This window comes from Pterocles gutturalis, unplaced genomic scaffold (genome assembly GCF_000699245.1).
Source record: "Pterocles gutturalis isolate BGI_N339 unplaced genomic scaffold, ASM69924v1 scaffold11462, whole genome shotgun sequence".
Taxonomy (NCBI): Eukaryota; Metazoa; Chordata; class Aves; order Pterocliformes; family Pteroclidae; genus Pterocles; species Pterocles gutturalis.
The window spans coordinates 1-65,053 of NW_010115443.1; the positions used below are offsets into that span (position 1 = coordinate 1).

The 65,053-nt window shown below is 39.7% G+C and overlaps 1 protein-coding gene across 1 annotated transcript; it reads left to right on the forward strand.

Moving 5' to 3' along the window:
- Nucleotides 1-2,443: 2,443 nt before the first annotated feature.
- Nucleotides 2,444-60,056, forward strand: MCC (mutated in colorectal cancers; the record flags this gene model as incomplete). The annotated part of the gene is made up of 16 exons (XM_010075180.1): nt 2,444-2,591; nt 3,492-3,508; nt 3,719-3,832; nt 10,662-10,804; nt 19,059-19,195; nt 22,683-22,846; nt 25,342-25,548; nt 35,572-35,718; nt 36,040-36,129; nt 36,781-36,929; nt 39,261-39,401; nt 42,188-42,291; nt 44,664-44,847; nt 51,796-52,030; nt 58,783-58,989; nt 59,959-60,056. Coding segments are annotated over 16 exons (2,285 nt in total), but the record flags the coding sequence as incomplete, so codon positions are not given.
- Nucleotides 60,057-65,053: the final 4,997 nt, after the last annotated feature.

The window sequence follows — 65,053 nt, forward strand, 5'->3', positions numbered from 1 at the left end:
TCTATAATAATAAATAATAATTGTTATGATATATTGAATATATAAAAACCTGGCAGAATAGTATTGGTTATAAAATTTGGTGCAACCTGCTATTGTCCTTGCAGAAAATTTCGTAGAAATTGTAGCTTCTGAGTTAAGATAGGTGATGCATTTTTTATTAATCCTATGCATCTAATTTATTTTCTGATAGAATTCTTATTTCCTTGGATGATGGTAGAGAAGCAAGTTGGTTGCCTTGTCTGATCCCCTTTCAATCATTGGTCTCATCTGTGTTGACCTTGCCTGTCCTTTTGGGCAGTTCAGGTGCATCATTATCACATAGTGGGTTTTTTCCTGGAAGAATTCACAACTAGCTGTGTTGGATCAGTATAAAGTTTATGAACAGTACAGGCTTTGTCAATGGACTTTTTTCTCTATATGAAGTAGTTCTCTGTGGGAGCTATTGCTTAAAGTTTCAGACCAGTATGTCGTACGAACAAAATCTTTGAGGTGTCTGTGTTAATTTTTACAAACGACTGAGTTTTTGATCTGTTTCATAACCTTGTGTTGTTAAGATGCAGCCAACCTTGAACTGTAAATGTCTGTTATGAATGTTAGTGACAGTAACTCTGCTTTGTCTATTGTTGTTTGCTGAGGGGAGAAAAAAGGCAGTATGTCATATGGCTGCCTCCATTCTCCTCTCTCTTTCTTAGTTGTCATATCCCGTAGTGATTCAGTGCTGCAGAGTTACAGCCGTGACTGACTTGCTGCCTTCTGGTTGAGAATTTTAAATGGAATCCTTCCAACAGTAGTAATTTGGATTATTACATTTGCATTCTAAATGTGAGGTTTTTTTTCCTCAGAATTACTTTTTTGTTGACTGTAGCTCTTTGCCCAGATGTTTCCTTGTTTGTGTTACAGCAACGACCAAAGATCCGTGTTCCAGTTCCCACCCTGCTGTGTGCTGTACTGGGAAACATGGTCTGTGGGAACGCTCACACCTTCAGGGAAGATGCAGCAATGCTTTGTAACACCTTTTTTAAGGAACTGGGGAGGAGAGCTTGGCTCTGACAAGAGTACACAACCTCACTAGCTATGTTAACCTTGTTATGTATTGCAGCAGGAGCTGGAGGCACCACTTGCATATGACTTGCTGTTCTGTGCGATGGGTACATACGTGAAACCAGAGTATCCCCTCCTCTGTGTATGATAGCTAACTGTGGTCTAGGCTGACCTTTCAGTAACTTTCTTTTTTTCATTTATTTTTGTTTCATTAGTACTTGGAAACTGAATGGGTCCAATTTATGAAAGGGAATGATAATTTTGGATACGAAAAGATGCAAAAAACTTTCATTCTAATTAGTAAAGCCAACTTTTGTTTACTTGGAGAAGAGAGACTCTATACTGAATGGGGAAGCTGATACAACTCACTTATTGGTCACCCTTGTTTGGCAGGAGCTGCCAGGACTGGGAGCAGTATTGCTGTAAAACTAGACACAATTCATGCTGTTTCTTACCCAGTCTGGGGTGTGCTAGGTGACGTGAAGAGTAGCTGAGCTGACTGCAGTGCGGGAAGAGGACAAAGACTAATACATAGGAAGTCCGCCTCATTAGTTCCACTGTTCATTGGACAAGTTGGTTTTCATTTAAATTTTTAAATTAACGGTGTCCTTTTATATTATAGCACCATGTGTATGGTCATTATTGGTCTGGTATTTAATTAAAACCATAGCTGGTGATCATTTAATTATAGTGTATGAAAGGGAGTGATACTTATTTGACTATGTAGCATTGGTTAATTCAGTTTAGAGAATTGTAGCCATATTTTCATGTATTGTTTGAAAGCTGTGGTGAAGGATGTAGGATCTGATCAACAAACTGTGCTCTGGTTTTATAGTGTAGAGAAACAAGAACCACCCTAATTGTACCAATCTGTTCAAAATTGACTTCCAATTTTCAGGAAAGCTGGTGAATTTATAAGGCACGGCTTGACCTTATCCCCTTAGCAGAGAGGAAGTGTTGCGTTGAAGCTCACTAGTTTGTTCTAGCCTGTGCATAGTTTCCTGTAGGATGAAGGAAGGCCTTCTGATGAAGGCCAAGAATACTTAAAGATATTCAGGGTGTTTCTGGATTTATTAAGAGATTTCAGTATGCATACTTGGAAGTAGCCATGTAGGATGCGCCCGCAGCAGATCTGAATTACAGTTTTTTCACTTGAAAAATGAGTCTGCCTTGAGAATCTTAAACTTACTGTGATGTCAAGTTGTGTACGTGTATATTTGTGCTGAAATGAATAACTGCATAAGTGTGTAAGATATTTTTGTAGCTGACATAATAAAAATGCTTTTGACTGAACTCACAGACTAGGATGTCCAGAGCTTCAAGCATCACTAGTTACACTGCACTTAAAACTGCAGAATTCACATCTAAAAATCTTTATAAAACTATGTTTTCTGTCTTTAAGCCAGATATGGCCTTTTCTGTAACAATGGGAATACTGTATATGAAGGAGCTATTGCCAAATCATCTAGTGTTTCTGCTGTCATACAGCTACTTTCACACGTCAGTACGTGAAAACACCTGTGGTTTTACTGGCTTCCAGTATTGTAAAGGTAAAACTGATATAAAAACAGGACTTGTTAGCAGATTAACTGGAAATGGAGTAAGAAAAATAACTTCAAAGAGGCTCGCCCAATGAAATGTCAGAGTGAAGGACTGAAACTGACTGGAGGACTAGAAACAGGGTTTGTGTTTTAGTCTGAATCTTGGCAGCAGAGCGGTGTTTGCTGTGTTACTTGGTCTGGTGTGAAAGTTCGCTTTTGTTTTCTCACCCACTATACCTTGGAGTTGTTTCTTTACTACTACAAAGAAAGACTGTATATTAGTGGCTAGTTTTCCTCCTGGACTTTTCGGTTGTAGGTGTCCATACTGAGTGTTGAATTCTAGCTGATGCCCTCGGTGTAACAATGAATGGGGATGTTTGAGGACAGGAAGTGAGTATGAAGGAGTGACAATTCTTTTAAGAATTGTTCTTGATTTCTAAGTTATGTCATTAATGTGATTTAGATTGTGTTAGTTTTCCTAGTCTGCTGTGTATTTCCACATGCTATCAGTTAAATGTAGAACGTAACTTTCGTCCAAAGGATCTACTGCAGAAAGGAAAATAGTTCGGGTTCTTCATGTGTAGCTTCAGTAGATCAGAATCATTGAAACTCACTGATGTGGGACTGAAGAGAACAACAACTACAGAGCAGTAACTCAGGTTGAGTAAGCTTTAGTTGCAAAATAAAACCGAATCCCATGTAGAGAGTTGTTCGCTTCACCAAATTAATGATCTCTATATGTCTGAAGGCATCAAAACATGATATATCTTCTTTCATAGTAAAAATCTTAGTCAGCGTTTACTGTAGGGTTTTATAGAACAAGACTCAAGCTACTTCCTGTTAAACTAGTGTTAGAACTAATCTACACATTTGCAGCTGAATTATACTTCTTTTTATTTATCCTTATAGTGAGTTTTCTGATGAAGGTATGTATGTGCTGTCCGGAGAGAATTCCATACAAAAGTATTTGATAGCATATGGATTTCTTTTAGACTTTTGTTACACTAAAGTTCCTATTGACTACTGCAGAAATCCACAGATATTGTAGCTGCTGTGTAATACTGTATACTCTTTCAAATGCTACTGCTACATGGCTTATGAATTGGTTAATTTGTTTGTTTCCTTTTGTCTTACAGCTTCATTTAGCAGCCCTGGCTTCGTTAAAGGGAGACATAGTAGAGCTTAATAAACGTCTACAACAAACAGAAAGGGAGCGTGACCTGTTGGAAAAGAAATTGGCAAAAGCTCAGGTGAGCAACAGTTCAAGATTCTGAAGACAGTCCTTGGTTTTGTGTTGTCCTTGTTCTTCAGGGGGAATATGGTATGTGGGGAGAGGTTAAAATATCTGAACAATGTCATGAGGGAAAATAATTTTAAGACTGCAAGAAACAGTTGCTGTGGGTTTTAAGTTTTATGTGCTGATGACATTCCTCTAGAAATACCGAAAAAAAGCATTGGATTGGTTTTGTTTTGAAGCCAACATAAAGAGCGACTGCTTTGAAATATTTTAGAATATAAAAATTGAAGCATACTTTCAGTGGATTAGGTAACTGGTTGCAGAGCCTTCAACTCCCATGTCAGATTCAAACACAGCACACATCAACACTGATCAAAAGCTATTGCCAATTGGCAGTGCTTTGGTGGTATGTGAGAAGTAATTTGTGATCTCAGTCTAGCTTCTAGTAAGCCAGTTTGTATGTATCTGTTGTGGAAAACACAGTCAGTGGAATGCCAAGGAATTAAATAAGAATAAGGTCTGAACTCTAATGCTTTCACAGCTCTTAAAAAAAATAATCTTTTCAGATCAAGATAAAAGTAGAGAGTGAAATGCAAACAGGAAAAACTGAACTATTGTTCTTAATATTTCTGTCTTCTGTAAACGAAGCCTTTGGTTTCAGAAAGTGTCATATTGGCAGATACCTTTTATAAGTGCTTTACATTTCAAAACTAATTCAAAATATACACTAATTTATACTTGCATAAAGACAGTCAAAGCATTTTGTCTTGTGAAGTACAGCATCTTATTTGTTGCCCAGAGAGGCTGTGGAATCTCCAGCCTTGGATGTACTGAAGCCACCTGAATGTGGTCTTGTGCAACCTGCTCTGGGTGACCCTCCTTGTGTTGGTTAAGGGATTGGATGAACGACCTCCAGAGGTCCCTGTAAACCTCAGCCATTCTGTGATTTTGCAAATTCAAAGTCTTCAGTATTCAGTGTGTTTTGGTAGGAGCTTGTATCTGTGTTATTTAAACTCAAGACAAATGTAGAAATGTTTAAGCAGCCTAGCTTTTAAGGCTCTTACTTCAATCTTCCAACCATATTTTGGCCCTTGTCCACGTTTCCTGATGTTTTTTTCAGCTACCTTTGAGGTTTCTGGTCTTGGAAATGATACTCTTATTGCAGACCATTGATGCAACATCAAGAAATAAAAAACACTTTCATTTTTTATTCCCCTCAATGTGTGAACTGGGAGTTAACATTGTTTATCAGCTGTAATCCTGAGAGCCTTTTGTAACTTCTGCTGCACCCTGAGACAGAGTCCTCTTTCTGACACAAAGTTTGATATGAGGCTGTGTTTGACAATCATTAAACGGTTGGGTGGATCCACTGTATCCAAGCGTTCTACATCATTCTGCATCGCTACACTGACTTTATTGTTATTTATAGCTCTGCAGGGTCTTGTGCAAACTACAGGTTTTTGTTAGTGCTTTAGTTTTATTTCCAGATCTTTGTTTAAAAAAAAAAAAAAAAAAAATCTCTCACCAACGAGGAGTGCCTTGTAGGTGCTCCCATGCAGTAATGAATTGATGGTGACTGGGATTAAGGATCAGTCCTTTATCCCAATTAACATATGCTCTGTTAGCACAAGGTTGATTTGTGTTTTCTTTGATGGGTTACCAATTATGCACGTGTATGTGGTGCTCAATTTGTAATGCTGAGGGCTTTTACATGATCTTGGGCTGTGTGCTTGTGAACACAAGCGTAATGACAACTGCTACCCAAAACACAAAATCAGAATATGTGAAAGCTAGCGTGCCAGCTAGCTTGCAGATTAAAAAAATTACCTTTTAATGAAAAATTTTGATAAAGTTTTAATGTTTTAGATATTTTTCTTTTCTTTTCTTTTCTTTTCTTTTCTTTTCTTTTCTTTTCTTTTAATAATGCCCTCAAATGGATAGAAATTCTTTTGGGCATGTGTTAAAATACAATCTTTCTTAAGGAATAAGCAATTAAGCAAGCACAACTCATGTATTCAGTGTGTTGGCTATGCTTAAATACTGAGACATACTCTGGTGAAACCACATTTCCTTTTAATCTTTTTCTAACTGCATCCCTTCCAAGTAGATGCTGCAGTTAACATAATTTTTTCAACTTTTCCTCCCACTCCACAGAGGTTTATCCAAATTTTTATCATGTATCATATCATATAATTTTTTTGTCTACAACCTCTGTCTAATGCATTTCTTCCTCACTAATGCAAATCAGAGACTTAGAAGGCATGAATTAAATAAGAGGTGTTTCAGGTTCTGCATAACCGTATTCAGATGGTAGTGGGTCAGTATTAAATCTCTATTCTGCATCTGGACTCTGCTTACAAAGGCAACATGTTTCATTTCAGCTGGTGTCGTAAATACTTCCTGGAACAAATAGCTCTTAAAACACATATTTGGTAATACCTTTCCCATCGTTTCATGAGGCATGTGAGACACCTTGGAAGAAAGGATTAGTGATTTGCAGAGCGGAGGTGATTTGGGGAACCACAATTCAAGTAATAGATGACAAATAGTGAAGAAAGATAGTTGGATAGCCTGTGCCTAAAATTTTGCAAAAAGAGGTATTTGATTACTTGTTGTTGTAGCATGCTTGCTTCCAGCACTGCAGTCTGTGGAGACCTGCTGTAGCGTTTGCCTACACCCTTGTATTATTTCAGTAAGACAGCAGATATCCTTGTCTGTTATGTTTGTATTGGTGTACAATTTGGCAATGGGGTGATCTCTTTCATTTGCTATGAAGTACTGGTCAAACACAACTTCTTCCAAAAATCTTTCTGTGGTTATGAGAAGAAAAGTGGTGCTTTCTACTATCTCTGTCTGGCACAGGATCCTGGTTTGATAAGGATATATAGTGGATGTCTGAAGGAAGAACATAAGAAACACATATAGAGAGTTGTCCTCCTTCATACTCCCCCACCTTTCCTCCAACATCTGTGAGCAGGAGGCTGCATCACATTTAATAGTCCTCTCTGGTCCTGTCCTCCATGGGTTTATGTAATCTTTCTAATCCATCTGCATTCTTGGCATTTCCTGAATCTTGTTACATTGAGTTCTGCAGTTTTATGATAGAACATGGGATTTAATAACATGATGAATGTTTATCTTTCTTATTGTTTTATCTCCTTTCACAGTGTAGTACTGCTCTCTCATTCTTTATGCTTAGTCCTTGTAATTTTGGAAGTTTATAATAGCTCTAAACATGGGGTAACAAAGACTGTGCTGCATCATTCTGGATCCTGTATCACACAGCTGTAAGTTCCATTACTGCAGTAATAATTCTTTACTACCTTCTCAATTATTCAGAATATAAGGAGGGACAGCAGAATTTCAGTATAAGAATAAAACCAACAATCTGCAGGCAAATAAGAACATGTGAACTTCAATGGAAGGCTTTGTTTCTCTTTAATAAAGTACTTTGAAATAGAAATGCATGGTGTTCAGGTGATCATTGAAATTACTCACTCTATTGTACGATGTTCTTATGTCACTGTTTACTTGTATTCTTCTTCCCCATCAAGTATACACAGGATATACTACCAGACAATTAATTCACACCATGTGTGGTTTTTATGATTGAGGATTTGGCATGATGGACTTGTGTTTATACTTAAAACTAGATTAATGGATTGCTGCTTTAAAATCTGCCACTCCTCTGAAATTAAAATACTGTATTAGTTGAGCAAAGGTGTTTAGCTGCTGTGAGCCTGTTAGACAGGTTTATCATTGTGGCTCATTCAGCTGATGACTTGTATTCTTCCTGAACAATGCTGTAGCCGTTTGTCTATGCAGGGCTTGAGGCACTTAGGAATCTCCATACCAAGCACTGCTGCTGGTTGTTCTTTTTTTGTCTTCTGACTGCACACTGCAAATTTCATATTAAGTTCCGTGCTGGCAATGTTTCTTGTGCTAGAGGTTTGTGTATGTTAATAGGCAGTAGAATAATGTGTTGAGACAATATTCTTGACTTGAAATGTTTTATCATTCTCCCTTATAATCTTCTTGCCCTGGTTGTTGTTTCATGGCATCAAGAGGTCAGAAAAAGGTGTTTCCAGGCATTGTTAATTTATACTGTAATTGAAATAACCTTTTTAGTCTGTACCCAAAACCAGACCAGGATCACTTACACTGAGAACTGTGCTGGAAACTTCTCTCATGACCTCAGCAATTGCTCATCTTTTGTACCCTCTCAGTGGATTACCCCTGTGTTTGCCTTCTCAGAGAGTTAGCGGTCTTAATGGTTTTGATCAGAAATCAGGGATAAGGCTAAAAGAGAGTTGAGGAAAAAGGTGTAAGCTATTTGTCTTTAAGAGTTTGTGTGACTGGCATATGCAAATAACTTGCAAGAGCTGAACGTATATACCTTAAAAAGAAATAGGAACTGGTGGCAGATCACTGTTCTGAGATTCAGAGGACACAGAAACTAAGGAGGATGATGAAGAGGTTCAGTATCCCAGAAGACTTTAGCAATGGGTACCAAAACATGCATTTATTTCTTTTCACTTGTAAGCTTTGAGATGAATGGGCCATAATAAGGAACAATCCTGCATAACCAAAAGATTTTCTATTACTGTGTTTTGGGATTGATCCTGAATTATATTTCCGTTGTTTGGATGCTTTTGCCTTTTTTGTTTGGGAGTTGTCGTGACTGACCAGAACTGAGGAGGCATAGCTCTGTACCCACTTCCAAGGCACAGCAGTCCTTTGTAACATTGTGTTCTGTCTTTCACAGAGGTTTCCTTTCTGCCTTTTCCAGTTACTTTTGCCCAAGATAATCCGGGAGACCTTTTAAAAAATCAAATGTGGAGCTGCCAGACTGCTGGTTGTTCACAAAGTATGTCACTAAATGACAGTCATTCTGAGAAATGGTAGCTGAGAAGTGTCTGGAAAACAGAAAGCAAGTCTGGTAATGTGGCCGAGGTCCATTAGCAAAAATCCCTATATCTGCAGTCAAGATAAACAGATTCTGCTTTTCAGTGCACAGCTTAGAAAGACAAAAATTGTTGTGATAGCGTTTTTATTTATTGCCTGAAAATAATTATTCCATACTCCATCCGAAACATCCATTTAGTTTAAAAGAGAAAAAAAAAAAAAAAAAAAACCAAACCAAAAAAAAACAGTGCATGTAATTGATTGATCTGGGTAATGCTTAGGTAGAGTTTGTGGGTGCAAATGTGTGCCAGAGGTAATTTAGGTTTAGAAAGGCAGAATAAGCAAATCTTTATTGCACTTAAATCTTTTCTAAAGCTTTTGATAAACATTTCCTCAATGCTATTTCTGCACTTTGAAAGCTGTGGTAGTTCTTCAGCCAAATGCAATGTTAACATGTGGAAACGGGAAAATTAAGTTGTGGAATGATCCTACAATAAAGAGTCGTTACAATACACATGTATAACCATGTCAGTTGCCAACATGAGGTCTTGAATCCAGGTGAACATTATCAGTCTTATAAAACATGACCCTTTGCACTCCTCTTCAGTGTGAAGATATGGTCTGTTTGTCTTAGTGTAGGTGAAAATTGTAAGAAACTACTTTATTGCAGTCTCCGGAAGGGTGCTCTACCGTCTGGGCTACCTTTCAATGTACATATAACTGGAATTTTAAAATACTGAAATAAATTTTATTTAAAATTTAAAAGAAAAATGTTATTGAAGCTCAATGTAAATTTTAGTTTTCACTCAGACTTCTACGTAGATGGTGTTTTCAAGCTGTGAATGTGAGTGGCCAAAAAATACGGGGGCAAACTATGAAAATTCTGGCATACCTGGTAGTTTGGGTGTAATTTTCATATTTATGATAAAAAGGGTTGAGGGAATTACCTCTGTATAGAGTGTTTACAAGATTTGAAAAAAAATAGGTTTTGATGCAGCAGTGTTGGAGGACCTTATACATACATACATAAATTGTAGCCTTTAGAAATGCTACTAGGATCTTACGTTGCAGTTCTTCAATTAACGAGCGTAGGTTTTATACTGTCAGTTGGCTTGTGAATTTTCTTTCATTGACAGCATAGTACTTTCAGTGGTTGCAAGGGGGGTGGACTGTTTCCGGCATGGGGTCAGAAGCGAAAAGTTGGAAGTCTTACTCTTTCCAGCCACTACCAAGGATAACTTTCAATCGGCATTCACTACTGGACTGTAATTGCAGTAGTTGCAATTGTTTGCTGTAATTGAAGTAGAATGTTTGGTGGTGTGAAGGTTAAGCCAGAGAGGCTGGACTTAAAATTCTGTTGGAAAGAAAAAGGAGAATTTCGTGATATGTATAAAAACCAAGCAACCGTGTAATTGTTTAAATACTAAACATTTTGTTGTAGAGGATTACAGTAATAAAAAATATGCTATATTATCTTTAAAGGATAATAAAAACAAATATTCATACTGGAGAAGAAGTTATAACCTCAAAGTATGGTTACTTTTCTTTATAATAATGTGGTTTCTGCTGTAGGACTTGTTCTAATTCAGACCACGTTGGGAAGATCCTTGAAGATTCACGATGCATCATGAATCTCATGAATTCAAAGATGAGATATTTATAGCTATTCTGATTTGCAAATGGCATTTCTTATTCAACCAGGAAGGGCAACTTCTACCCTTTAGGAAAAAAGTAAGAAAAGCACACTGCATAGTCTTTCGGCTCCTAAAATCTTGTAATTACATACCTTTGTGTACCTGCATCTGTCCTTTCCTCTTGCTGAGGCAGTGTTGGTTTTGTGAGTAAGAAAACCGTTAATGGTGTGCACTTTTGCCTTGTATCTGTTCTCCATGGAGTTATTCATAAGATCCTTTCTATTCCTTGGTTCTCTGCTTTAGTGTGAACAATCCCATCTAATGAGAGAGCACGAAGATGTGCAGGAGCGAACAACACTACGCTACGAGGAACGAATCACAGAGCTGCACAGTGTCATTGCTGAATTAAATAAGAAAATTGATCGACTACAGGGAACAACAATAAGGTAGGACAACTTCCTGGAATTCCGTGCCAATGCAAGAATGGTGCAAAATGTGGTGTAAATTATACTTTAAATATAATTTGATGGTGACTTTAAGGCAGTTAGGATTGTTATGACTGGTACTGAGTAGCTGCCCATAATTAAGGTATGTGTTCTTCAGAGTGTCATCCCAAGGCTCAAAAGTGCTGCATTCTCTCTGGCAAAATCACACTTTGCAAAGCCTAACAAGCACTGCAAAGAACTGCACTGTGCCATCTAAGTATTAGTTTAGTGTAACATACATGCCAGGGTACCAGATGAGTGATAGCAATGGTAGATAAAGGAAGATGTAGCCACCTAGCCTGCACCTCTGCTTTTAACTTTCCTTTGTGGCATCCTGTAGATCACCCAAGCGAAATCACTTGTGAGTAATATGGCTCAAATGGATTTCAGTAGGTTTTTCATCTACCTGTAACTGGTATTTATGACAAAACACAATGGTACAAATCATGTGTTGCCTGTCCTTGGAGCAGCAAAGCTTGGGGTATTACACTAGGTCATTACTTGTTACTGTGTTAAGATAAACTTTACATTTGTCTTTGGGAAAACGCTTATTTTCCCTCACTTGCTTTTACCCATTATTCTCAACACAGAGAAGGTTGCAGTACAACAAGGAAGGAGCTGCTTGAAGTTTAGCTTGTGAGGATGCAACAACTACTAGAATCTATGGATTTTCTAGAGAACATTGAATTAGATTTGACACTTTCATAGGTAATGTTGGCATGGGGCTTTACCCATGTAGCAAACTTTCAGTTTTCTTTGTCTGTTTGCTGCAAGTTTTTTGACAACAGCTTCATTTTTTCTCCTTGTAGACATTTCTTGTAGCACAAGGCAATGTTGTTACAAATACTCACTTAAATTGAAATATTTATATGCAAAAAAGAAACAGGTTTAGTATGCCATAAATAAGAGAAAGTATTGTCATGCATATATACCACTTTAAAAGCAGTGATAGAATCACATTATGTTAATGTTATTTAAGAGAATAAATACTGCCAACTCTGTGATGATCATAACTAGCAATAATCATTATGAGAGTTTTAGGGTAAGTATTTTCTAATCTTGTACTCTGAAAAAATCCCTATGACTCTCTTGTTCATTCATGCTTGATACCTCAGCAGACAAACTTTCTATTCAGTTTGTTTCGAGTTACCTTTCTTTTCAGCATGATGATACTGGCTGCCCATCCTGCTTTCCTCTCTGGTGAAGCTGTACCAGTGGAAAAGACCAGTTGAAAAACAGAATCTGAGAAGCATGAGAGCTGCATTGATATTTTTTTCTTGAATGACAACTAAGAAAAATATTACATAGAATCCGTAAAAAGTGTTTATTTGGAGTCCCTGTGGCAAGCTGAATGCAAAGTGGTGTTCAATTATAAAATACTGGAGTTGGGTGTATACTGTGAATGTTAAACCATGTCTGTAAACATGTCAGCTGTGGCATGCACAGGAAACTGAGGTATAAGAACTGAGCTTGATGGAAAGTGCATACCACTTCTCTTTAAAAGTACACTTTTGCTGGGTGCAGGCTTTTGAAGGCATCAGAATAATATTGGTGCACAGGTACCACACCACTGTCATGCCCCATTTTTTCGTCTTACTGGATGAGAGCTCATTTTGTTCAGACAGCTAGGATGCCTCCTCTGTTTTGATTTGTTGTGGTTTTATTAGTAAGAACAAAAATGTTTATTAAGTTAGTGGATTTTTTATTTCCTTTAATGATTGGAGTAGCTTGTTTTCTTTGGCAGGCCAATAATTTGGTGTCTGGGGAACAGAGGAGTAATAATCCTCCTAAAAATGGCAAGCAGAGGTAGAATTGGAAGGATTCCATAGGGTTTGTAAAGACAACTAGAAGAAGGAAAACTGATACTTCTTGCTGTGACTTTCTGTAAATCCGCACTGGGATCTATTTGCATCACTCTTTGAGAAGCTGCTCCATCCCACAGGGCAAGAGTGGTGTAATTGCTGTCCTTGCTGGGACAGGTGTGACTCACAGCGCTCCACCCTTGGTGGTGGGGACTGAGCCCGGGACTTGGAACAAAACAGTCCTGAGAGAAAGGGTTCTGTCAGCACACCCCTGCTGCGGCCTCGGCATTTATACTTTCCTCTAAACCAGAACACAATAGGGATTTTAGTTTTGATTTGACTCTTGGATACCTGCAAGTAATACTGAGTGGAGGCTTCACTTGTTTTATCACAAAATTTAGGCTGTCTTTCTGGAACGGATTTTCTTGACTTTACATGAACTGCGTAACAGATAAATGTCTCCCCAGTGCTGACACAGAGATTGTTCATGTTTTCATGTATCGTTTTTAGGCTGTAAAAATAAACTAACTTGATGTACTGCTTGATGTACTGCTGCTTTATGACATTCTTAATGGTTCCTTCCAAAACCCAAAAATATTCTGGAAACAATTAGAAGAAAACAGAGTTTCATGGAGGGTATTTGACGGTCCTTCTTAAGCTATATTATATTTAAAATTTTAGGTCTTTGTTGGAATGTGACTAGTACCGTCAGAAAGTAGTGTAGAAAGTAAGCAGAAAAAAAAAATAAGGTATTGCAGTGGTGTGAGGAGTGTTGGCAGGCTCTGCAAGCTAGGTAATATTGTCCGGTCAGAGAATCTTTCTCTCTTTGATTTTTGGTTCGGGTTTTTTGGGGGGTTTCTTTGTCCTTGCAATATCAGGGGTTTTACACAGCTTTGAAGTGTAATGGCATTTGTCATGTGGTTTAGTAATGCCAGCTCTAGAAGAGAGCTTAAGTCACGTGTCAATGCCTATGCCTCTTGCCAGGTATATCTGATATGCTGATCTCAGTAACGATAATCTTAACAGGCTCATTTTTAGAAGTTTCCAGGACTGTTCTACGCTTGCTAGCCATTTCTTAGGTACAAGTTCCATGTGTGCAGCCACATGAAGTTAGCTGCTGCTCTTGTGCTATGTTCTTCCAGCATTCCCTAAGAAAAATGAGGTCACCATGGTTGTGGGAGCAAGCCAACATTCATCTGCAATTGTCTCATCTCCCTGCTGCTGCTGGACAGCCCAGCTCATTTGTAAGCCCAACCTCATTGAAAAAAAGAGCTGAAATACAGCTGTAACTGATTTGATGTTAAAGCTAAAAAGAGAGTTGCCTATACTCATACTGTGGAAGTAGATGAGCCTTTTGCTTGCCTATTTCTTCATGTGTGACAGTGCAGAATTTACCCGCTGACAGCTCAAGAAGGTAGAAATTTTGGAGCAGAAAGACACTGAAGAAGTGGTCCATTGGGATGAGGATGCTTTTTAAAATTTGATCAGTCTGGAGACACGAACCTTGGCTCTTGGAAAATTTCTTGGAAAATTATGGTTGTGTGACAACGTCTCACTATTCTCATCTACTTTATTAGGGAGAGAGTGGGAGGAGGTGGCTAATGTTTTGCTGAAGTTTGTTTTAAAAAACTGTGCAAAACTGTTGGTCAGAAGAGTCTATGATGATTATGCAGAGCACATTTTGCCAGCTTCGTTAGAATGAACACCTTCCACTTAGCAATAGCTAGCTTGGGGTTCCTGTTAGCATGTTGAATGGATGCTGGTGGCAGTGTTACCCCTCCTGCTGTTTCAGTTTCTACAAGACTGGTTTATACATGCATTGGTTCTCTATCCTTTCAGAAGGTGTATGCCTACTCCCATTATCTCTCCAAGTGTGTACAACTTAGAAGACAGCAAAGCCAATCAAATGGCTATTCCCACAACTACTTGGACAAAAAGGATACACCTGATAACTCTGAAGCACAGAAAGGATACAGTAGTGCACTAAAAGGGGATTACATCTAAGGTGACTATTCCTGACTTTAGAAGTTTTGAGTATTGCCTTAGATTCGTTCAAAATCAGCACTTTTTTCTTAATCGTGTCTTTGGCTGGCAAAATCATCTGTGAGTTGATTGTGCAGAAACAACTTTAACCAATGACTGACAGTCTTTTTTAGATGTCAAATTCAGGCTCAGCAGAAGGAAAAAGGAGGAGATCAGATTGCTTTTAGTTCTAAACCAGTGGCTGTTTCAGTGCGTCTGTGCAACTCTAAAAATAATAAGCAACTTTAAAAATATGGAACACAAATGCACTCTTGAGTATTGGTGCCTGCTAAGGATTCTTTGAAACAGTTGTCAAGAAGCTTGTAACCCATTACTGTAAAACTATTTGTTCAGACTTAACAGCTTTTAATCTGAAATATATTCAGAAAGTAGGTTGTGTTGGAGTTAATGAGAAAGAAGGAAAGTGAATGGACTGCAGCATCATAAGAAATAACACATTTGTAGTCATATTTACACAATGACCCGGAGGTCATTGATTCTTACTTCAAAATATGTGCTAGGTGGAAGCTGCTTGGACTCAATTCAAATGGCAGGGTGAATGTGGTAGTGTTGGCATCAGCATACAATGCCCAGCCCGACTTGCCTTCAGTGATTAATTCCAGTGTTGTCTCAAGTGTTTCACTATTTGTTCACAAGTAAACTAGTTCAGAGGGACCTCAAGTGTGTATACACAGGGAGCAGTCGATCTCGGGGTTGCAGTCCACATACACCTTTAGTATATTCTATCTGAGGGTCTTAGAGTGCTTCAGAAATACTTTTTCAAATAAAATGTTGAAAAACTGTTGGCACCTGAAGTGTTGTTTTGCCAATCGACAGGGATAGCACAAATGACACAGGCACCAAATTTAAAAAAAATAAACTTATTTTTACTTATGTTTAAAGAGATAAAATAATGAGGAAAATAATACAGAGAAAATAAAGCAAGGTAGGGTAAAGCAACAAAATAATAAGTGAACTACTATAGCAAGCAGAAAGTAAGGTAATGCACCTAACCATTACTACATAGAGTTAGCGATAGTGATTAAGAAAGATACATCACCAATTGCCCTATTAATACATTACCATCATCCAGATCCGCAGACGCTGGGGAGCCCATTTACAGCGAAGGATTTGGAGAACCCTTCCCGGCAATTGGGAAATCTCTATACAGTGCGTCCACTGTATAGATGAGGCTTCCAAATTCCCCTGCAAACAGTCCCCACTTTTATACAGTTAAATAAACAACTTTCTATCTTAAGCTGCGAAAAACAGCTGGTGTGGTTTTTTTTACTTGTTAACTTTTTCTCGTGCTTGGCCAGAACCTGAGAAAAAGTTAAGAAGAAGTAAAGGTATCTGGTTATCTTTGATTATGCATTTCTAAACAAAGCCCGTCACCGCCCTGCTACCTTCTGTCACGTAGAGGTCTGTTTGAGGGTTTGAGATAGGTTTATCTCTCTTTGGCAAGTGGGCCTGCCATTACACAACGATTATTTTACAGCAAGTGTTACAGCAATGCTCTACAAGCGTTACAACAAAAGTTTTTATAAATTGGCATATATTCATAAGGTAATACATTGCATATGTGATCAATATTATACATATTAGGTATCTTGTTAGGTTGTGAGGTTCACCTAGAGGTCAGCTTTGGTTCAGGGCCTCACTGCTCAGGCCCTAGTATTTCAAGTGTGAAAGTATGCACTGGTTGCAGCCATGAAGAGAGTGTGCACCTTGCCAGTGTCCTGGCAGAACTTGTCAGTAGTGTGGAAGGATGCTGAAAATGTGCTGTTTTGCTCACTATTTGGTCAAATTTTTCTTAGTGTCTGTGCAGCAGTTGTGGTCCTTGGTTGCACCTGAACATGAGGAAAGCAATAAGTGCAGACATACCTGTAAGAAACTCTTTTTCGCTCCAACATTGATCCTAGGCCACTCTGTGTTTAGAACAGCTTGATCTGATCTTAATTGCCTCCAACTCACCGTGACATTCCAGCAACTTGGGAACCATCAGGGTCCATAGGAGAATAAATATCTGCTTTCTCCAGTCAGTCCCTGGATGATGGCAGCAACAAGGAAACTGTAATGCTTCCACCTTCTGGGTGGTGTGGAAGGAGTTCAGTGGCTAGTCATGGTCAGCTGTTGAGCACCTTGCATTTCCAGTGCCACTGGAGGAGAGGACTCTTCTCCTTCTCTGGGGAAAGCAGAGTCTCAAGCAGTATCTTCTGTTTCTGGCAATTTCTGTTGTAAAGGCAGAATTTATATTTGTGGTGCATAGCTCCCCTCAAGTTCCCCCTTGCGTTTTTAGCCCTCAGTCTGCCCTCTGTGAGACCGGTGGTGGAGAGAATGGTTGACTGTGCTGCCACTTTACCAGAAATGGATTTCTGATCTTTCTGGTTAGGTCTTAGAAGCATTAGCTCATTCAGAAACTGGCTTTTGGTGTGATCCATTGGAAGGGCATGGGTCCTGCAGTGTCACATGCTTTTCAGCTGCCTCAAGATACTGAGGGTGCTTAAACTGAAAAAACAGCACTAGTGCTAGCTAGACAAAGCTGGGTTGGATTTTCAAGAGCAAATCTATGCACAAGGGCCAAAACAAGAATGGTGAAAATTATTATTGTGTGTGGCATTGTTTTATGATCAATATAGCCTCTTGTCCATCTGTAGAGGTAGCTCAGGTTTTAAAAATGTAGGACTAATTGTTTCATAAATGAAAAAATTAATTACCTTCAGATCAAAAAAATGCAACTGTTTGAGAGTTTGGTAATTGGTTTTGTCTAAAGCTAGTTACTGCTGGCTTGTGCTGTGGCTAATAATAAACAAATTCATGGGACATTAACTCGACTTTATGTGTCTTCACTACTCTGTTTTAATTCCTGCTACTCATGACTTAGTTCTCACACTTTTGTAAACGTGTATTGCATGGTACCTGAAAGACCTTTCTTTGATCTAAATCTCAGTTTTAACCAACTGACCTACATTTTGTTTAATAATAGTCACTAAATTCTTCTGAGAGTTAAACTTCCTTTGCACTGAAGCAAATGTAAGGGGTAGAAGAGCGTAACAGTTCCTGTAGAAATTACAGCTTGGTTACCTGGAGAAACCCTGCTTGGCAAGCAAGCGGAAATTCCTTTTTTTGAGTTGTCCTGATTCATAAATTGTCGCCTCAGCTACTTTGAGAGCAGACTTTACTTCTGTCATTGTTTCCTGTGTGTACAGGCCATCTTCTCTGCTATTTTGCCTGGCAAATCCAGGCACATCTCCAGTCTAAATCCTGTAATATTTCTGCAAGAAACACTCATCACCATGTAGCATACACACAGCAGAGTTAACATTACAGGTGCCCCTCTCAAATGCAGATCCCCAGATAGCTCTTTGCTATTTCTAATTGTTTCCAAATCCAGACAGTTCCATTCTCACACTTTTCTGCTGAATCTGCAACAAAATGTATCTCTGCATTTGATTTAGAGTCTGACAAAATGAGGGCTGTTTGCTTGCTTATAAGAGGAGCTCTGCACCTGGATAAACCAGTGTTCTTCTCATGTTTAAAATATATACATTAATGTCAAAACAGTCACTATGGAAGTAAAAAAAAAAAATTCCGAGTTGAATCAGCAAGTGGATCAAAAGCAAAAAATGTTTACACATGCTCTCAGGCAAAGCTATTATTCATTCACTTATCTTCTTTCCGAGTGCTTTGAACTCTTCATGTGGAGACAGGAGGGAAAAGCCCTAATTTTTTAAGCTCATTAGCTCTAGCTAAACTCTTCTGTGTCCTCAATTATTTTAGTAGAACCAGCTTGGCAAATAAATTAAAACCTAGGTAATTGCGGCTTTTTATTTTCCACTAACTCCAGCAGTTCAGTGCTATACTCACTTGCCTGTTCTCTTCCTTTGGAGAAAATTAAAAGCCTACCCGTCCCCAGGAGCATTTTGATACACATAGGCACGTATGTGCATGTGCACACAAACTGATGACATCTTTGAACTGAGAAAGAGACCAAAATTGGTTATTGCTAATCCACTTTGGGGTTAAAAGCCACTTGTGCTGATTAAGAATTGGCAGTTGGGGAGTTATTGCAGAGAAGTGTATGTCCTTCTTGCACACACCCTTGCTAGCACTCAGTTCTGTCCATTGTTTTCCTTGTATAGTGGTCTGGAGTAATAATGAACTTGGGAACAAAGACATGGAAACCAGGCACTGGCTGCTGCAAGTGGGTCTTATGGGCATAGCACAGTTGCTTTGCAGTAAAGGTTATAAACCCTTCTCTACTGTCTGGACAAAACACTTATGTTTGTGTGGATTGTATCCTGTGGGTCAGCTTACAGGTCTGAAATAAATGTCACAGAGATGCATATTTCCTCGGAGGATTTTATTTCTGGCTTTGCTCTCTCTCTCAGGGAGGAAGATGAGTATTCGGAGCTGCGATCAGAGCTCAGCCAAAGCCAGCATGAGGTTAATGAAGACTCACGCAGCATGGACCAGAATTCTGTTTCAGTACCAGAGAATCAGTCCACTGTGGTCACCGCAGATGTGGGTGAGTTACACTTCTTGGTAGATTTGATGTCTTCTTGCACCAGAAAGGCATCATAGCCTTTGAAATGCAAATCTGAGTGTTTGGTGAGGAAATAAATGGATCGGGCTGTGGTAATCACAACAAATGCTGAGCTTTTTCACAACTGTGAACTTGTATGTGAAGTAACCTCTGTGACCTGGTGTAGAACAGCTATGGAGTCTAAAATGGAATGATCTGTTCAGGAGAGCTCATGACTTTTGGGAAAGAAGAGGGGGGAAAATGCTATTCATATACCTTACATGTGCCTGTAGTCTAACTCTGGAAAACAACTGCAGACGGAGTAAAAGTTGGGGGGGAAAGCATGGGGAATGGAACTGTCTGTCCAGTTCTTTTACAGCCTAATTATAATGGATGTCTGCACTTTTTGAAAACTGAGAGCATTTTTAAAGTATGGAATGAGGATAGCTTACATACTGAAATGGGTTTAGGGAAGGGTAAATCTGACACAAACCTTTCAAACACAGTGCAAAGAGGGACCACCTCCAGACAGTCTCTAACTGATTTTTAGTGGTTAAGAGCTAAGAGCACCAGCGTCTTTCCTTCAGAATTTCACCTATTTTGTCATCCAAGCACAGTTACTGATTATTTGAAGAACCTCCAAATATGGAATAATTACTCCATAAAGTTTGCAGTATAAGCATGAGCAGGCACTAGGCCTTCAGTATAATGATGTTTTAAGTGTTTGGGCACAATTGCTGAGCACCATAGCTGTAGATTAGTAGAAGTCTGGTGTAATCCTCACTATGACTGATTTTCAGAATTCCACTTCTCCTAATTTATATTTAAAACCAAACAGTTGGTCTTCATTTTCTTTCCTAGGCAAACTAGCTGGGTGCCTGGGAGCTTCTGTGGATGATACTGTGCATGAGCAGTGTTTTAGGAAATTGCATTGAAATGGCAGTCTTAAGCCCTGTTGCAGGACTTGTGATCCTTAAATATTAAACTATTAACTCTACATGAGGCTTTGATGGTTATAATGCCACATTGCAATATTTACTTCCACACATGAGAAGCTGTACTAAAACAGCTTCCACTTCTTTGGAGCAGAGCACTTCATTATTGAGGACTTCTTGCTGTTTTTTCCGGTACAGTGCCTCTTAGAGGAATGGACCTGAGAGTAGGCTGACTTTTGGATATAGTATTCATTGCCCTCAAGTGGAGTTTGAAAATGTAGAAAACATGTTGATATTGTAAGCAACCGTATAAAACAGATTTTTTTTAAATTGAAATGAATACACCATCTCTGGAGCTGTATTTGCTTATAAATGCATTTATTTTGGGGTTAGTGCTTTGATTTTGTTCTTCACGGGGTGGATCTGAAACAGGGTTTTTGTACGTTAACAGCAAGTTATCCATTTAACTTTCTGCTAATGATGGGAAACGTGCAATAAAATGAAATATGTCAACAGAGAAAATAAGAATGTTAGCACTAAGGGTTCTTGCATTTTTTCCATATTTTCCTTCCATATCTAGACTATCTCCTTTTTGGATTTTGTTTCCATATTCCTGTGAAAATAAATCCTTTTGTGTGTATACCAGGGGGTGTGCGTGTGCACACACATATAGATATACACAAATATATATATATATATATTTTATCCTTCTAGATACAGGTATCTAAGGATAAAAAAATCATGACCTAATAACCATGTGCATGGCTTAGCACCACGAGCTAAAACTATGAATGCTCTCCAGTATGTCTTGCAGAGCTTGTGATTGGGCTGTACTGGTTTTCAGTGACACAGGGTTCTCATTATGGTAAACCCTTATTTTCTGGGGAAAATGTTATTGTAGGAACAAAACTCAACATACAAGTTCTTGTGAAGGTTATTTAAATGGACAAAATGTCTGCTACAGAAGATGTTATGGAAACAAATATATTCAAGCAAAAAGTAGAGGTTTTTACAATTAAGTGTCCTGCATGGTATATGCCACTTATAAGTGAGTGTTACTATGAAGGGGTTGTTGGCATTATTGCAGTAGATGGGTGGCTGGTAGTTGGGAACTAGCGAACATGACTCCAAGAGTAAAGTTTTGTATGTGTTGTGCATTCACATTTTTTAAACAATACTCTGATGTCATTCTAGACTCCTTTTTTGGTCAGCAATGGGTTCATAATTATGTGCATTAGGCTATGGAATTAGACTTTGGGCAATGAGTTTGCAGTTTTCTATTTTCTGATCATCTTGTCCCTTCATCCAACCTCTTTCAGTCTTCTCTTGTACACAGAGTTTCCAAGGCAGTCTGCAATAATCTGGAGTCTCATGTCTGTTAAATCTCAGACACAGTTCAATGCCACACTACTTTAGTCCCCTGTAAGAACCACAGCTATGAGGCTGTTAGGGAATTCTGACCATGGTGAAATGTTCACAGCAGCACTGTAGAAATAACGCCCTCCAGAAAGAATGCCTGCCGCTGTTCTTAGTAAGGTACAGGAACTGCTAGTGCACTGCTTTCTCATAGTGCACCACTTGTGTGCTGTAGAGTTGGTACTTACTGCAAACTCCTAACTAGTAAGCCAGAAATACTAACTAGCACATCCGAGAGACAGCACAAGGGTGAGTTCTACCATGTGGTCTGCCTTAGGAACTGCCACTGTCTGTGTGTTGCCAGATGTGAGCGTAAGAAGAAGATTGTTTATTAAGTGATCTAGCAAGGTACTGAGACCTACTTGCTTTCACTGAAATGGAAGATCCTGTGCCAGTGTCCTAGGCACTAGAAGAGCTTTGCTGAAGGACAGAAAAGGAAGTGATTCTCTGCTGCATTTTATAATTAAATAGTGTTGTTATGTATGCTGCTAATATGATCGTAGTATGGAACATAGCAAAGAACAAGGTGTGCTGTTATGATCCCTGAATATTCTGCAGTTGCATTTGAAGAAGAAATATCTGTAAAAATGAAACATAGGCTGTAAGACAGTCAGTAGGGATCATTCCTGTGAACATCAGGATTTTTAAAATCAGGCAGTACCTAAGCATAACCACAAAAATTCCTCTGAAAAACATCGTCATAATATCAATGAATGTACCAGGCAAGAAAATTGTTGAATTTACAGAGAAAATTACCCTTTGAGGGTAATAAAATCAGGATAATAGGTCCTGAATGGCAAATACAGTATACAAAAAAAAAAAAAAAAAGTCATAGTAGGTGAGCATGTGGTGTCTTAAAATGCAGTCCTTCAGAAAAGAGAGGTCTTTGCAGAAATGCACTTCAGGCAAGCAGGGAGAGTGTTATTTGTCATATAGGAGGTAACTTGTTGCAGTTGATGTGGTTATGGTATTTAAGCCTATCAGATGGTGAGGAAAAAGTGGCACATTGCAAGGGCATTCCTTAAACAATATCAGTCCTAGCTGTTCCGCAACAGGCACTTCCTGAGTTAGAGTTTGTTTTTTCACTGAGTCACTTAATGGTTGCGTTGTTTGTTCTCTTCTGTTTTGCTTTCTTTTAGATAACTGTAGTGACTTGAACTCAGAACTGCAAAGAGTGCTGACAGGTCTGGAAAATGTTGTCTGCGGGAGGAAGAAGAGCAGCTGCAGTTTATCAGTAGCAGAAGTGGACAGACATATTGAACAACTCACTACTGCCAGTGAACATTGTGATTTAGCCATTAAGGTAATGGAAACATTAGGCTTTAAATGCAGCATGCACATTGCCTAAGACACTTGGTCACATTCTGTAGTAATAGCACTTCACTTCCAAAGGTGTCAAAGTAGTTCACAGAAATCAGCTCCAGCTCTCAGTGTGTGTTTGGTAGGCAGTAGTACACCTGTTTTACATGGAATTATCCAAGGCATGGGAGGAGCTACTAATAGATTTTTGATCTCAAATCAGAAATGTATTTGTCTTATGCCCATTTCAGAGACAAGAGAAACAGGGACACTCAAACAGTTAAGTTACTTTCTTAAGGTTATCCAGCAAATGAGTTGTTACTTGCCCAGGGTCACACAGCTGGTCGCTGACTGGTAACTGAAAACACAATATGAATTACTCACTGAAATTTAAAGATAAAATGCTGTAAACTATGCATAAGTTGTGACTTTGCTGTTTTGCAATATGAAGCTAGCATTTAACACAAAGCATGTGTGCTCTATTAATTCTGGTGAGACAAGCCAAACACAGGAACAAATAGTTCAGCTGGTACTTGTATGTCTTGGTTTTATTGTGCGTGTAAGAGAACAAGAAGCGGGATGCCTGGTTGGACATGTAATGGAGGAATTACGATTCAGAACCTGAAAGTGAGGGAACCGTAAAGTAGCTTACTGTATACAGGGAATTTGTGTCAGACAGAAAGGCATCAGTGACTCATTTATACAAGAACAAATATATTGACAGTTTGCTCTTGAAGTGGGGATGTCTGTGACCGTTCTAGACAGTTTAGACAGCCCTTTGGCATACTACTGGAAAAGGTCCCCTCTGTTCCTGGTGGTGCCTGATGAATATAATAGCCTGTAAAGAAATTAATTTTGAGAATGTGGATATGTGTGAAGGAGAGACAGACTGAATTCTGGGTCTTGTAGGAATGGCTTTGAAGCAGTTTATTTGAGTGTCATGGAGGATTCAGATCAGTACTTTGAATGTTACCCAGCATTATATGGAGTTCTTGAACTAGTTGTTAAAAATAGCTCGTTTTCTTTTGTATTAGTGTCTTTTCCTCCTCACTAAGGAGTCATGCTGTACTGAAGATTTATTATTTTAAGATTAATATATTGATCACAATAAAGAACCAACTTTTCATTATAATGGACAAATAATAAAATTTCACTGATACATCAGTGTCAGTGCTGAAAACACTGGAAAGATTTTTTGCAGAAAAAGAGCAGAGTTGTGTTTTCAGCTTGGTTTGTCATTTTCAGCTGTACCCTAGTTGGTTCTTTTAGTCCCTCCTAAATTAAGGACATAAACTTTAGTTATTAATTTTGTTATATATAAAAATTAAGTCCTCTTGAATAAAAGTAGGCTATTTTTAACCTTGTTATGTGAGTTATTTATCTTCCATATTAAACTTAGAAGTATAAGCTTCAGCTATAACTGGTTCTTGTTTTACCCAATTAAATGAAACTTTCTAGGTTGCTAGTTACATCATATATTCATGTATTTTCCATGTTTCTTCCTGACATTTTAATGCAGACTGCTTTCAGAGAGATTCGAAAGCTTGTGAGCAGCAATTCAAGCGGTTTTGCTTGTTGCACCATCTTCCATGAGTGAAAAAATTTAACACAGGCACAGCATACACTGTGTAGTAGAATCAGAACTGCACATAGTTACCTGACACGTTGAGTGTTATGCTGTGTTTCAACCTGTTGAATGACTAGTCTGATGGTAAGTTTAGGCATGGCAGTATTCCCTTTCTGGTGGTGTGTGCACGTAGTTTAGTTTTACCCAGTGGAAGCTGCTGTATCTCCTTTGTGCTAAACAGTGCCTGCAAGGCACAGTTCTGGGCAAGGGGATGGAGTGGGAAATACCGAATGGCATTAGATGTCCCAGGGAAACCCAGCCTTTTTTAGGTGCTGTAAAGGCTGTAATGTCTTCTAGTATAATGTAAGCCTAGCCAAGGCCAGTTTTCTTTCTTTTATCTCTCTGGCACCTCTAGGAAATAACATGCTCAGGGACATGGAGGACTTTTCCTTTTTTTACTATCCCACTCTTTTCCTTGCCCTTTTGTGGAGTTGGTGTAGAACTAAGAAAGGCCCTGTGCCGTGCAGAATGACAGGCTGCGTCTTTCTGCCTGTTGCTCGGGCAAGGAAACAAGCACAGTGCTCACCCGTGACAAGGAGTCATTAATTTGTTTTAAAGTGTTCTGAGATGGAACTGGGATTGCTCTCACTCATGGGTGACATATGTTTTATTTGCATATAAAACATCCATCTGCTTTGGTGTTGTTGAGTATGAAATATTTTAATAAAAGTCAAATAATGAAACAAAATACGCAATAATTTTGTTTGATATTCCTTACCAAACAAAAGAAGCAAACTAATGGTGTTGTGGGCCTGGGTGTGTGCGTATGAGTACATATAGTTTCCTGTTACTTCTGTCCTGTGTACCATCAGTCTTGTTCAGTCATCTTTCTCTGCTTCTTTCTGGTTTTTGATGACTGTGTTTTTTTCCAGACCGTAGAAGAGATTGAGGGTGTATTGGGACGTGACCTTTATCCGAATCTATCTGAAGAGAGATCTCGATGGGAAAAGGAGCTAGCTGGCTTGCGGGAAGAGAATGAGAGCCTCACGGCCATGCTGTGTAGCAAAGAGGAGGAGCTGAACAGGACCAAGGCAACCATGAATGCTATTCGTGAGGAAAGGGACAGATTGCGTAGAAGGGTAAGGCTGCTGCATGGATGATGGCTTCTTGACCCTCCTAGCCTGTGTAATTTTGTCACCATTACAAGTTTCAGTTTTATCTCCCTTCCTGTACTGGCTGTAGGGCATTTTGTTTTTAAAGCAGAGCTATATAAATTACAGAACTCAGACAAAACTGAACTTAATTGAAAAAGAGTGTGTGATGAACAGCCAAGCTTTACAACCTGATGTCAGAAATCATGCGTTCACAAAAAACACTTTCATCTCCAAGGAAGCATATGTAACTTGTCTATAGAGAAAGCAGATGTTCATTTAGTGAATTTTCCTGTGAGGCATTTATTTTCCTGTAAACAACAAATATTTCTTTGTTTTTGATGAGAATTCAGTTTGTGATTAGGAGAAAGAAGAAGACCAGGACTCCTGTCAGTGGGTGTTAATTCTCAGAACTGAACAATGAGTAGTCCCAGCCAAGTCCTGCTTCCCTGTCTACATTTTATGATGCTGCAAGGTCAGATAAAGACCCTATGCTTTGTGTGGAGTCTAAAGTGAAGAACAAAAAAAAAGAAAAAAGTTGTTTGGTTTGTTTTGGGTTTTTTTTCCCATAAAAAAGATGAAAGATCCAAGAGAACATAACCTCAATCTCTGTTACTTCTAAAATTTGCTAACTTTGTCCCTGTTACAATCTGCAGGTTTTGGCGAGATCTGAAATAATTTTGTTTTTAAAACAGGCGGTTTCAAGTTTGTATTCAATTTGAATGACAATTTAGACCACTGTATTGTAGTAAAATTGTTGGAAGTGTTGGTCTTTACCAACTGGCAGTGGATCAACCTTTTACGCAAATACTGTGTTTCTAAACCAAAATTGTTCTGCAGTGGCTGTATCATTTTAGCCTGAAGCTGTGTTGTGTGAGACCGTCAGTCTTCAGATACTGAGCCACTAATAACTTTGCAGAACTCTCTAGCTTCTCTTAACACTAAAAAAATGTGTGTATGCTGAGGGAAAAATAGTAATCTGCTGTCATATAAACAAGACGACTTCAACTTTTCCTTTGTAAAATTTAGTTTTATTATATACCATAAATGTAAGCAGTTTTCGGTCCTGAAGTTTTTGGACTGATTTAATAGTGACACTTCTTTTTAAACAGAGGCAGTACTATACTACCCCTTGAGCTACAAAGTAACTGTACGCATCTGCTGAATTATTGCAGGATTTACGGAGTGTGGGGGACGAGTGGCCAGAGAACAGAAGCATATGCTTGTGAAATTTGCATACAGAAATGCAGATATTGACACTACAAATGATACAGATCAATACTGGGATATCAAACAAGAAAAAAATAGAGGGCCTCAAGGATAGAATTAATAGAAAAAGCTTTAAATTTTGAGAATTATGGAATGCAAGTTAAGGTGCTTAAAAGATTGGTAACAAGAATTGATGCTGACAGCCAGGATCTCCTCAGTTGAAAAACAGAAAAGGGAAAGGATTGGCGTTTGTACCCTCAGAGATCAGCATGGCTGTGCCGTTGGTGCATGGTGGCAAATTCAATCCTACGATGTACCAGATACGTTAGTTCCAGTAGAGATTGGACAGACTGTATAAAGAGTGGTGAGATCTGATCTGGAACATTGTATGTAGTTCTTATCACTTACACCTAAAAAGGTTCAGTTTAAATTGGCAAAAAAAGATACAGAAGATGGTCAAAGAAATGGGGAAGTGATTTAAAGAGATTGTCCTGTTCAGCCTGGCAAAGCAAAACCTGAACTGTATTTCTCTTTACAAGTACTGGAGAAAGCAAGTAAGAATGGGACCTAATGGCTGTTCAAATTTAGGGACAAAACTGGAGCAAGAACAGATTAATATAAACCACCAGTGCCTACATTAGGCCAGAAGTCAGGCTACGAGGTGTCTGACAGACAAGAGGATTGTGGTTCTGAAGAAACAGTAAGGAGAGTAAGGCTACTGACTTCGAAAATGGAGCTTTACAATACTAAAGTTATGTTTGTATAATGAAATGTATGAGTAAGCAGAGATACTATTTAAAGCAGAATTGTTGTATTAAGATTGTAGCCAAAGGAAAGCAAAAAAGCATGCTTTTAATTGGCCCAGTTAATAAAGCTGCATTAATTTTAGAGCTAGCCTTAGTATCTCTGCACAAAACTGTTATGTTTTGTCTGGCTGCCAGCAGCAGCAGAGGGCTGGAATAGGTGATGAGGGAAATGCTCTTTAGTTCTGTGTATACGGATGCTTCTTGACTTGGTCAGTCTATATTGGAATCCCCAGTCAACCAAGCTTTTGTGGAGCCACACAAGTACTGGCTATGTTATTAAATATTTCACAATTTCCTTAGTATAGGCAGGGCTGGGAAGGATAGTGTGTTAATCATGCTGATCTGGTAGTTGCTGGCCTGTCTGTTGGCACTGTTAGCGGGAGTGCTGCGTGTGTTACTGATGTCTCTCTGTTATGTAAGCATCTCTGGTAGAAACAGAATTGAGGTCATCAACTTGTTACATCTAAGTGGCTGGAGCAATTGTCGGATGATAGCAGCAGTGGGGCATTACTGACCTGAATTGTGTTCAGACCACTGACGCTGGAGAGGGTAAGTCTTGAATTGCTCTGTAGAGACAGTGAGCTGTCTTTCGCCTACAGCAGGCCAGCGTAAATGTTCATTCTTAGTTAATTATGGAAATTCTTCTTGGGCAGATTGGATGGATGTCTTGCCCAGTAGACAAATGTCTGCTTATTGTCGCAGAGTGTAACAGAATGAAGCAGCCTCTATATTCAGGCACAGCTGGCAGGTTTGTCTTTTTTTTCCCCAATTGTTTTCATTTAGTTTGCATCTATAGAGGACTGTACGGATATATGGTTTTTAATACCATCCTGAACTTGCAAAACAACTGGTTTATTGCCCCCACCAGAGCAGTCCATTCATGGCATATGATCCTGTCAGCAACATTATGTAATTGTTGCACTGGAAACCATATTTGCATTTTTAATGTAACTGTAACTTTGTGTCCATAGCTGCAACAAAATAAATGTTTTTTTGCCCTATTAAATATTTTCTGTACACTGCCTGAACTCAAGAGTCGCTTCGGATTATTTCCCTGGGGAGTAGGAAAGGAGATCCAACTAAAATTTAGTTATTGTTCTTCTCAAATTAAATTGGGTGAAGCGAATAAGCTTGAAGTTGACCAGATCAATAGGTCTGTTACTTTAGACCAATGTATGTAATCAAGCAGAGTGCTTTGAATACATTTTTCTCAGGCTTGTTGGAGATTTAATTTAATTAGGTATTTACTGTGCTCAGTTAACAGATTGAGTTGCTTTCTAGAACAGTAGCTTAGAAACAACACACATGGAGTTTGTTTCTCACGGGTCATTAGTAAATGAGGTAATCACTTATTTCTGTAGGGTGCCTGCAGTGTAGCAGCTAATTTCATAATGCAGAAGTGTATTTTACCTCTGTATGATATTGCCATATTAAAAATAAAAACTACTTAAGCCTGAGCCAGTCAGTGCCCTAGAAACTGCTTACACATAGCTGACCATAATCCTGGTTCCGGTATGTACAGATAAGATGCTGGGGAACTTCTGTAGCAGTTCATAGAATTAATATTATTATAACATGAGAATAATATTTTAATCAGGTCAGCACTATTTACAGCTGCTGTATGTAGTAACGGGCTTAAATGGTAGGAAAAGTAGTATTTGTGTTCTTACTCAAAATCTCTTGTATCCACCTGGTGAGTCAGATGAGCGGCACTGATACTGCCTATAAACTCCCTTCATGACTGCACAGTAAAAGTTGTGATTTTTTTAATTACTGCCCATGAAAGCTGGCAAATTAATAGTGCCTCTGCACAGTCCCAAGCAACCCGATGGCATAAGAAGCAGTGAGTGTGGGCAGTATTCTGGCTTCCCTGAGGCTGTCTTGAAGAACTAAGTCTGAACTGAAAGGCAGTTCCAGCTTTGTAAATCTGTTAAATCTGTCCTCTGCATAAGCCGTATGTCAGTTTATGCAGTTCATCAAATGCTTTTGGTTGTGAGGATTATTCCGTATATGCTCCAAAGTCATCTGAATTCACCAAACTGACCAGAAAAAAAAAGGACTTAATAGACTTAATAGCTGTCTTTGACTTAAGACCTTCATGAAAACATAATCTGCAGAGGAGTAGGAAAGTGCCATTTTAATGCATGATCCCTCCAGCTGCCCATCCTACCCCACTCCAGGAGACTCCATTTTAGCATGAGGGCTCTCCCAAAATACCTTATTCTTGCAAGGAGTTGAAACCTACCCAGGCCACAGCAGGAGTCAGATCCTTGGCCTCGTAGACATTCTTGAGCCCACACTTTTCTCAGATGGCACAAAGCTGTCAGGAGCTGCTTGACTGTCCTTGTTTCAGTGACATTCATGTTGGGATCAGAAGGTATTGTTCCAGGTTGCTAGAGAACACTGATATGTTATGGGCCTTCAGAGGTTATATTATCAGCTTGCACGGTTTAGAGTGATCCTTGAACTGTTCTGCCTGCTTGTCTCTTGCTGTGTATGAGAAGCCTGACATAGCAGCCAAAAGCTATTTCCTCTCTCCGCCTCCTTCAGTTGCATGGTATTTGCTTATGCAGTAGTATCTCTGCTTAGCTGTTAACAATCTAGAGTTTAACTTCTGTTTCCAAGCTTTTATGCAAATGCTTAGTGATTAATCTGAAGTTAAATGAGCAAAGCCTGAAATAAGCTTACTTTCCTCACTTGTGTTGGTTTTGCTGTGTGCTAGCCGGGATCAGAATACTTCAGCTGTGCTCAGAGCTTTTAGGGAATCCGCCCTTCACCTCCCATGTCACATTCTGACACATCCTTGGTTTTGAGGTCTTTTCCAACCTTAATGATTCTATGATTCTATGATTCATTGCTTTGCGTCCTTTATAGAGGTGCAGCACCCTAATCTTTCTGCATGGAGCACTGCATGAAGGACTTCTGCCTGAAAGGTGTCAAAACCAGAGGAGCGCTTGCTTGGTGACACATTTGTATCTCCCAGTGCACTGTAGCCTCTCCTGCTACTTGAAAAAGCCATATGTTTAAATCCTAGTAGCGTTCCTGTTCTCCCGTAGGTGGTTGTGTCTGTGTGTTTCTCCCTTTCTCCATTCCTCAAAATAACTGTTCAAACTGCAGATAGATTTTCAGATCTGCCAGAGTAGTAGCGCTCATAGTGACAGTTAGGTTCTTACGTGTTTCTTGAAAGTAGACGCCTTTGCAGAGGAGAGAAATTCTGTAAATGCCTCCTTTGAACTGATGAGTGCAGGTCTAAGCTCACTCAGCTCCGGATAATTCATTGAGGAGATGGCCCTTATAAATACCAGGGAAGACTTCTTTACCATACTCAGTCGACCACAACAGACAACCTGTAGGAAATCAGACCTTGTTAGCTCCAGTGCCCATGGTTGCTTAAACATTTAAGAGGAGCTGTAAAATTAGACAATTAGATAATCTGTCTGAGAATAATCATCGCGAAGCCTGACTGAAAGGTTAGGGGTGCTTTAGGCTGGGGAGGGCCTTCACCCCTCAGAGCAACTTGAATTGTCACACTTGTATTTCATTTTCCGTTTTCCCCTCCACACATTTGCGGTGTGCGTTAATAAATTAGAAAGTGGGAGAAGTCTATTTGCTTCCTGTGGTTTATTGTACTTCATCTTCCTCCTCTGTATAGTGGGGAAAAATATTGAAGTGGTATTAAAATGATGGGGAAAAAAATGTTATTACTTGAAGGGTTTGGAGGTTCTGCGTGATGCAGCAGGTCAAGTAGGGTAGAAAGACAAGAATTGCAGGCATACCACTTATTTGAAACTGGTTTAGGAACAAAAGTAGCAGGTGTCCTTTGAATGTGGAAATCAGTGACAAAAATGGGCAGTTTGTAGCTATGTTTTTTTGTTTAGGATATGTTAACAAATCATGTAGTTGCGAGTATGCATGTGTAAAATACAAAGAATGTTTGAATCTAACATGTTTGTTAGATTCATGATTACAGATAATGAGTATATTCCACTGAAGTGTTTTCTATAACCCACTGTTCATTTCTGCGATGATGCCTGTTAATGACCTATGAAGTCTTTCGTAAGTCCAACATTACTGTAGTGCGTCAGCCCCTTTTGTCTTTTGCTGTCTTTTTGTTTAGTTCTTAAGGTGTCCTCGAGAAATCATGCTTTTTTTTTCCCTATTTCCTACTCCAGTTCTCAGCATTCAAAGGAAAAAATAAGAATCTCGGCTATTGCTCTGAAGTCTAACAGCTCTGTTGCATTGTGTCTCACTTAATGCCCCTGCTCCTGCTCTTCCTGAGGTTCCAGCACTTCTTTACTTCTGTATTTCATTCGATTTCCTCCAGCTGCTTAGAAGATGTTTGCTCTTTCCTTTTTTTTAATTCCACAGATGTTTTCCTGGATTTCTCCTGTTTGCCTCTATTCTCACCTCCTTTTTTTTCTTGATCATATAATTAGATCTGTCTGTTGGCCACTTTCCATCTCAATTTAGAGTTTTGGGACTTTATGGTGATTTTTATGTCCTTGATGTTTCCATCTTTAAACTAGCATGATTGCAAGGGCTGAAAAAAATCTCTCTTTAAATCCTTCCTTGTTATCCCTTCCAAACTCACAAATCCACACTTTCCTGTCTTTCAGTGGAACTTTTTTGGTTCTGTTTCTTTACTTGTCTTCACCCATCAGATTTTGACATGCATTTTCTGTAAGAGGTGCCCTTCCTCTCTCCCCCATTTCCAAGTGTTTCTTGTGTCTCATGTGCAGTACTGAAATTGCCTTCATCCTACTAATAAACATAATCTTCAGAACAAGTTATTGTACATTGGTAATGACACTTAAGACTGGTAGAAGTATTAAGCAGAGGTGGTCAGGCAATTTTTAATCAACACTTTTTAAACTAGTCTTTTCATAATGCATGCATTAACCCATCCAGAGAAGAAACTGTCTCTTCTGATCTCTTTTTTTCTTGAGTGCTGTTCTTTGGTCTTCCTTTATTTTTCCTGTAGAATTACTACTAGTGTGGAAAAGTACTTTCTGAGGAGATGTTGCATACTGCTCTGTTTACTCTGGAGGTTTTGGTGACCAGAAATAGTTACCTAAGCTGTCTCTGGGCAGTCATGAGATTCTGGCTTGTTGAATGTGTGAATTGTAAGATTGGTGATTTTACAGTTGAGACAAACTTGCCCTGTTATCCTGCTCAGAATTACCATCCAGTACTCAGCATTGCTAAAGTTAGTGCAGTTATTTATAGCAGTTAATTCAGTATGTAATTTCTCAAATGAAGGCCTGAATGAGTAAATACATCAAGAAGCATGAATAAGCAGTTTCTTTAAGTTGTTGTTGCTTCTACGATATAGTATTAAAGCAATGACTTGCACAGATTGATAACTGCTGTGCTCTGAGTTTTCTTTTATAAATTCTTTCCTGAGAAAAGCTTTGCCTGGCTACAGTCTCAGCTGTGTTAATTTTTCTTTCTGTTGCTAATGTTGTTTTACAGATCCTTAAGAATAATCTACTTTGTAAGCATGGCCAGTAATTGCTGCTCAGTGATAAAACATAGACTGAAGGGAGTCTGTGTGCATTAAAGTTCTATATAATGTTTTCTTTACATAAGGTAGTTTTAAACTTTGGAGTCAGTGAACGCTCAGCATTTTAAGCAACTTTAACACTCCATTTCCTTGTTGCCCTTAAATTTAGAATGTTACTTGCTTTTTGACTGAAATCTTCCAGGACTAGCTTCTGCGCATAGGTGAATATTTTAGCAATTTTTAAGTCAGATGTTGAGGGAGTGGTTTGCTTTTATGAAGAATACATCCCTAGTGGTTTTCCTGTTTGCTTTTAAACAATGCTGTAATTTAAGCACTTGGGGTATTTAGTTTAGAACAACCTGGGTTAAAAGAAATAGTAATAAATGTGATTTTAATTTAATGAAGTTTGGGGGTTGTGGTTTGTTTTTTTCCTGGTGTTAGTGCCACAGTACAAATCCTGCCTGCACTGGCATTCCACATCTGCAAGCAGAAACGTGCATACATGGTTCATTTCAATTTTACGCATATCACTAGGCTAAAATGATTGGTTTGCCTAAGTAGAGCACTTCTGTCCTTAAGGTTTGCATTAGTGCAACTGTACCCATGTTGAAATTATATATGTCTGTATGAACAGAGAAGGCAAATATGTAGAAGATACATGCTATGAATGTGCACTTTATACACTCTACTCAGTTAACTTCATGATGTAATGACAGTTAAGATGTATAATTCTGGGGCAAGCACCCATATCCATTTTTCAGCAGGTTACTTTAAACACTGGGGATTTGATTTGAGGTTTTGTGTGCTTTATCGTTTTTTTAACAGAGAGACCAATGGAGTTGTTGGGATTAATTTTTGTTTATGGTGTAGCACTCCTCCAGGACTGAACAGGGAAGTTGTGAGTGTAGTTAGCCTTTAGGTGCTCCTGTTGTTGCAACCTGCAGCTGTTAATTAGTAACATGCAATTGCTCTGCTCTGTTATGTAAAACACAGAGGTTTTTTTCTTTTTTGTAATTTGCACATACCTAAAAATTCTGTTATTTTGCCAGTACTGCATATGAGTAATTGAGGGGCAGGGATACTCTTCAGGGAAGTAGAAGCAGACTGTGGGAGATCATAGGAGGCATAAGATACTGCTTTGGTGACTGGAGAGAGTTCCAGCTTTAACTCTTTCCTTGGTGAAGTAGGTTGACAGGATCTGCATATGTTGGGCAGGGAAGGATCTGTATATGTTGTGCAGAGAACATGCTGACTGACACTTCTTCAAGCAGAGACTGCTAAAGCACTGATGTGCACTTAGGGAGCCTGCAGCTGAAGAAAGCCTAAGATTTAATGTAACTTTAATTTTGATATTTTTTGAGTAAGGGATTTCAGCTTGCTTAATCAGTTCTTGGTATAATTGTATTGTATTTAGTAGAAAATCCCACCTTTAGAGAATAGGAATCAGTTGCATTTTGTGCTACAGAGGGATATCAAATAGACTGAACTTTTATTTCACTGGACTTCTGGTAAAATTTCACCAGTTCTGTTTTGCAAAGGGACTGTTCCAACCAAATCAGCATCGAAACTTGTATATTAACATGAATACCCTATGTTAAGGGCAATTTCCTGTTCAGATGGCTTCCTCCCCATTCTCTTGTCTCACACTCTTTTGTTTGAGATTCTGTGGGAAAAATGAGCTCTGTCATTTTACCTTGTGGGATAACTGTTGTGTTCAGCAGACCATTTATTCTTTGTCTGTTCAGAATTATTCCAAGGTAAACACCATAATCTTTAGCTCAGCTATGGTTTCACTGCTGCAGACTTTTTTTTTTTTTTTTACCCTTTAGTCATGAAAATCTTTTGCTGTCAGTTCTACGGGTATCTGATGTGTTATGAGGACCATGCAGTGTTTGCAGTGTGTGTTTACAGAGAGCTTCTGCAACTGTTGTTTGGGTACTTTGCTGGTATTTTTTTTATCTGTACATTACTCACTATATGGTAGCTTTACTTAACTGTAGTTTTGAAAGCATGATTAACATTTGAATTTCTTTGACATTTAAATATGACAAAGTCATCCTGTGATCTATTTATGTCAAGAGTTTTTTCAACACTGGAGTTTTCCATTAACAGCAGGATCTTCATTTGATTTGTTTAGGAGTCATAATCTTAGGCTGGAGCCTTAGCTTCACCCCAGAGAAAATTATTTCTAAACATATAGTACAGCTGCACTGCAGGGGTTATATAAAATGTGCTGAAACTTTGAGTAATTACTCTACAGTATTACATTTGCATGTTTCCACATTGCAAATAGTTTAAAAAACTGACAACAATGGAATTTTAAAACAACCTCCATTCATCTGCTCCCCACATGAAAACTTCACAGCCACCACAGGACAGAATACAACTTCGGTGCTCAAGCCAGAAGCAATGACATTTCGCTAGACAAAATCTCCAAACTATTTTATTTAAACCATCAAAGTGGAAAAAACAGAACATTATGTTTTATTGTAGGTTCGGGAACTGCAAACGCGTTTGCAAAGCGTGCAGGCAACAGGCCCATCCAGCCCAAGTCGTCTCACTTCTGCCAATCGACCCATTAACCCCAGCACGGGAGAGCTGAGCACAAGCAGCAGTAGCAATGACATTCCCATAGCCAAGGTGAGCTATTGCATGTTGAAGCAACACCTCATTATCTGCAAAAAGCAGGCTTCATTTTGCACAGCTGCTGTGCAAGCATGTGATTAACTAGGAGATACCTAGAATCCCCAGAGTTTTCTGGGGTCCTGAGCAGGCCCATGAAGTTGAGCTGGGGAAAGGAATTAGTGCTAATGATTGTAATTCACTCAGTTACAACACAGGGGTCAATTTTACAGTAGTTTATTTCAAGTTTGCAAGTGTAGCTAGTGAACAAATGCATTTTGTGTGATCTTTATGGAGTGTGGGTTCCTGTGTAACCTGTGCAGCATTCTGACTTAACAGATCGCTGAAAGAGTGAAGTTGTCAAAAACAAGATCAGAGTCTTCATCGTCTGATAGACCTGTCTTAGGATCAGAAATCAGCAGCATAGGGGTAAGGACTAAAAATTATGTGCATGCATGATACCTTCTCAAGATGGCCTGTGTTCCATTAAAAGCAGCATTGTTTTCTTACTAAGTTATATGTGAGCTAACTGAAAATGCTTTAAAAGTTATTTTGAGAAAATATTTCAACAGAGAATATTTCACTCAGTATTAAGGCATAATTTTCTCATAACTGGTAGCTAGAAATCATTCTCTGAGTGACTTCAAGAGGATAATTTTGGAGTAAATTCTTCCAAAACAGTGCTCTTCAAGAAAAGACTATTCAGTCATTTCACAACTTCTAATCAACAGAGAAGTGGGTTCTGCTTTGTAATGCCAATGCAAATCCATAACACTGTTGTAACTGTGTGTTAGTATTTGTTTCACTGAAGAACTTAGCTCTGACCTTTTCCTAAGCTTTTCAAGAAAGTCAATAACTTGCATGTCAGGCTTTTTAAACGTGTGTAGAATTTTAAATCAAAATAGTTTCTTAAAGTGGAAATTGTAAATGTTCTATTCAATTTAAATTTCATATTAAAACCTGAATAATTAATGTCTTGAAGTGAGTGCCTACAAGAAAGTGCAGCTCTCCATGCAGCCTGCCTGTGGGAGGAATCCAGTGGTTATCTATTCATAATGATCTATTAACTGCCCTGTGCAGGTGTCCAGTACTGTGGCTGAACATTTGGCACATTCCCTCCAAGACTGCTCAAACATCCAGGAAATCTTCCAGACCCTTTATTCACATGGATCTGCTATCTCTGAAAGTAAAATTAGAGAGTTTGAAGTGGAGACAGAGAGATTAAATAGGTAAGGTGAAAAGTTAGATATGCTCAGATGTGTTTTCTGCTATTGGCTTTGTTAAAGTTACTACTTTTTAATGCTTTTTGAACATTTCTTAGTTCAGTTCCAGCTCAACGGTGGCAGCTGCAGGTAAACATGGAAGGTAGCTGATGAAGACAAGATTGAATTGCATGCTAAGGATTCATTCCATCACTACGGCAGTTTGGTCATGAATTATTAGACCATCATGGCACCTTCACCTGTGACAATTTGCACTGTGGAGTGTCCCTCTTTATGACTGACAAAGTAGACATGGCATCTTTTTTCATAAGACCCGTCACTGCTAGAAATAAGAAATCCCCTAACTTATTCTCTGTCATTCTGGAATTAGCTTGCTTTGTTTTGTCCTGGAGGAACAGAATCATAGCATTAACTGTATCAGTGAATGTACTGCTGTATGGTGGTGTGCCAAATATACCAGCAAATAGACTTCTGTCTGCAGAAGAGAGATTGCAGCTCTCTGGTTGCAGTTAAAATACTGTTGGTGTCATCCTTCAATAAGCTTTATTTGTTTATTGATGCTTCCTGTCCTCTTTGGCACACAAAATAAAATCTGTGGATCAGGAATGTGAGAATTGTGTCTCAGCATGTTTCCTTCCAAGTTCTCTCTTCCACACAACTATCTCAAATTTAGTCTGATCAGTGCAATATCTCTTTTATGTGTAGCTCATGTTTTTGTAGTGCTGCAAAATGTGATCCTTTTTTTCATTTTTCTTTTTTCTTTTCTTTATTTTTCTGTGCACTGCACAATTACTCCTTGACACTATGTATCATTATAGGATGTGTCAAAAAAGCTCTAGGAGGTGAAGCATCTGAGAGTTCAATCAGTTAGGAGAGTCAGGGCTTTATTCTGATCGCTGAATAAATAGCATACTAGCCCTTCTCCTTCTTCTTTGGTTTGTTAAGAAGTCAGTGATTTTAGAGTTCTGGATGGCACTAATTTCTTCATTAGCTGCCTGTCCAAATTTTGAAATAATTTGCCTGTTTCTGGTGTATGTCCAACTCTTGCGATTAGGCATAGTACATTGATGTGTAGTGCAGTTATCAGCAGTAAAAATAAACAGTAATACTGGTACTCTGGAGCTTCATTTTCAGATTCAGAGTTAACCTCATTGAGAAGAATATTACAGTTAAGTTCTGATATGAGCTTCTATTTGACTATTGCAAGAACTTTTGGAGATTTAATTGCCTCATTGAAACTTCATATTTTGAAAGTTACTTCTCTAATCACAGCCAAATACTTCAAGGGAAACGTTTTTTCTGGATGTACCAAAGAAAGGGGGCATTTGTGATCCCTACACACACCCACACATTGCACTGGTGAACGTGCCACTGTTGTGGTTTAACCCCAGCTACTCTTTCACCCCCATGCAGCCACTCGTTCACTCAACCCCCATGGGGTTGGGGAAGAGAATCAGAAGGGTAAAAGTGAGAAAACTCTTGGGTGACATAAAGACAGTTAAATATGTAAAGCAAAATTTGCACATGCAAGAAAAGTAAAACAAGCAATTCATTCACCCCTTCCGAATCACAGGCAGGTGTTCAGCCATCTTAAGGAGAGCAGGGCTCCATCACGTGTAACAGGTGCTTGGGAAGACGAATGCCATCACTCCGAACATTCCCCAACTTCCTTCCCCCCAGCTTTATATCCTGAACATGACGTCAAATGGTGTGGGATATCCCTTTGGTCAGTTGGGGTCAGCTGTCCCAGCTGTGTCCCCTCCCAACTTCTTGTGCACCCCCAGCCCACTCGCTGGTGGGTTGGTGTGAGAAGCAGAAAAGGCCTCGACTCTGTGTAAGCACTGCTCAGCAGAAACTAAAACATCCCTGTGTTATCAGCACTGTTTTCAGCTCGAATCCAAATCATAGCCCCATAGTAGCTACTAGAAAGAAAATTAACTCTATCCCAGGCAAAACCAGCACAGCCACTTAAAACAAGAACCAAATGTGTCAGCAAGAAGTGAGGAATGGAAGCAGAAAAATTAAGCACAAGGTTGATATGAAACTATCCTTCGCAGTCTTGTGGCTTCAAAATAAGGGTACAGCTTTCTGCTTGCTGCTGTTGCACAGCATTATGATTCCATTTCATGGGAAGGAGAGGAGAAGAGTCTGTTCTAAGAGAAATTACTGTGCTCTTGGCTCTTCATACGGGACACAGTACTGATATTGCCACCTTCATTAAAAGCCTTATGTAGACCAAATGGTATTTTTTTTTTATTAATTATGATTGTTCTAGAATTTTCAGGACAGTGTCTGCAAGCTAAGCTTGAAGTTTGCACATTGCTTCCTTTTCTACAGCCGTATTGAGCACTTGAAATCCCAGAATGACTTGTTGACAATAACACTGGAAGAGTGCAAGAGCAATGCCGAGAGGATGAGCATGCTTGTTGGGAAGTACGAGTCCAATGCTACAGCCCTCAGGCTTGCATTGCAGTACAGGTATGTACCTAGGCAGGGGGTGACTCAGCCAGAAAAAGAGGGAGCCGGGGAGGCTTGGTGTCTTTGAGAGTTAAGTTGTTGGTGTGCCATAGTAATACTGTTTGTTTCCTCCCTGAAAAAATGCCCCTTTGGTTAAACTACTTGACAAACTACAGAACTGAAGTTACTGATACAAATTTATTTCAACCCTAGTTCACCAGCAGAAGTGGACTCAATCTAATAGCAATAGACAGATTTATCTTTTCATTTTTAAATACTGAGTCAACATTTACGTTAGAGGTTGTGTGTGGGCTCAAACTGTGTCTTCAGTATCCGGTCTTAAGACACAAGTTCTCTGTATTAGTCTGGCAACTTTCACAAGACCCGTGGACCAAAGAGTAGTACCGTACTCCACATAATTCAGAGTGACTTTATATTGCATCAGATGGAATTGTGGATGAATTGCTTAGTATTTAGTTACAAGTTAATACAAATTTGTATTAAACTATATGTAAAAAAGATGGTGTTGTTTAACTCCTTCAGCTGCAACAAATTGGGAACAGGCAGTTCTGATCTTAAGACAAATTGTGTGCCTTTTAAATAATTTATTGTTACTGTCAGCCTTGAGCAAATTACAAGGAAATGTAAATAGCAAACAGTTTCTTTTCAGAAACTTTAGAAATGACTGACCCACCACTGTATTTAGAAGGTGTTGTGTTGTAAGGAGGAAACTCTGACAGCCAGGATGGAGCAACAAGTATTTGTCGTATATTTTCTTTTCTTTTTACTATACTCTGTATAATATAGTTATAGTGTATAGAATACTGTAACTTGTATAGTAAGAAGGCCTGAATAAAGTTTCTCAAAGGGATCATGTCAACGACCATTTGTATTGTTGACTGTTTCAAACGTGCTTCTGGACATCTGCTTTCACTTCACATCAGGCCATTCTCTTCTGTTTAACTTGTTACTTTATTTGAGGCCAACCTGGGACCATCATAAGGAAAGACAAACTGGTGAATGGTTGTGATAGCAGCTATATAGAATCATAGAATCTTAGAATCATAGAATGGTTAGGGTTGGAAAGGACTTTAAAGATCACCTAGTTCCAACCCCCCCTGCTATGGGCAGAGACACCTCCCACTAGACCAGGTTGCTCAAAGCTTCATCCAGCCTGGCCTTGAACACCTGCAGGGATGGGGCATCTGCAGCTTCCCTGGCAACCTGTTCCAGTGTCTCACCACCATCAGTAAAAAATTTCTTCCTAATTTCTAATCTAAATCTACCCTCTTTCAGCTTAAAGGCATTATCCCTTGTCCTGTCGCTACACTCCCTGACAAAGAGTATTTCCTCATCCCTTCTGTAGGCCCCCTTTAGGCACTGAAAGGCTGCTGTAAGGTCTCCCCAGAGCCTTCTCTTCTCCAGGCTGGACAACCCCAACACCCTCAGCTTGTCCTTGTATGGGAGGTGCTCCAGCCCTCTGACCACCTTCGTGGCTCTCCTCTGGACTTGCTCCAACAGATCCATGTGTTTTTTATGTTTGGGTCCCGGAGGTGGACGCAGTATTCCAGGTGGGGTCTCACGACAGAGAATCTCCCTCAAGAGTAGAGGGAGAGAATCATGAGAGAAGAGTAGAGGGAGAAAATCGTGAGAGCAGAGTAGAGGGGGAGAATCACCTCCCTCGACCTGCTGGTCATGCTTCTTTTGATGCAGCCCAGGACACGGTTGGCTTTCTGGGCTGCAAGTGCACGCTGCTGGTTTGTGTTCAGCTTCTCATCAACCAACACCCCCAAGTCCTTTTCCTCAGGGCTGCTCACAAGCCATTCTCCTCCCAGCCTGTATTTGTGCTTCAGATTGCTTTGACCCACATGCAGAACCTTTCACTTGGCCCTGTTGAATTTTGTGAGGCCCACCTCTCCATCCTGTCAAGGTCCCTCTGGATGGCATCCCTTCCCTCCAGCGTGTCCACCACACCACACAGCTTGGTGTCATTGGCAAACTTGCTGAGGGTGCACTCAGTCCCACTGTCCATGTCACCAGCAAAGATGTTAAACAACAGCGGTCCCAATACTGACCCCTGCAGAGCACCACTCATCACCGGTCCCCACCTGGACATTGAGCCATTGACCACAACTCTTTGAGTGTGACCATCCAGCCAATTCCTTATCCACCGTGTGATCCAACTGTCAAACCAATGTCTCTCCAACATAGACACAAGGATGTCATGTGGGACAGTGTCAAATGCTTTTCATGTGCCTGGGTAGATGATGTCAGTTGCCTTTCCCTTATCCACCAGCACTGTGGCCCCATTGTAGAATGCCACCAGATTTGTCAGGCACGATTTGTCCTTGATGAAGCTGTGTTGGTTGTCACCAATCACCTCCTTGTTTTCCATGTGCTTAGCATAGTTGCCAGGAGGATCTGCTCCATGATCTTGCCAGGCACAGAGATGAGACTGACTGGCCTGTAGTTTCCCAGGTCTTCCTTATTTCCATATTTTAAGAAATGGGAGGTTTGTTTCCCCTTTTCCAGTCAACCAGAATGTGATGACTTCTCAAATATGATGATTAGCGGCTTGGCAACTTCATCTGACAGTTCCCTTAGGACCTGCGGATGCATCTCATCAGGTCCCATGGACTTGTGCACCTCCAGGTTCTTTAGTATCTCTGCTGCTAGACAGCTAGTAGGGAATCATGCGGTTCATCAGCTACCTCTTTGTTTTGTTGCTGTTGCAGGTATTCTTCCTCTCTAAATTGCAGATATATTGTGTGAGATTTTTGTTTTCAGTGATTTGTGTTCTCTTTCAGTGAACAGTGCATAGAAGCATATGAGCTGCTGTTGGCATTGGCAGAAAGTGAGCAGAGTCTCATTCTTGGGCAATTCAGAGCTGCAGGTGTTGGTTCTTCTGTTGGTAAGATGTCAATGAATCGCTTCGTTTAAATGTGGGGGTTTTTTGCATGTCAGTTAGCATTTGAGTTAGTTGTAGTAGTGAATCATCTCATGACCCATCATTTAAGACTGCTCTCTGGTCTTTTCTTGTTTTTAACTAATTAAATAATTTTACACACCCAAAAAAATAGGGGAAAAGAAAAAGAGAGACTGGAATGAAATCATAAAATTCACCAGCAATTTAAGTTAACCTATTTATACTATCACAAGAGGATGATGCCTCTTCTGGCAGTGGTGAGGCTGCTACAGGCATGAAACTGTACAGAATAGAATTATTAAACAATACTCATGAGTTTATGTGGCTTAGGGCCATACAGCTGTGGTATCTGCAAGTACAGATTTTGTTTGAGTCAGCAACATTGACTCCCCTAGAAGCTGAGAATAGCCTATGAAAAACTGTGATTAAGACAATACAATGGTGTCAAAAAAAATTGTTCTATTTTTCCCCCATATTTTACCTTTGCACTGAAATTTTAAAACATTCTATCTTATGTTTTACTGTGTTGTCGGGGTTATTAGCCTATGTGTTCTGGGTTTTTCTTATTTTGTGGATAGTTAATCTTGTGTCTAGGTGGTGTTGGTTTTTAATATACTGCTTGCTAAGAGCTCTTCATGGTGTGCTGAGGCTTGGTTGAGACAGTATTGTAGTGCTGGCTTCTCAGGCATCACTGAAGTGTAAAAGGAAGGCTTTTAGAGACAGAGTGACCATCTGGCCTTAAAGCCGCAGGACTGACATGGTCAGCCTCTTCTTTCGGGTGACTTGATGCACTCAGCCCACAGTTGTTTTGCTGCTCACTGTGGCCCTCATTTTGCATCTCTCCCAGTGCTAGAAGCAGGCCCTTGTGTACCTATCTTGGCTTGTGCAGTGTGTGCCATACACTAAACATTAGAGGGAACATCTGAGATTCTCATCCACCTTTCTTCCACGCTCTGGTCATTCCTTTCCACAATGTGCTAGGGAGCTTTCCCTCCTGGCAGAGGTCAGTGGCCAGCAAAAGTGACTTTAGTCTTGGATTTTCTATTCACATAGGTGGCAGAAAGAAATCTTAGAAGGGAGAAATACTTTGGGTTTGAGTAGAGTTTCATCTCACACACATTTTATGAAAGAGAATGTAGTTTAGTTTTTATATAGGTGTCTGTCTACAGCTCTTAATTATGGTATTATCAGTTACAGCCCTCTGATAGAGATAGTGCCAGTTTCCCATTACATAACACAGCTTGGAGAAAGTTCTGTTTAATTTACATACCTTTACTTCACTGTGAAATTTGATTAAAACACCTAGATAAAATAGCAGATTTTTAGTTTGAAGATCGGTCAAGTTTTATATCAACATCTGTGAGTGGAAAATTAATGGGAGTTGCTTCTTCATCACTTAGAGCTGAGCATATCCAGCTGCTCTTAACAGAACATTCTTCCGTCCTTTTTTCTGCATTGACGTTATTTCTAGTGCACACACTTCACTTAGTAAGTGTGAAGTATGGGTAATTGGTCTTTGACTCGAATAAGGATGAAATGAAAATCTGACATAGAGCAAACTGGGTTTTTTACACTCTCTTGACAACTTTGCATTGTATTTGCTAAAGTATGAATATATTGTAGCTTTGTTCAGACTTTCAGTGTAGCCATTAATGTGCCTTACTTTGATGATTTAACTCCAGCTGGAGTTAGAACTATAAGAATAGTGAAAGTGGTGGTTTCTGTCCTCCCTCTGCTGAAGGGGATGGCTTACCAGTTGCAGAACTACTAGAAATTATAGGAAATTAGCAAACGCCAGTGCTAGTTTTCTTTTGGTTTAGAATGCATGACTGTAAACTCTGAAAGGCTGCTCCCAAGAAGTAAGGCAGTTCTTCCAGCTGGAGGGGTGACTTGTAAGAAGGCGTTCTGGCAAACCATTAGGCTTGTGATAAAGGTGCTTGTGAGAAGAATCACTGGAAATTACCACAATGTGAAACAGCACTGGACTGACTGGAGTAAGAGTTGTAATTTAGGCTCCAGCTTTTCCAGCGCTTTATGACTTTGAGCATCCTAACCTAATCCTAATGCACACCCTTACAAACAGATAAACTAGCTAAGATAAAACATCACTTAACACACATACCCAGAGCAACAAGTACTTGGAGCTTGTGGCTGAGAGGGAGATGAGGCCAGCAGGCTAGTTACCACTGATGATCATACAGTGGTAGGTGGAGTGAAGTTGCTTTTACATCACAGATCGGTATTTTATTGTCATCGTCTTGGTATAAACTGAGAGCATGTAGGAGCATCTCTACTCTTGCTTTAATTTCTATCACCCTCCTCAAAGCACTGAAACAGATTGTTTGTTTGAAAACTAGGGGACCAGATAGGTGATGAAAACGTCACCCAGATGCTTAAGAGAGCTCATGACTGCAGGAAGACAGCTGAGAACGCAGCAAAAGCCTTGCTGATGAAACTAGACGGCAGCTGTGGGGGAGCCTATGCAATCACTGGCTGTAGTGTGCAGCCCTGGGAAAGCCTGTCATCCAACAGCCACACAAGGTAACTGGAACTCATCTGCTCTCCTAATTCCCAAGTTGATTTCAGACCAAAAGTTATGTTGTCTTGTATTTGCTGAACTACCTCCCTCACCTCAGTCCACTGGCTTCTTTGCTTTGCTTTATAAGTCAGCATGCCTCAGTGGTTTCATTGTCTTTAGACTTTGAGCAGGTCTGGCCGAGAAGGGTTTTCTATAAATGTGTTGCAAATGGGTGACTCTGAACTTTGATCTTCCTCATAAATGGCAAAACCATTATATTTGTTTTACTTCAATGACTTTCTTACTGTTTTGTTGGAACTCAGATCACATCTTACTCCTATCTATTGTACGCAGACAGTACAGATGTATGGAGAACCAGAGATCAGAAATATGCTTCCATCAGTGTTTTGGAGTGCTCAAGAATTGTTTTCTAAATGTTGTAAATTTGGCCATTTTGTTTTAAACCATTTCCTCTCCCTTCTAATTCGCCTGTGCTGCCCTCCAAATTCTTCCTTCCCACACTATTCTTTCACATGTGTAATGGCAAATGAACATCATGACAAAGTGGATTCTTCCAGGAAAGGCTGGATATTGCAGCTTTTCTGAAGACCTATGAAATAACGAAACTTAAATGAGCTATTATTGCAGAAGTGTTCCAGTTCAAATACATCTGTTAGCAGCTTCATTTTGAGTTGTTGCCTGCCTGCAGTGTAATTGTGCTCTGTGCCATGAATATGTGTGCTTATGTATGGATGCAAATTTGGCAAGCATCCTGGATAAATATAGATGAACATTTTTCTTTTTAATAGTTATTTTGGTGTCTCAGATTCACTCTAAAGCTTCATTTTATTTAATTCAGTTTTTGAGCAAATTCCTTATTCAAATGCTGTAATTTTTTGACACTTTTAGAAATTTATTTTAGTACTCTATCATTTCCTCGTCTTGCTGATGCCTCCTCCAAAGGATCTTATTTCATGCCATGTGACCAGCATGGAATAGCTAAAAAGTGAGCAGAAAGGTAACCTGAGGGAGCAGGGTCTAAATGTGAGTTAAATTTTAGCATTTTATTCAGTGAAGTTTTATGGTGCACTTTTTGTCCAAGAAAGCTGTAGCTTTATTCAGAAATTATTGTGGCAGCCTCTGTGCTAGTAACACGTTGATCACTCATCATACCAGAAGTATTTACTAGCCTTGGAAAGAAGTTAAAGCTGTTTCAAACACTTGACTTGCCTCAGTCTGTGTGCATGTATGCCATATCTACACCTGCGTGTGAACATCTTGTGGGTGGCCACATGTAGGAACACCTCTACCTAGGCTGAGTTTATTTTCCATTCCATCATTTGAAAGGGTTATTTTTGGTTGTTCATAACTACCTCAGTGTTTTTCTTCTTTGTGAGATATCATGTAGTCAAGGCATAATTTTTTTTTTCCTGAAAACAATTAAGATAGTTTCCAGTATTGACAGATGGGAAATTGAGAGGAGGGAGGGTTGGGGATGGGGAGCACTGTTTTTGTTTTAGTGTTTGTTCTCCTAGCCTTTCACTGAAAGTGTTCGGTAGGAATATAGTCTCTACAATCCTTGCTTTATTGAACATAATTTTTGGTTTTTTGAGGAGGATGATAAGGGAGGGAGGTGTGTGTGTTTGGAGAAGAGAATCGTCCCTCATGCTCACTATTTACTGTGAACCTTTGGTGGTCAGCTTGCAGTGTGTGTATGTGTGCATGTAATGTGTTGGTTGAGTAGATAAAGTTTCACCAGAGTATGATTAAAATGGCATAGGATTTCAAATTTCATCAGTATAAATTTTGTTGTGAAATTTCATGTATTATCTGTTTTGATGTATGTGCAACATGAGAGAGAAAAGCTTCTCTCTCTCACTCAACAGGCACACGGCAAGTCACAAACTCGTCATATGGTCATCCTGATCTGATCATCACTTATACATTGTCGTCCCTGTCCCCTCCCCCCTCACCTAAAGTAATTCGTCTTTGTTTAAACGTACATATCACTGAAAATATTTCTGAAACTTTAGCTTGTCTGTGAAATACAAATCTTCTCTTTGCTTTTGTTGTGTTTAAGTGATGTGTAGTAGAAGTGTTTTCAGATTTCTCCTTCCTTTTGACCCTGTCTCAAAATAAAGGCACCCCCTCTTCAGATTACAGACACATGACATCATGCCAGCCCGTAGATGGAAAATCTGTGTTAATTTAGAAGGCGCACACTCTTCTATACTTATATCAGTAAATGTTCTATCTCAGGTTTAAAATCTGAATATTTTGTCTTTAACTCTCTTCCCCCTGTCATTCTGGATCCTTTTTGTTTCTTTATCCAGGACCCTGCTCATGCTTTTGGAGTTATCCTGCACATGTTGCCAGCAATCTCAACCCATTCATGTGTACTCTTGTCACTTGGCTCCCTGCTGCTCTAGACAGACATCCCATTGCCACAGACCCCCAGGCCTCTCTGATTCTTTGATGTTGATGGTTTCCATTTCCTGCAGGCTTAATTTTTTTTTTTTGTCTTAAAGAACTTGTCAGTCTATAAAACTGGGGAGTAGAACAAGCCCACATCACTAGTGAGTGCTGTGTGAACACCATTTGAAGACCACTGCACTGGAATGAAAACATTTTTACATTATATTGTTCAAACATATTCCATATCTGCAGAACTGATCTTTTGCCATAGCTGTTTCAGTGTTGCAGGCTTTTAGTTGCAGATATGTGTTGCTGCCTTTTCCCTTTGACGCCAGCTGAGTAAAGAGATAGTGGATGATGAAGACTCTTCTTTGCTGAGACTTGTGACAAATGAGTAATTCTCCCTGCTGTTCGAAATCCTGTAGAATAGGGACTTATAATGGAATTGTTGACCCATCTTTAGCTTTGGCATTTAAAATGAGATTCTGAATGTCAAATCACTGAACGCATTACTGAGAGTAAATGCTTGGTGAGCCACTAGTGACAAGTGGTTAAAGGCTATGAAAGAGGGAGCAACTGAAATGAAAAGAAATTAAATGCAATGAAAGAGTATCACAGAGTTTGTTAGTCATGAAGTGAATGAAATAATAGCAAGCATCTCAACTCATTTGGCTGGCAGCAGAACAATAATGTTGCCAATTCATTTTTTGAAAATAGAAATAAGTCTGCAGTGTAGTTGGAAGTCATAATTATTTTAATGGACAGAAGCTAACTATAGAACATATATTGCCAACAGGGTTTGACTGCACCTTAAAAAGAAGGAAACAAAAGAGAAGGAAGGACGCCAGTTGTAACACTGACTGAGAACAGTGGATTTTATTCCCTGCAGTGCTAGTAAGCCCAGCCTTACATCTGGATTCGTGGGTGGAAAGATCTGGTCTCTCCCTCTGCAGAGGGAATACTTTTCAGTATTAGGCAGTGTCACAAAGTATCTCAACTCAGCCAAATGCAGGACTATGTCTCTCATCAGAATCACCTCAGATTTCAGATAAGTAGCTGACAGATAAGATCATCTTGGCTGAAGTGTGAAAATAAGTTATTTAGAAATATCCCAATGGATATCTTAATGTCTATGAGACATTTCATTTCTGGACTGAACTAGTCTCAGAAGGAACCAGAGGTTCAGATTTTAGACAAATATACTGTTGTTTATCTTTTGGCTGGTTTGAGCATTTTTGGGTTTCCCAGGAAGTTACTGGTTTTTGGCATTGTGCTGTTTCAGATCTCACACCACAATATTCACCCAAAAAAGATGGTTGGCCCAAGTATACTGTGTGTCAGATGCATTCTTTACAGTGTAAGGTTGCTTGCAGACACTCAGGCAAGTTTTGTGGATTCAGTTCTGACATAATTCTTTCAGTTCTGTCAACTTTGTATTATCTGCACCATGGCTGAATTGCAGGTTTGTTTATTTATTGACTTGGTTTTTAGCAGATGAACTGAGGCTCATACAGGGTTTTACAGACAAAATTTTGAAGCTTACAGAAGTTACTCACACTGAGGCACTGCTGGAAGCCTTATTTATATCCTTCCAATGCATTTTATACACACATGTGCATGCAAACACACAACATGCATGCCAGCAGATAAAACCGCATGCTATACTACAGCAACCTGCATATTTTCCACAGCTTTATATGAAAATTAATTTGACATCATCCAGGCATTACATCATTGTAAAAGACTTGAGGGATGAAGCAAGTGCGGAGAACATTTATCTTTGCTTGTTCTGAATACAACAGCAATGAGAATGAGCTAATTGACGTTCTCTTCCCTCCAGGTGTGATGAAATTATGATCCTTTCTCTATCCTTACCTCATGCATGGGAAATGAGAAACTACAGGTCTCTTGCAACAGTTTCATGTGTTTTTTGAATGGATGCATTGTAGTACATGTGCATTCTGTCAGTCTGTTTTCCTTTGTCCTGGTTGCTATTAGAAGGGAGAGCAATATCTGAAATTCAGGTTCATATGCTTACCAGCTGTGGGCCTTTAAATAGAGCAGCAGTGGACTAGCATTATGGCTGTGGAGAGCTGTATGGTGGGGCTTTTGGGGGAGCACACCCTGGCAGAGCTGTGCTGTGGGAGTTCAGAAACACTGCAGCGTTGTTTCCATTGCTCATCGTGCATCCTCATTTTTACAACAGTCTGAAGTGGGCTTTGTACCCCAGCTTTCTGCAACCCATACTGCTTCCAGTCTTCTGGGTGAGGGCTTGCTGCTAAATGTGAGGGGAGAGGGAAGGTTCTTGTCCCTTTTCATGTTGTCTGAGACAGCTTCCCTGCTAAGCTCCCCTCAACTTCTTTTTAAAAAGGAAAAGGAGAAGAAAAAAGAAAAACAAGGAAAAAAAAAAGAGCAGCTTGCTAGCAATTCACCAGAGGAGCCAACTCAGCTTCAGGCAGGCAGGCAGCCAGGACTGAAGTAAAAGCAGCCTGAGTATCTCTGGCACCAACCCAGACTGCCTTCCTCATTTTGGACTGTTCTCCACTAAAATATATGTGCATAGCTGTGGATCTTTAATGGCCAAAATCTGAATGCCCAGTGACTACAAGGTCCAATACAAGATAACAATAGACTTTCAGCATTTTTGCTCAGGTTTCATTCCGATCAGGAGAGCTAGGTTTTCTTTCCTTTTACAAGTGAAAACTGAGATGAGTTCTTTGTGTCCCAAGATTTGAAGCCTGTGTAGGCTTTAAAAGCTGTCCTCCCTCCAGCAACAGCTGTTTTACATTTAATCCAAGAAAGCTGTGCAATTGCTCTCTTCGGGTGCTGAGGAAACTTATAACATGACTTCAGTACAGAATTACGTATTTCTCACATTTTCTATCCCCATGATTCTTACGTCAATATCTACTTCAGAGAGGCATCTTTAGACTCAGTAAAGCAAAAATTTTTAAGTGTTTTGAGATTCTCTAGTAAAGAACTAAGTATGAACAAAAGTTCATTTCAACATGAAGATATTTCTATGTAGTGTATGTACGGGGTGTTTTTAGCTTCACTGGAAATGGAAAATGGAAATGGATGAAAACAAAAGCAAAGACCAGTTTACACTTGTGGAAGACATTGCACCTATTATCCCTAAGAAAAGGAATGCATCATGGGAAATTGACAGAGAACTGTAGTAAGGAACTGTAATGCAGTATTTCATGAGAGGGCAGAATTCTGAGAAATCTTTGTTGACCTGCCAGTCCTCTATCTCCTCTAAGGCTGTGCTTGGAATTTGTGGGAAGATTGGCCATTATTTGAGGCACTTAAAAATCGATGTAGCTTTAGATGAAGTAGAACCAAATTAAAAGAGAAAAATCAAGCCTGTTTTGATAGACTTCCCCTCTTTCACATGCATAATATATTTTAGGACATCATCATGATGCTCACAGCATGTAGCGGGTGGGGCTTTTTTTCTTCCTACAAAAATGTTGAACAGCAGTGCAATTTGATACAGAAAGTGATTTATTCCCCTGCTGATAACTGAGGTCATCTAGCATTCCAGACAAGCACAGTTAATGGATGACTTATCCTTCACCCGACAGCTGATCACAGGACCTCAGGAGAAAGCAGGCAGCTTTGAGTGAGGTTATAGAAACAACATGGCATTTTATTTTCCTTTTAGTGTTACTGCAGCTATATTCAGCCCTGGAATGCTATGGCTGTATCAGCCTCGGGCCCCCTGCAGCGCTGGTATATGTGCAGGTGGGTAGGCAGCACTGAGCCACCCTTGCTCTGAGACATTAGGTCTCCGCCTCAGATGTCTGTGTAAGCATTTGTGGGGCACACTAATGGGCAGTCAGTTGTTTGATGCCTGTAGATAGGAGAAGTTCTGCGAAATCTGATTACGATTTTTTATTAAAAATCCTGCTACTTTATGGGTTGGTTTTAAACCTCTTCAGCCCTGGAGGAATGTCAGTGTACTGAGGAATGCACCTTAATGTGAACTGAAAGTTGCTACCTCATGGCGTCTGCCAGTGGAATTTTGCTCAGATTGATTCCTACAGGTATCCATTAAAAACATCGGAGATAATAACTGGTATTGTCATCAACAGACATAAATGAGGTCTGGGCTGATTCTTTTTTCTTAGCAGATGCTTCTTCCAAAAGAAGATGAAGACTCAGTGGCTGAGCAGCAGAGATCATCTTGCCCTGCTAGGGTTTTACTAAGAAATCTTAAGTAGCTTTTTTTTTAATTAAAAAAAAAATTATTTCAGAAGACACCATTTCAGAAAAAGTAATTCAGTTACATGTCACTAAATATCTGGCTTGCAGAGAAGTTGTCACATGATTCAGTTTTCTCATGCAGTTTAGAGAATTAATTGCTTTTCTGAATTTGTCACACCCCTCTGCATCTTCTGAACATTTCACCATCCAGTCCCTGCTACGTGTGTCCTTTCTATGAACTTTTAAGTAAAACTTGGATGTATTGACGAAGTATTAGGAAAGTGTTTGATGTAAAAATGTAGATTTTGTTCCAAATGTTTTTTTAATACCATTCTTTCTCTTTCCAGCACTACCAGCTCAACTGCAAGCAGTTGCGATACGGAATTTACAAAGGAGGATGAGCAGCGGCTGAAGGATTACATCCAGCAGTTGAAAAATGACAGGGCAGCAGTGAAACTGACAATGCTGGAGCTGGAAAGCATCCACATTGATCCCCTTAGTTATGACGTTAAACCTCGTGGAGACAGCCAGAGGCTAGACCTGGAAAATGCAGTCTTGATGCAGGAACTTATGGCAATGAAGGTATTTTATTTATATCCAACAGGCTAACTGACAGTGTCCCTGTGCTACAAAACATACTCAGTCACACACATGGGAGACTTTGTCAGTGATGACTGGGTAATAAAAGGTTACTTTGTTGAAACAAGTAATCAGGGCTGAAAATCCAGTAGTCAGAAAGTGACAGAAGGCAGTGGGTTAACAGTGACGAGCTATGTATGTTTTGAATTAGGTGAGAACTTCATCCCTGGCTCTAAACTTGGAATGCTCTCCTTGACAAACCAGCTGCTCTCTCTAAGAAATATGGCATCTGAGTTGCTTGAGGGTGACCAAAAGGATGATAAAGAACTTCCCAAGAGACAGTTCATTACTTTACTTACAAGCTTGCGAGTGTGCATCTTGAATATTTGAACTGAAGCAGAACAAATTCACCTCGTTTTAATATTGCCATGAGAGGAGGAATGGTCTGTCAGAAGCTGTCATCCCTAATGCTCTCTAGCAGTCGGTCACAAGTCCAGAGCTGTTCTAGGCACTGTGTTGCAATCTGTAGCTCAGTTCAGCGCCCAAGGAGAGACTATGTGCTGTAATGACTTGCAGTAACAGAGGTTAAAACTCCAGTTACTGGGGCCTGGTTTATACATCCAGTTGTAAAGATATGATCTAGAAAAACTGACTTTTATTGACCAGGTGCAGAGCTTATATAATTTTAAGTCTGCCATCTGTATTGACTTTGAGAGAGGTGAACTAAAACATAGGAACCTATTAAAAGCAATACAAGCATGTGTCTGCATTTAGAAATTGTCTGGTTTTGGTTCAGTGTAGATAAGTTCAAATTCTGCATATTAGCAAGTCCTGTTTTAGTCAACTGATGGCAGATATGTCAGATGGTGGTGTCATGTGGGGCAACAAATCCTAATAATTTCATAAGCTTATAAAGCTGTGGATTCTTGTTCAGATGTACTACTGGTGGCTGACTGGTAGCTTAGTAATGATAATTATATTCTTCTTATATGGTGATGCTGCCTTTCCATGATGACAAATATAATTTTGTAATAATGCATTCAATATTTCCAGTTCAGAAAAAAAAAGATTGCCTGCTTCCATCCAGACAATTTAAAGTTGTGTTAGTTGTTTGAAGATACCGTGGCCAACAGCAATATATTCCCCATAATTAAAGCATGCAAGATACAGTGGAAGACATTTGTAGGTAATTAGATGTGTGTTTCAGATATCACATTCCTTTCTCTTCTTTTGCATCCAGATCTTCCTGAAATCTCCTGTACACCATTCTTACCTCTATCTTTAAATTGACTGGTAAAGTATTGATAAAGGCAAACTGCAGAGCTGTCCCTTGTGATTAGTGCCCTTGCATTCACTTCACCTGGCAGGAACACCAACGGTTGCATATCATAATTTCTGGCACAGTTTTGAGTGCTGGTAATCCTTTTGTTCACTAAATTAATATATAATTTGGTTTTGAGATATGGTGTCTACTCATGATTTTTGGCTGGACCTAGCACATTGGGTTTTCACTGCAGTAATTGTCATAGAATCATAGACTCATAGAATGGTTTGGGTTGGAAAGGACCTCAAAGATCATCGAGTTCCAACCCCCCCTGCCATGGCCAGGGACACCTCCCACTAGCCCAGGTTGCTCAAAGCCTCATCCAGCCTGGCCTTGAACACCTCCAGGGATGGGGCATCCACAGCATCTCTGGGCAACCTGTTCCAGTGTCTCACCACCCTCACAGTAAAGAATTTCTTCCTAATTTCTAATCTAAATCTGCCCTCTTTCAGTTTATAATGGTTACCCCTTGTCCTGTCACTACACTCCCTGATAAAGAGTGTTTCCCCATCTCCCTTGTAGGCCCCCTTTAAGTGCTGGAAGGCTGCTAATAGGTCTCCTTGGAGCCTTCTTTTCTCCAGGCTGAACAACCCCAACTCTCTCAGCCTGTCATCACAGGGGAGGTGCTCCAGCCCTCTGATCATTTTCGTGGCTCTCCTCTGGACTTGCTTCAACAGGTCCATGTCTTTTTTATGTTGGGGTCCCCACATCTGAACACAAAACTCCAGGTGGGGTCTCACGAGAGCAGAGTAGAAGGGGGAGAATCACCTCCTTCGACCTGCTGCTATTGCTTCTTTTGATGCAGCCCAGGACACGGTTGGCCTTCTGGGCTGCAAGCAAACACTGCCAGCTCATGTTCAGCTTGTCCCTAGAAGAAGAAGAAGAAGAAATCTTTCTTCTTGGTTGGTTTGTCTGCAATGCATACTGAAATAGACACACATTTTACAGATGTCACTTTCAGTGCTTTCTGGTACAAAGAAACTGGCAGTACTGTTATTCATTATAATTTGTTGTACTTTGCTGGAATTCACAGCTGCAGGAAGTCCCTAGGTTTCTGAAAGGGATATGGTGAAAACTCAAGTTTGTCAAAGTTTGGAATGGATTTGTTGATAAGTCCTCTCCTGCTACAGAAATGGAAAATTCCTGCCTCTCTTCTATGCATAAAGCGTTACAAAAGGTGCAGCTACACTGCGTGCTTTGTTCTCAAGAGAATGTGCTACCTTATTAGCATCCATGGTTGTTGCTTAGGTCTGCATTACACCTGGCTAGTATGTTCAGCAAGATATAACATAGCTGAACCTCAGGGCAAGACTCATGAATGCATTGGCTTTCCAAGTGCATTGTTTGTATCTATTGTTTGGAATATGTACCTTATACAGAATCGCGTATGCATCTGCCTACTCCTGAGAGAACTAGAGAATTTAAATTTCCTTGCAGTATCTTGTTTAACTTGAAGCAGATGGACTCATCTGTGCTGCAGAGGACTTCGTGTAGCAACTCTTAATTTGTTCCCTCCCTTCCACATTCTTAGCAAGGATGGTACATCTTGATTGAGCTACTCAAGGATTTCCTGCATTTCTGGGTCTTACAGCCTGCTGCTGTCTTCCTGAAACTTGCATCTCTGTTAGAATTTCTGCTGCATCTTTTGGCGCTTCTCCTTTAAGACTTCCAGTAAATATTGATCACTACGTCAGTCATACTGCTTCTGGCATCTATGTGTTACACTGATAACGTTCTGAAAATGCTTTTACACCATTTGTTCTTCATTATTGATGAAAATGATCCATAAAAAATAGTTTGGGGATGGTTTCTTTGTTGCCCTGTTTATTTTTTTTTACTGATCCAGAGTGTAAGATGTAGTGGTCTGCCAGTACTTCTGTAAAATCCAGTTCTTCGCTTCAAGCAATAATTTGCCATATTTCCAGATATATTCTCATCTGCAGTTTGTCATCATTCAGCAGTCTTGCTTTGAGGTCAGTTTTTGTCATGCCCCAGTTAGCAAGGAGATTACTTCTGATGGGTGTAAATAATTCTTGGTTTACAGGCTTTTTTGCATTTCAAAGGACTCAATCTAGATAAGAAGTCTCAGCTTTCTACACTGGTAATTTTTCCTCTTTTGTGTACAGGTGGTGATAATATTGCTCATGATGTGCTTTGAGACAACAGTCTCTTTGCAGAAGGTGTTAAGAATCTTGTTATCCACCTTTGTTCCAACATTTCATGCTCTTAGAGATGTTTATAGTAAAATACAGTTAACTATAGTATGGCATTTTATGCTCTGGTGTGTTTTAGTTCTGAAGGCTGCTATATTCTACCTTGTGTACTGTCATCCTCCTGGAGTCCTTTTTCATGACTTTTAGAACTTTTTGCCACATAAGAGTCCTTGCTGCTTTATTCTGACGTGACCACACCCAACACAAATTTTGATTTTGAGGATGCTGTGGTGTTTATCATTGTACTGAGTCAAGAGTGTTTCATTTTCATTCAAGTTTTCACCCAAATTCAGAATTACAATATGACTGCAAGAACAAAATATTCCTCAATTTTCAATTAATTAGTCGTGAAATAACTGCTAGATTTGGTACTTGGAGCTTGTGAATTTGCGTAGATTTTGTAAGTCTTCTGCAATCAACTGGAAGAGTGACCATGTGCTACCTCCTCCTTTGGGGTTTCATTTTGTAAATGCCCCTTGTACTTGAGGCCCACACCCTGAAGAAGCAGATAATAAAAGCAGACAATAAACTGCAAAATGTTTCACCAGCATCCTGTAATTAGGAAAAAAGGGGATAGTAAATATACAAAGGTGATGTTGTCATTTAAATGAAATTTAGTCTCTATCTTTAGAAAACATTTTCGTGGAAAAAATTACTGTGTATGTGAAGACTGACTCGCTAAGTAAACCTGAGCTACTTAAATTTTCTCACATTAATTGTTACTGTTGCCACCCTGCCTCACAGATTCTATGTGTCCATACCAGAATCCTCAACTGTAGTTTTAATATTTAACTTAAACTTTTCTGTTCCTTCCTGTTCCTTCCCTGGGAGCCTCTGTAACTTGCTGGCTGACGGTCCTTCCACTTTTCCCCTGCGTTGTCTTTGCTTCTCTGCTTCAGTCACATTGTCTTGACATGAGAAAACTAATGTATAGAGGGTGCTTTTGGAGTCCATGATGTGCCTTCTGGGACAGGATGCAAACTTGTAAATTCATAAATTATGTAAGCTTACGGTCTTTATAGACTAAGGAGTCTACCACTGATCCTCCAATTTATTTTGAGCTAGGATATGTATTACAAACAAATATCCAGTCTTTAAGTTAAAACTTGTAAGTTGTGGGAGAAATCAGTTCCACAGATAGATTGTTACAGTCAATTAAATTCACCTTTTTGTTTTAGGAAATAAATGTCCCTTATTTCTAGGCTGAATTTGCATAGCTTCAACTTCCAGCCTGGGAAGGTCTTGTAGTGACCCTCCCACACAGATAGGCCTCTCTCAAGAGTATCTTGTATTCACATAAGTGCCAAAATACTCTGCTCAAATTACTTCTCAGCCTTCACTAAGCAGGCTAGGTAGATTAATGCCTTTAGAAACAGAGGCTTAAGAAGCTAAATGCATACACTTAAGTATACCAGACAATCCAGTTCAACTCCTGTAACTAAATTTCCTCATCGTTATTTATCAGTGGTATTTACATTTTTACTATTGACAAAGGAAATTAACGGTAGGTTTGCCTAACAATTAAATTTCTATAAACCACATTGAATGAAACTGATTGTGTTTCTAACCTTCATTTCACAAACAAGTAGATGAATACATTAATTATTTTAAAGCTCATACAAACCTTTCTAAGCCTGAGGGTTTTTAGGATATGGATTTTATTTTTGCATGGTTGGTAATTCTGAATAAGCCGATCATTATCTGCGATTACTATATGCTGGTTGTAACTGTGCTGCACCTGTATGCACTGCTTGCACTTAATCCAGACAGCAAATTTTTAGTAGGAAAGCAGATTCTCTTCTACAGGAAAAGTTAGTCTAAATATATACCAAGATCTGTGTTTATATGATCTTTGTTAATAATGGGTATAATACAAAGAGCATTATTTTTGAAGGATAAGGTAAGATACCTCTGATGTTTTTGTGACTAGAAAGTTTTTTGTTTACAATAAATAATTTAAAAATAGTTATTTGTTCCTAGGCTAGCCACACATCAAGAAAGTTATGTCTTTCAGAGATGTTTACACAGTGAACAAGTCTAGAACTGAACTGTAATACAAGAAAATGACTGCATGAATTCAGTATTCACCCATGAGGTGACCTAGGGCATGACAAGCTCAACAGTAAGAACATGATTCTGCATTGGGTTTTTTTAACACATGATGTAAACTGTGCTTTAGGACTATCTCTTTAAATGTTTTGTGGATGCTGGGTTTTCCTCTGTTCAGAAAATAACTAGATATTTTGTGGAAGAAACTTTTCTGAAGTGCTGTTAAACACAAAGAGCCTTCTGGTTCAGGATACCCATTATCTGCTTTTCATGGGAAGCTGGGCGGAAGTGCTGAAAGAAGGGTCACTCTCTGCACTCAAGCCTTTTTCTTGCACTTCTGCTCACCACTGTCAGAGCAGATGTTAAAGCAGAGTTCTGTCCCCAGATAGCAGTTGTATTACAGTGACAAGCCCTGTCATAAATATTAGAGGGGCAGAAGAATTACACAAAAGAACTAGCTCTCAGAAGTGAGCTTCTTCAGTGTCCATCTTCTGAGGATCATATAAGAATATAAGCAAGTACAATTTTGTAAACCTTCATATATAGTTATATAGTTAGGATTCTGGCCATTTAGAGGAGGGAAGTTAAAAATGGACATCCGATGGTGCCATACCCAGTTGCCTTTTTTTACTAACTTATTCCACCAGAGGCTGGTATGAGGAGGCAGGAATATGTGGTCTGTTTGCTGTCCTAGTCCCTCAGACCTATTCCACTGTAATGAGATAAGCCAACTCTAATTCTTATGTATCAGTAAGAAACGGGAATCTGGCATTTAGGGAGCTGTTTGACAAGAAAGCCAGACACTCCTGTTTTTAGGGCAATGGTCTCTGAAGGGCGAGGTAGAACCAAAGAAAATTCAGCAGCTGTGGCAACCTTCTCAGATCCCTGGTACTCTAGTTTCAGCACCACATTAGCTGCTTTGTTGCCTCTGAGCTGATTTCTGAGGCTGATTAAGGGATGGCACAGCTCATCATACTCACTTAGTGTCAAGATATACTGGTCTTTTGACAAATATACTATGTGATTATAAAAAGCTTTCTGGATGCTAATAGTGTTCTCCATGTAAAAAACACTCGGTTAATAAGAGTGGAGGAAAACCTTGTTTAACCTTGTCTTCCTTTTGGTATGTAGTCACATCAAACAGCATACTGGTAATGTTTCTTCAACAGGAGGAGATGGCAGAGCTCAAGGCACAGCTTTACCTGCTAGAGAAGGAGAAGAAGGCATTGGAATTGAAACTGAGCACTCGAGAGGCCCAGGAGGAGGCCTACCTTGTCCATATTGAGCACTTGAAGTCTGAAGTGGAAGAGCAAAAAGAGCAGAGAATGAGGTCCCTCAGCTCAACCAGCAGCGGAAGCAAAGACAAATTGGGCAAGGTCAGGAATCAAACAAGTTTCCACAATCACTGTAAACATGATTTATTCTGCACTTCCTCTCCCTCTAGCAGTCTTTAGCATGTTAATAGTTCTCCTCTCTTTTGTCTATGTGTATGTCTATATGTAACTGCGAGTGGTCAGGTGGTTCTTTCCATGCTGTGATTTACGAGGATTTTGCAGAATTACCGTTAAGCCTGGGCTAAAATAAAGTTGTAATTTTGAGGAGTACAACAAAGCCATTCTTGCCAAACGTACAAGCTACTGTAGTTGAACATGTGTCTTGCCTGCTGCCATTCACCGGAAACAGTGGAAGACAGTCTAAACAAAACACTGTGCTCCCCCAACTCCAAACACAAAGTATGAAAAAATAGAGCTCATTTCTTTGAAGCAGTTAGAGTGTTGTAATGACAGTCTCTTTTCCCAAGTCGGACAGTTTGTAATGATTTGAGGATGAAGACTTTTTCCCTGTTAGCATAATGCAAAATAAACAGATTTCTGGATTTACATTAATAATTTGCATGAATAAATACCTAGAAAAACTTCAGTCCTTTTATTTTAGTGCAGAGTTCACAGAAAACCTCAATAATACATTTAAAAACAAAATCCAGAGTTACTGTATAGCTGTCGCTTTTCTTATTCGTTTCTGGCAAACCATCATCTGAATTGTTTGATCCAGTTCTTCTTTGTTTCAGCTGTGGTGTCAAAACTAATAAAAGGCACCAGCAGTTTTGCACACCATAGCAGAATTACGAAAAACAGTGAGCTGTGGTGGTTTAGGAGACGTTTAGAAGGATTTGTGAGTTGTTTTGTTAGTCCATTTCTTGATATGTTGGTACACGACCGTGTTGTGACATTGTGGTGTTTATTTCACCTCCATTTTAGAAGTATCTGCGCAATAAGAGTTTTTCAGAGTTTTCCCATTAAGATGGCAAGTAACTTTAAATTAGATGGCCTTTCCTCATTTCTCAGGAATGCAGTGATGGCACCACAACACCATTAACACTAGCTGAGCTGAGACCGTACAACGAGGGTGAACTGACTGCTGAACTGACAAACGCACTCAGGCGGTAAGCAACTTCCTTCAGTAGAGACATGACTTATTCTGTAGATGGCAGCGCGAGGTTGAGTTCTGAGCCTTTGCTCTTAACCCTCGTGATTTTTAAGACTGAGAAGGAAAGGGAACATTCGTCTAACCTTCCTCTCTCTTTTGCTGTTGTTCTTCAGTTCATTAAGATATTCTTCACCTTCACATGGTGAATGAAGCTTTGCATGAATGAAGCTCCATTCTCCTTGAGGTTCTCTAAAATTCAGATTAACTTTATCCTTGAGAAAACCCTCTAAAGGTCAGGAGTGTCCATATTCAGGCAAGAATATGAGACACAAAACAGCCACGTGACTTGCTTGAGGGCATGCAGAAAACCTCTAGCGAAGACAGGATTTGAAGTGTGATCTTTGGTTAAGAAGGTTGGTCGCAGATTAGAACTTGGGTGGGAGTTGCAGGAGTGGGAAATGCAGTGATTTTGATGACTCAGGTGCTGCATTTGCCTCCGGAGTATGTAAGTAGAGGCACAGTTCAATTACAAATGACATTGTTATGTGAAGCATTAGCTTTCCAACAAGAGAGAAAATTGATGTCTTGACAAATGGCTTTTTATCAACAGCCAGGTTTTAAGCCGAAGCTTTCAGTACAGTTATACATTAACTACGTATGTGTTTGTGCAGCAGTTTTTGCTGCACCAACTGTGTGGTAAACTTCATGACAAAGATGTTCACTGGTTTGATAGTTGTTTCAGTACTTGTTCCACCTTTTCTAAGGCATAGATACCTAATATCTAATCTGGTTATTGTATTTAGAACCTGTCCAAAATGCTACCACAAATTTTGTCTGGGGATAGTGTACTTTTTTTTTCTGGTGTTTGCATCCTCTTTAATGGTGGAATGTCCTCTCAGGCAGCTATAGTGTTTCCTTCCTGAACTGCTTTTTTCATAGGTGCAACTTGCAGTGTGCCTAGGGACACTTAAGCCTGAAAGGCATTATGTAAAAATGTCAGATCATTACCACTGCAGAATCAAATCAATACATCTCCTACCATTTACGTGGTTTGCTGACAACACAGAGAAAAAACCTTTGCTTTATCTAGTAGGTCTTAAGTTGATTAGCATGGCTTTCCAGCCAGGGGCCAAGCAAGTACAGTTTGTCAGGCAGAAATGGGGAAGAAAAATAATCGAATTAGTCTGTAAATAAATTTTGGAGTGAAGACTCTCTGTGTAATGGAAATACGACTGTGCTAAATGTGATTGCTACTGCCAGTGGGGCTCAAGCACAGTTCCTGCAAGCTGTGTGAACAGGGTATTTTACTCCCTAGTCGGTGTGCCAGCCAAATCAGACTGAATGCTTAGTGTCCTTATCCTAAAGTCTGCTCTCTGAAAGTCAGTAGAAGGTCTGTCTAGCACATGGAAGAAGCTTACTGCAACCTGTTTAGCCACAGCTATGCTGAAAAATACCAGCAGTTCTTAACTGCTGTCCTGTGTAAATGGAGCCTCAGATATCACAATGAAATTTATACCATCGTGGATCTGCAAAAGAGTTCTAAAAATAATCGAAGTGCATTTTCCTCTCTGCAGTGCTAGAACAGTGCAGAACGGTCTGAAGTGACTGTGATATCTTCAGTGACAAACTGGATTTAACTCTTTGCACTTAGCACGTGCCTGTCACTCAATGCTCTTCCCACTTGAATGGGAAAACAAGTGCTGGCACTGTGTGTGAACCAGGAGAGATCCTGGTGGCTCCCCTTAGCACCCTCATCACCCACCAAAGAAGCAAGACCAGAATTCAAAACAAATAAATATTTTGCCCAGTAACTGTGTTTGCTGGGGGGGCAGGAGGGAGATGTGAAACAAGTCAATATTGCACGGTGAATCTGTGGTCTAGAGGCAGTATTTATATGCCAGTGTTCAACTATTTCAGTGCTGGTTGCACTTAGCACACACATCCAGCAATTGGACCTATCTGTTGTTACTCCAGGCAGTAGATACTGGTGCAGGGGACAGCAGCTGCAAGGACAGGGCAAAAATCCATTTGCTTTTGAGTCTTTCTGTTTGTCAGAGAATGTGGTATCAATCAGCAGCACCACTTGCTGCTGCCCCTCCATCCTGTCTTCACAGAAACAAAAACCCTGGCAGCTCCCTGCCCTGCTCCTTTTCCATTCTGTACTTCTGTTGCTGCAGAACTGTCAGGTTCTTCTCAGTTAATTGAAATAGTGTGAAACCCAAATAAAACAGCAGGATGCAGTTACAGTTTGGATTTTGGTGTGGTTTGGAAGCATTTATAGTTCATAGTCTGCAAATGGCTTTGCAGCAGAACAGTCTCATCCACAGAGGTAGCCTGGCTTCTCTGTGCTTGTGTGGATTTTCTGATAGATCTGGAATCCAGCAGTGTGTTGTGAAGCTCCTCGAGTTGTCATTGTTAGTACCCATCATCAGAAATTCAAGGCAGGAGCAATTCTTCATTTATTTTTTCATAATGTACTTGTTCTAATAGGACTCAGTGTTTCCCATAGCAGTGTTCAGCATTAAACCCACCTTACAGGCTTCCCACATACATCGCTTTTCTTTTCCATGACCACTATGCTAACTAGTAAAAATCTAAATTACCTGGAAGCTCCATGTTGTAAAAGTTACATCTGGGTTACTAAATTTCTGGTATTGCAGGCTAAGGTCACTAATTTAGAGACACATCCTTTTCCAGCCAAGCATAAATAGTTTCTGCCAGGGTCTTTAGCAATTTTGTTTTCCCCTCTCCCCTTTCTTGATGGAATGATGGAAAGTTTCAATGGACATGAAGCCTCTTGAATCTTTTGTTGAGTTTGACGCATCCATTATTGAGCTTGTTGGCAGGAAATACTTTATTCTTGGGAGGGGAAAAATGTATTACCAGCAGCTTCATGGCCTGGCACTGACACCCCAGTGATTGTGCCAGAGGCCAGTTTTATAGGAGAGGAGTGGTTGAATACCCCAAAATTGGGCATATTACAGTCTCTGAGGGTGACCTTAAAATGAAGTCTTCCTTGCTGGTGTGTTCTGCTCTGCTGCAGCAGGGGACGGGAGTGCTGCAGATGGTTTGTATGAGTTTATAAATTAGTAGGTACATACCAGGTTATAAATGCATTAGAGATGGCAGGAAGAAGGCAGTAAGAAGAATTCCAGACAGGAATGCTTTAGCAGGGTGATAATAATGGTGATACAACTTTTTTTTTTTTTTCTACTACATGCTTTCGTTCTGTGAAAAATGTCCAAGCTGGCAAAACTGAACTTCTTCCTTTCCCCAGGCATTATGAGAAAGGCTTTGATGGCTGAGGTCCTCTTCCAGTCTCTCCTTTTATTTCTGGTTGCTGATAGCTTTTCTGTCTGCATAGGGTTGTATTGTGTGTATGTGTTTAGATAATCCTTTGTATGCATTAAAGTATTTGGGCAGAAAGGTTCTGACAATACTAGGTAAGGGCCATGGCAGACAAACCACTTTTTAACTAGAGTGACTGTTCAGACCTCAGCTGGGTCGTCAGTTGGCACAAAATTATGATCTCTGATTGCTCTGCAGGGTTATGAATTGTGTCAGTCTAGGCTTGTTTCAGTGTCTCCTTCATGAAAGGGTGACTTTCCATCTGGCAACACAACAACGGAGCTATATATTTACCAAGTCTGATGACTTTTGAATGGAGAGATAACCTAGTAAGTGGTGCTACTAATTGGGAAGTCACCATGGAGAGGGAAAAGGGTGGTTATCAGTAGGACTGGCAAGCAGTTCTTTTAACAAAAAATACATTTTGCACAGAGATGTGGTCCTGCCTCTCTGGAATTTAAAACTGCAGGTATTTCTAGTAGGACACAGAAAATTCATTCTGTTGCAATAGCTTCCATGTGTCTGTTGAGACACAGTAATGTTCTTTGCAGTCTCAGGTCCTTATGCCTGTCCCAAAACCGCAACCCTGTGTTATGCCAGACTTCTTGTTTTGAGAGAGCAACCGTTTCAACAGAAAGGTGTGCCAAGGCATGACAGTGACTATGTCCTGACACAGTGTCAGTCAGAAATAAATCAAGCCACCTTCCTTTATTTTAAACATCAAACTTCATGTGACGACATCTGCGCTTGGCATGTTTTCAAGGACACCCTTGTTTTTATGATGGCATGATCCAGGAGTAGGTAGAAGCATCTCTGAAATTCAGGCCTATTTTGACCCTCAGTAGGGCGAAGTCTTGGAAATGAAAAGAGGAACGCCTGAAACACATTATGTTGTAATGATTCAGATTTAAAATGGCTCTTAAGAACTGAATCAGTAAAATCCCCTTTCTGCTTGGCCAAAGTACAAGATGAACATAGAGTGGATAGAAGTGGGAAGAGGGAGGTGAAGGCTGGTATTCAGGAGCTACTGATGAGTTTTTCTAGTGCATCATTGGCTCCTTTTTATCAGTTACATTTGCTTATTTCTGTTCCTTCATTATCACGTCCATTACATGGAGAGATAGACAACTCTGAGACATTTGAAAGCCAGAGGCACGGATTGCAGTCATTGCAGATTTCAGGGATCTCTATCTTTTTTATAACTGTGTAGTCTCCTGCTGTGGTTTCCCTTGGCTGCCTTAGGGGTTCAGTAGGCATGGCCTGTCTCTGGAAATCCCCCGTAGATCCCCACTGAGAGAAACCTTTTCCCAAGAAGAGAAATGACTCATGGTGATGTACTGGACATATTACTCAGAAGCGCCTGGGGTAGCTGTTTTGCTACGTGCATCACAGATAACCATAATTTTTCTTTTTCTCTATTTTTAACATGGAAAAAGTAGTTTTCCTTACTGCTGCATGGTTATCTGAACCACTGAGCTGCTGTGCACTTGGCTATAACTGTCACAGGGAGCCCCAAATAGCTCCAGGTCTGGAGAGCTTCCAGGCTGGGCTGGCAGAGCTGGGTGGGAGGTTTAAGCAGCGAGTGTGACAGGCATGCTGCTGCCTCCCTCCAGGCCTATTCACTCTTTTTTGCTGCCTGTCTGGATGATAGGATAGTGAGATGGA